Raw genomic sequence first — 72,089 nt, forward strand, 5'->3', positions numbered from 1 at the left:
TGTTTTGAAATAAGTCTCTCTTGGGTTCTATTTATTTTTTTGTTAAGTGTGGTCTTCAAGGTAGAACAACTTGTGTGAATCCTTAGGCCATTTTAATGGCCACTTTAATAGTGGTCCCAGATTTCTGTGGAAAATGTATATCTCAGAGGAGTTTATGTGTGTTTCTTTCATCTCCCAAACACTGGGGTAAAGGCTTCATTGGTAGTAGTCAAGGAAAGCAAATCTTCCATTGACCCCACTGTCTACCCAACTCACATGTTAGTCCTTGATAGAAATAAAGTCCCATTTGGCCCTGGGTCAAGTAGCATTTCTGGGGAAGGAATGAACTGTTCCTTCTCAGTCTATAGGCTGCACTATCACTGTTGCACTTTGGTGCTTTATGGTCTAAAACATAATCTCTAAAAAGTTCAGGAAGGTTCTATTTTCAGGTTAAGCAACTTCTACACTTATTATTCTGATTCAGTATTAATGTCTTTTCTGAAAATTCACTGTGATTTTGATAAGATATGCCACTGTTCACTGAATCCTTCTGATGGCCAGGGGTGGGTTTCCCTTGACTCTTCAGAAACACATGGTCTGGAGACGGAAACATGAACACGTTATTCAAATATCTCTATCGTATCTGCAACAGTAGGAAGTAGCAGATACGAGAGTACAGCTGCACATTTGCTGAAATCCAGCGAACTGAAAATGATTTACTAATGAATGGCAAACATTCAAGGAATGAGGTAGGACTATGGAACGATTTTTGTGTAAGAAAAATATAACAAAATCTTTGAAAAATGTTCAGAATAAGAATTTTAAAATGTAAATCCGTTACATATAACACAAGCACAATGCATTCTAGTAATTAAAATAATGGAAGCTTCAAAGTACCACAAAATGTAAAAGAAACAGGCAACTTTATTTTTAATAACATTCTTAAATCTGCCCACCAGATCATAATAGATAACCATTTAAGAATTTTTATTTTATCGAAATTAGAATTTTACATACAAAATCAGCTAGATAACTTTATTTTCAAAAACAATAAAAACTGTTCTCATTTACTGTGGAAAAATATGAACTATTTTGATAAATGAAAAAAATTAATGTGAACAAAACAGAATCGTTTTCTTTTTATTTGCTTTTGTCTCTCCTATTTTTATTCCTACAAATTAAGAAAGTCAGAATGATTTTATTTGCTTCATTGTCTATGATCTAGTTTGACACAAATGTGGATTACTTTGGTATCTGCTGAAACATAAATGAGAAGGTTAACACTGATAAAACATTAGGCTGGGTGTTCAATATTTTGAAAATTGAATAAACAAAACTAACTGGAGTTTGTGGTCACAGAGGATTTGTCATTTTTCTTCCTTTGCCCATATGAAAATACATTAATAGAAAATTACCAAAGGAAAAACATTTTTAAATTTATGTTACATTCCTATCAACTTGAATAATAATGCTCAGTTAGCATTTGTATCAAATTCTTTCACTCAGTCTTAATACGTTGTTAGAGGTAGACTGAAATTTTATTCAAACATTTTGAAACAGTTTTAAATGCCATATAAGGAATTATATAAAATAGTACTTTTTTGATACTTGAGATTTAATTATCATATTCAAAATAAATTTCTTTTTGACATATAATAAACTGTTGCTTAAAACTCATTTGCTTGAAACTATTACTCCCAAGGAACTATTTGTTAGTTTTAACTACTAACAGTCTTTAGAAGACAAGAATACCTATTTTCTTTCTTTTTTTTTTTTTTAAAGATTTTATTTATTTATTTGACAGAGACAGCCAGCGAGAGAGGGAACACAGCAGGGGAAGTGGGAGAGGAAGAAGCAGGCTCCCAGCGGAGGAGCCTGATGTGGGGCTCGATCCCAGAACGCCGGGATCACGCCCTGAGCCGAAGGCAGACGCTTAACGACTGCGCCACCCAGGCGCCCCAAGAATACCTATTTTCTTATAAGGATTTTCATTTGGAAAAAAAAATAAAGTTCCAATGACTTCGATGCACTTATGGATCCTCCTGTAACAAAGAATTAGGTGCCAGAGTGACCACTGATATAAAAAAAATAATATTTAGAAATGAAAACTAGGTTAAAGAAAAATACTTGTATTACATTTTTAGTTATTCTAATGTTAAAATGTGACTTATACCTCTTTAGAAGTAACTTTTACTTTTTCTCTCACTCGTTAGCATCTTGCATTAGAACAGACCACAGCAGTGTATGGGCCCCTCTGGTATTCTGCACATGTAAAGGCATCCCCTGAAACCCCCAACCACATAAAAGTTCACTCTTGGGGGATATGGGAGGCCCTCTATCTGCCAGAAATAAGAGCAAGGGCTTAGTAATAAAAATTTTTTTTTGCAAATTTCTGTATTTTAGGTTTGAATCACTATTAATTTTAAAATCCACGATTTTTATTTTCGACACCGAAGGGTTTTCTTTCCCTCTTTAAAAAAACCATGACCATATTTTAAGTTTCTGCCTAATATGTATATAAATGTAATAATGTCACCTGAAATCTAACAACACAATGAATGAGTCCTTTTCTAGAGAAGAAAGATTTCATAAAATTTATTCTTCATTCAGCATCTGAAAATAACCTGAAATGGTAATTTTTAGAATTATAATGTGAAAACAAGTCTTCCATGGTTGAACCCAATTTACAAAAGTTTCACATTTTTCTAAGATTTACACTGAATGCAACACTACTGTTTAAACTGAATTGTGTGTGTGTGTGGGGGGGGTGTTATTGGGGAGAACCGAGGCTTGTGAAGTGAATAGTTTTTGGTAACCACTCACCTTAAACTTTGGGAAAAATGTTTACTATATGACAAAAGTAAATTAAGATCATTACTCTTCTGTCACAGATGATTTCCTGGACTTGAGAACAAGGTCTTTAATGGCTGAAGAAAGTTCTTGAAGCTCTTTACGAGTAGTATTGGTGATATCTTCTTGTTCTTTGTCTAATTCATCACTCAAGGGATCATCTCCCTGTCCAGTCTTCTTATTTTGACTAACTAAATGCTTTACAACTAAACCCTGATACTTTACCAGAAGAGTATGCTGATCCTGTGAAAAGAGAAGAAAAATTAACAAACGTGATTTAATTTTCTGTGGAATAAGCCGGATCCGTTCCACCAATACACAGTGAAGGTCTTCATCTTTACAAATCACTGGCCATGTTAGTAGAAAGCTGAATCCAGCAAGGTCCTTGCTGGCAAGGAGTTTACAGGTTAGGGGTAATAAAACATGAATACAGATCATTTTAATGTAAACTGACTAAGCTACCAGAGATTAAGTCAAAGTGATATGGAAGTTCAAAGAAGCCAGATTCCTTTTCGCTGACAATTTCTCAGAAGGATTTGTGCAGGGTAAGACTTTTGGAACTGGTCATTGAAGGACAGGTTAAATTTGCATAAGCTGAAATGGAAGACTTCTTTTTACCATAGATCTTACATAGAATCCCAAAAGATTCTTGAGCTATGCTGAGTTTTTAAAAATCAATCTTCTGATTCACTGTTCACATTCTTGGAACAGGAAGTCATATTTAATATGTGTTGTGCCTTATTGTTCATGATGATTCAAACCTATCCATTCAACATATGCAGAATCTAAAAGCTTTAAAAGTTTCAAGTGCATGGAAAATGTAATACCTCTGGAATTTTACTATTAAGAAAAGCAATGATCTGTGGGACACATCTTCCGGGTGCATGGAGCATGCTGTGGGTTGAGAACTGAAACAGAAGGACTGCTGTGAGGTGCAGAATAAGAGCAGGGTCTTCTGTGACTTTTAGCTGTTCAGCCAGTGCTTGTCGGTGCTGGAACAGTATCTGCCTAAACAAAAATAAAATCACAAAAACACATTCTCATATTTTAACAAGCTCTCACCAATTTTAGTTCTTCCCTTCTGTATTCATTTTTAGCTTCTCTAGTTTAATTATCTAGCTCCATAAGCATCTTAAGGGACATTTTAAAAATGAAATATAGACATACTAAACCCTAAAAGGTGTGGATAAACTAATATGTGAGAAAATGACAGAGAAAACTACATAGCAGGGATCCTCAAACTACTTTTTATTTTGAACTGTTGGGGATCAAACAGAAGTGCACTGATGTAAGATTTCCTGTAAAGAAGGTCTCAAAGCTAAAGTTCCCAGGCTTGATCAACTCTGGGATTAGGGAACCTTGCTACCTTATCAATACTGGTCAGAGAGGGCCACTTATGTATTGAATATGCTCGAAGGTATGCAGCCATTTGGATACAAACATTCTCTGTGCAAGATTCAGATGGTCAAATTCCAACTTCAGATATGAAATATCACACATCTAGGAATTTAATAATAATATAGATTAATTCAATGTTACCTTTCCCTTTTTTTGTCTCCCCTTTTCACCATAATATCACAAGCTTCTGCTGCAGAATCCAGACAAGAAAGAAAGTCTTCTATGCTCTGAAACGGTATTTAATGCCATGATTTACTTTTATTAACAGGTTGCCTAAAGAAATGCAGTCACTTAATAGTTTTATAATTTTACCCCAAATACAATTTTTAAAAAGGTCATTTTGTTGTTAAATTTGAAATTGTGATTTAGGATAAAGAGGATAAAATGTTCCCAGCCTGTTTTCCCCCTTTACCTCCCAAAGAGATTGTTTACATTTATTCTGATAAAAATCTACTCAAAGATCACAAATTCTAGCCCCATTACCTAAACAGAATCAAACGTTACTTACCTTTTCATTCAGAGAGCTGTGGAGTTTTGTGAGAGCTACTTTGGTTTCTTCTGATAATTTACTTAAAATTTTTTTTCTTACCTATAAGGGGAAAAAATTCTTTTGGGATTGTGACTTTGACATGTGGTAGATATAAGATCAAACAAAAGAAAACAAAGTATATTTATTACTGTAAGAGAATACTGAATGGAATTTATCTTTGTTTCTGAATTTTAGCTTTCAAACTAGGGACAAAAATATGCTAAAAACAATCTAAAATCAGAGAGCTAGCCAATAGCCAATCAGCCAATCAGGCTAGATATAGCCCTGCTTCTCCCTTCCGGCCCAGCAGCGGAAGAGGAAGACTGGGGGGGAGGGGCAGTGCAGAGAAAACCATTCATCTAGTGGGGAAAAGAGAATTGGGGTAAGAAGCTACTCCCTCCTTTCCACTGGGGTAGGAAGAATGTTTTTCCCTAATGCCAGATGAGGGGGTTCCCACTCATAAGTTCCAGAATGCCTATAAACTAGGGAACTTGCTCCATGGATGGCGGCTTGTTATACTACACGGTGTGTAGAATCTTTGCAGCCCCCCTTTCCACATAGATGTGTCCTGTGAAATGTGGTGGCATTCCTGACCAGAGTCTGATGGCCCTACTGAGTGTGAAATTTCTGGTGGAGGCCTAGTGGAATGGTTTGGCTGGTAGGTCCTGAAAGTTACAGTGAGTCTTGGAAGAGAGGGAAACATACTGACTCGCTGTCACGTGCCACACCAGTTCTTCTGTAGCCCCTGAAGGGCACAGGACTGAACCCCATGTGTTTCCCGCAGCAGAGGTTGGCACACAGGCAGGATACATGGAACTGTCCAGGTAGCTGGAGATTCACTGCTCAAGCTGAGGAAGGGAAGGGGGACAGTACTTTGCCAGGGTAGGAGGGAGAATTAAATGTATCTCTGGAGGTTTAGGGGGAGGTCCTTGCTATGAGAGGGAGTCACATGCTAAAAGACAGCCCCCAAATGGGGCAAGAGACACATCATGAGGCCACAGCACTGGGCCTAGATCATAACCAGTGATATGCAGTCACTCCTATGAAACACTTCTGCCTCCTTCATTTTTCCTAAATCTCCAACTTGAAGTGGATCTATAGGGATAGAGAAGAAGAGGAGGAGGAGTGTTAGGGACAGATCATACCTTTCCTTCTCTAAGCAACTGGGAGCCATAGCTCTATCTTACATTTTGAGAGAGGAAGAAATGAACTTTGACTTTAGTTTGAGATTAACATTTTAACAAATAAACTGCAATTCATCTAAATGTTGAAATGAGAATGGTGTCACTACATGAAAATGACTGTGAAGTTATGGAATCTTGCCAGAACACTGTCAAGGGATTGGCAACTCGGCAGGAAAAGGGGATGTGACATAACAATAATTAGGAAAAGTAATTAAGCATTATTCCAAATTAATTAAGTAATTAAGCATTCCAAAGTAATTAAGCATTATTATTTTCAACAGACTGGTTTATCACCAATTTAAACTAAAAATCTGATGGATTTTTTCACCCTAAAAACCCTTTCCTATATTTTACTTTCCTTTTGACTACTTCTAATGTGAGAAAATAAAATATGCTTTTATTTCAAAACATAATACAACAAGAATGCAAGAAAATCACTATCATACTTCACTTGTGATGGCTGCAGGATCGTCTACTGCCATCATTAAATCCGAAGCTAAGAAGTTGAAAATGAGGTTAGTGATATCAGTGCATACTGTCTTCAGCAAGTGCTTTGTAAGAGCGGCCTGTGTATCATCTGGAAAACAAAGGCGCTTTATTAAAATGAATGTCCAGGAACAATGACGAAAATCAATGAAAAAACACTATTAAACATACCTGTAAAGAACTTCACCCCCTTTTCAAATAGCCGAATATTATTGTATAGGTTTGAAACCTCTTCTTGCAAGTCCTTGATTGTGCGCTTTCTACCAGTTCCAGAGGCGGAGGAAGTTGAAGACATGAACACTGAACGTACCACCTCGAGGTAAGTTTTATTAAGAGGTCTGTGCACAAGATGAATATATTCAGTTTATTAAAACGTACTGGGTTTATACATGTAAGAACTTTTGCTTCTATGGAAATAAGCCTCAAGAAAATACCTCTACAGTTTTTAAACAAATAAGATTAATCTGGAGAATAGTTCACAAGAATTTGCACTCTAATCCTAGGACTTATAACTTAAATGCATTATTTTTCCCCACTTTAAAGTACTCAAAATTATTGCACTAACGACAGTAAGAATAGCAGTAACAAAAGCTTTAATTCAAATACAGTCCGAAGTCGTTTTTAAAAGTTAATATGGAGAATGGGACATAAATCTGTTCTCCATTCTTAGGAATAATAAATTCTAAATTTCTAAAGTTCTATAGAACATAACAGATCAAAAACTTTTTTAAAAAACGTTTTATGCTCAACAACTTCAGAATAGGTTATTTTAAGTCATGGCAAATGGTTAGTAGTAACTTATCTTTTTACATATGAAAAATAGGATTATGTACTGTATTGACGCACAAAACATATTCAGTGAAATGAAAAAAAAATCTCACTACAAAAGCTATATTTCTAAATTCAAAGTTAAATGGCTGGGCTCCTGGATTGCATTTATAGGAGCTTACACACTGGAACTAACTTGAGGGAAAATCATGTTAGTTAGTAATGGTCAAGTTATACACAATTTCTTTTACTTCTGTATAAAAATAAATTTAGCTTGGCTCAATTACAAGCTAGTGCTGTCCAAATTTGTTCTCTGAACACAGTTTGTACTTATTTCTCCCTAAAAGTGCACTGTTTACGCTCTGTCAAATCTAGATAGAAAATGGTCTTTTCTTTCTTTTAGATGTTACTTTTCACGCTATGTCAGAGAGCAGCCAGTGACTGGTGCTGGTGTTTTTCTCCCAACTAGGACTGAAACATCAGTGACCAGCGATGCTTCCACACTCTCGCCTGATTTCCCACACCGCCTCGCCCAAAGCACTTACACGTTTCTTGAACTGAATAGCCTCTAGAGGTAAACAAAATCCGGAATTTGGTGGCTAGATTAAATTCTAAGCTTTGAAAAGAAAGACCTAAAATCTATGTTTTCCATGATGTTGGGGAACCTTTTATTTAATAACTCATTGAATTTCTATCATAAAACAGAAAAAAATATGTTTTTATACTTACTTTATTAAGTACTCAGCCAGTTCAGAAATAAATTCCTCAGGGGCATCTTGTATGTGTTTTCTTAAAACATCTTCAATCTCATCTTGGAACATAAAAGTGATCTCTGGCTTCTTCTTTCCTAGAGTAGAAATGCACAATAGAAAAATATCAGAAACATAAAGCAACCTAAAAGCAGACAAGGTTCATTAACATATTTACTAAGACGGTAATTCATTCTCCACCTACCATAAAGACTCTGACATTGCCAGTGTCAGATAGCAATAACCAATGAAAACAATTTTAAAAATAGGATATATAGTAGCATTTCTTTTTGAGTAATAATTTTCTGACTTTATTTAATGACTGTTCTAATGTCAATCAGAAAATAGTAAAGATGATTTTCCCCCAATCTAACTTGGATGATGCAAATAGTGGCAAATCAAAACCATTGACTGGATGGAAAAAAATCTTTTAAGAAAAAGATAACTTCTCTTTGTTGAACAAGGTATACTGAGCGGAATTTCCTTCTTTACAAACATGAATAGTTACTAAAAATCAAATCATCCTTATAATTTACAGAAGATCTTCAGGAAGAGTCTTTATACTCATGTGAACTACAACTTCAGGAAAATTAAGCTAAAAATTGTCTTTTGGGAAAGGCAAAGATGAAAAAAGCCTCATAATTTTACATTCATCATTTATTTTTCTTCTTACAAAAATAATTCTATGCCAGGAAAAATCTGTATGCAGCTACTGTAATGGAAATACTTGTTAAGTGTGGAAATGTCATGCCCTCTCACTGACTTGGATAAGCACCGGTTGCAGACAAGGAAAGCTAACAATATTTCCATTATTCATATTATAAAAATATAGAAGTGATTATTTCCAGCTAAATTTGGTTATTGTAAAACCTTAGACATAAAAATAAAAAAATAGTAAAATAAATAAAATAAAAACTAGTTCAAAAATCAGTCTTCACTATGTGTCATGATCTAAGTAAGTTGACATCACGGCTTTAGAACAGACGGACATGTTAGAACAGACCCACTATCCTCTCTTCTTGAGATCCGCTATCCGTTCCTGAACTTTCACATTACATAGTTTCTGCTTTCTCTGTTTGCTTCCTGCATGCATTTTACAAGTTATTAAATTATATTTCCATCTAGTCATCTTTCACACTGAGTTGATGCTATATTTTTGCTGAGAACCTAATTATATCCCCCATTTCAGAGATTATAACACAACCCCCTTTCAAAGGCATTGAAATTATGTCTTTTTAGGTAGAATGGTTTTACTACCTTTATAGCCCCTCTCCATAATCTGTGCGCAAAAGGAGTATCACATGCCTCATTTAACAATTAAGGCTACAGATATTAGAGAAGTATTTTTTGAAATGCCCCTTCCCTCCCACCCCTGGTATATCTGGAGAATAGAGAAATTCATTTATCAGTGAAAAATTAAAACCCACATAGGATAGTCTTAATACTATTTAAAATAATAACAGGGCTAGTAGTTTCTATGGAGATAGTTTTAATTAATACTGTTTTATGCATGTTGAGAACAGTAGCTATTTTTACCTATGGTAGAATACTTTAAAGTTAGATCTTAAGCAATGATGCTATCACTAGTAGTAGCACATTAACAGCTGAAGCCGTGTCACCTGATACCCACACCTCCCAGCTCTGGCCCATACATAACGAGCTCGGGGGAAGAGGTAAAATGAAAATTTCAAATTATTATCATTTCAAGTTTTCTTCTCTTTTTACCGGGGAAAAGGAAGAGGGAGGTATCACAGTTTCATTAAGTAAATTTATTTAAAACACAAATGTAAAAGAATCATAATTTTACTTAGAAAAACTAACATGTCTCTTGTTGACTTAACAGTACCAAATGCTAACAAGTCTCCAAAAAGAAAGATGCATATACTTAATTCTCCCCCTTAGATAGAAGCAACCAACCAATTAGATGTTACCATAAAACTTAAACATGCATAAAATCAATGTTTCCTACTTGAATATGCAGAAATCCACTTTTTATAAAACTTCGTCATTTGTTTTGTATGGCAGTGGGAAACCATAAAAATGACCACGCAAGCTGAAACTGCAAGGTGTTCTTAACAAACAATGGGAAAACTTATGATTGTTCTGTGGTTTAAAAAAAAAAAAAGTCTGTGAAAACATTAGGAGCTCTTACTGTTGGTTATAATGTAAAGGAAAATGAAAAAGAAAACTAATACTTCTAATTTAGTATACTGTAATTTAGCTCCTCAGACACACTGGGCAACAAAGTATTTTATTTCTTTGTAAAAAAAAAATATCAAAAATAGTCTGAACAGTGCTTGCTTTCTTCTCATGCTGTAACTTACAATCCAGAGCAAGCATCTTTTCTATGCCTTGGCAAGTTGTCATACTCCTTTTTTAACTCTGGACCAGCTCACAGCATTTTAGCCTTTGCCCTTTCAATGTTGTGAAACATCTCTGAGAATTCCTTTAATATGAAGTTTTCTGCCAACTACACACCCTCTAAGACATTTTCATCCTTCCTGTCACAAGCACTTTCCCCGTTTACTTAAATGTGCTTTACCAGGCTCCTGTGGCTGCATACCCAGTCTCCTGAACAGTGGCAATGCCAACATTCCCACAGTCAGCTAGTTTTTCTCGAATACCCTTTACTCTTGATTCATATTTTATTTCCAGTGTTATCACCTTTCATTTCTCTGCTGCATTTTCATCTTTGTTGGCCAATTCCCTTTTGATTATCCATTTTGCAAAATGTCATATGGATTCATCACTGGGAGACAAGGAGGCAACATAACTACATGGGTTGTTGTCTGTGCATAAAGTGAAGAAGAGACGCACAGTGATCAATCCCTGACAGACTTTGAAATAAGTGATGTGACTGTCACAGCTCGTGATGCACGTGTATTATTTATGTGCTGATCCATGCACTGAGGAGCCAGCAGCAATGTCTGTACTTGATGCAATTACTCACTGTTAATACACCCTGGTAACCAGAAGAGGAACCGTGTTGTTGGGGGCCTGGTGTCATCAACTAAGCTGTGGTAACTGAAATTCGCGTCCACTCAAACTGTGCGAGGCAAGGACTCCTTGCATAAGCATATAGATCTAACGGAATGCATCTTAGAAAGTGTTTACAAAATCACACACATACAAAGGAAGAGTAAAATAAAGCTACACACCAGTGTGAGATGACTCATCATCACTCTCCTCTTCTTTTCTTCCTTTCTTCTTGATTTTTTTAATTTTGTACTCTCTGGCATTGCCGCCACCGCCTCCTCTCACACTTCCACTGCCCTCTGGTGGAAAATGATATTAGTTAGTATTACCTAATCCTAAATAACCATTTTTAGAAAACGATGACACTATATTGTCATATTTAACTTTACAGAAGAACAATAAAAGCCAAATAAACTTTCAGCTGCTATTTAAGGTGGGAGGTTTTTTTTTTTTTTATTACAGCAGAAGTTTTGTGATTCAGTCAATAAAAAATATGTGAAATCTCTTGAATTTGAGCAACTCATTCAGACAGCTTACCTAATCTATAGGCAGTCTCTTCCCCAGTCTCTTCTTCCTTCTCTAGATACCTCTTTTCTATAGTTTTGTCTGACTTTTTCTTGGCCAAACCCATTCCTTTACTGCTTCTTCTACCTTCCCCAAAAGAAATGTGCCCTCATTTGCTCATCTCTGTTACTACAGCCTCGTCAATATCCCGTTACGGTACTTCACAAGTTTAATTACCCTTGTTTTTGTCTTTTTGGTTGAAAGATTATATTATTCATGTTTACAGGAGACATCCTGAGTCTCCCACCACCCAATAAGACAATGAACTTCTTGAGAACAGGGAGCATGTCTCACTAATGTTTGTACCCATTAACAGGAGCTCGATAAATGCTGACCATGAATATTAAGTTGGAAGAGTAGAAAAATATAGTTATCAATTACCTATTGGCTACAGAAAGACTAAAAAAATACAAATTATGAGACAAACCAAAACACTGTAAATAAAAGTAGTATCACTGAGGTATTTCTCTGCTATTACATATTTACATTTAAAGTATCTATTCAACAAAATAGAATACTTATCTAGTAATGGGATTGAAACACTGAAAAATATTGAAAATATATTTCTTCATAAAAGATTCATTTTTCAATAAAGTAAAATGACATACAAACTACAGATCTTTTTCTAAATTCTAAGTACAACTCCTTCAAATTTCATCAGGCCCTATAAGTTCTATTAATTTATTTTCCCTTGCTTTTATGATAGAAAAATACAATTTCCAAAAGCATACATTTGGCAATAAATTTCTTATAGGGTTTGACATCATTCCATGCACTATACCTCAACTATTATGATAGTACCTATCATTGAGATGATGACCAGATGACTCTGAATTTTTAGAAGGAAATAAAACAGACTAGCTATTCTGACATAAGTGCAACCAACTGATTAAGGTGAATTTATAAGCATATCTTCAAATAATATGCTAAAATAGGCATGGTTGTGAATTCTATGATTTACTGGAGTATAGTTTTCCCAGAAAAATACAGAGAAATTTCAAGTATCAAAATTGAAGATCATGTAGAAAAAGGTTTTTGAAGAGGAAAGAAACAATCTCAAAGTAGAAGTAAATTCCCACAACAAAGAAAAATGAAGTTTTTATAACACATCTTCAATATAGCTGTATTAATGAAACATGCTGAATCTCTAATTTCTTTAACTCTGATATAGCACTAATAAAATTGTTCCTACTATAAAAAGTATGGAGAACACATGTTAATTTCCAAATGCTATACCTGTGCTACCTAGAATAATTTCCAGCAACTCTTAATTACAAAAAGAAAAAGAAAAAGAAAAAGAAAAAAAGAAAGAAAGAAAGAAAGAAAGAAAGAAAGAAAGAAAGAAAGAAAGAGAAAGAAAGAAAGAAAGAAAGAAAGAAAGAAAGAAAGAAAGAAAGAAAGAAAAATGAGATCTTCTTGGGAAATTCATTCATTCAATAAATATTTATACAACACCTAAAATACACCCACAAGTGCTCTAAGGACTAAGGAAACAATAAACAAGATGGACAAAGTTTCCAAACAATAAAATGCAAGACAGTGATAAAAGTGATACAAAAAGACTGGAAGATATGATGGACAGTGACCATGTCTACCATTCCAGGTAGTGAGGGAGGCCTCTCTGAGGAACTGACATTTCAAGCTGAGTTCTGAATGACGAGAAGAAATCTGTTACCTGAAGTTCAAGAGACATTCAGGTAGATGGAATAGCTAGTGCAAATGCTTTCAGGAAAACACAAACTTGCCAAATTTGAGAATTAAAAAAAAAAAAAAAGGCTACTGGGCTGGAACACAGACGATAAGGGGACAAACAATGCGACATGGGCCAGGTCATGAAATTAACTTAGCTCTCACGAAATAAAAAAAAAGAATAAGTAATCCCTAATATTTCCATTTTCATAATCAAAATTTAATTCATTAGCAAAAGATTTGACTAATATTAGCAGTTAAAGATGAATCAACCACATAAAAGGCCCTTCAAAGAGCCTAATAAATGTAGAGTTCACTGCAACAAATAAACAAAACTCATCTTTGAATCTTCTTGATTAATAGTGATTTATTACCTGTTGCTTTTCTCCTTCGTTCATCTTTTTTATCCTTTTTACTTGTATTAATACTTTCTAAAATGGAGACTTGTTTCAGATCTTCTTCAGTGATTAAATGAACGGGATTATTTTTCATTTCCTGAAATAAAACATGCTTTTCTTGGTAAGCAAAAATATATGGCATTACAGAAAGTATAAAATAAAAGTTATTTACATACTCAATTATTTATTACTCATCCTAATTATTCTTGTTTGATCTCATTGCTAAGAAGAACTATAGAGCTTGGTCCAACAGTTGCCACTCTGAGACTATTTATCCTTGCCAAAGATCAGTCTCTTCCCTTGCTGTTCTTGACTTTTTGAATCTGTGATCAAATAATGAAAAATCCTATCTGGTCCCTGAGAAACTGATCACACATCAGATGCAATCCTCTTCAGCTGATAAGGCTTCTTTTACCACTGCTTACTAGGTGACCTTGCTCTTCTTCCTTCTCAGGCTCCCAAGTCCAGTGGCACTTGGATACCTGAGATTACGAGAAAGATTAACCAAATCTCCATCCTCCACCCTAACAGAACGACCATGTATGATGAGTTGCATACTTAATCATATAAACTGTTTTTTTCTCTGGACTCATTCCTGATCTCTGCTTTTTAAAAATTTATGTTAATAATAATGAACTATATCCAAATTCAGAAACTGTTTTTTCATCATGGGACAGGGTTCTAAATCTATACTGACAAAAGTACATTTTCATGTTAAAAATTGCATTTCCCTTCTGGTTTCCTGAAGAAAAATGTTTAGAATATTGACAGTTCGAAAAACAGAATCACCTTTTATTTCCTCAAGTTATTTTTGTAGTTGGAGGGAGGAGCACAAAGAAAAAAAAATGATGACCACGTTTTTATTTTAGTGTAAATAAATAAAAAACAATGTAGCCATTTAGTGACTTGGAGCTAATATGTGCTGGATGTTTTGTATACATCTTTCCTTATTTAAATTTATCTTTAGAAAGAAGGCATCATCATCCTTTCTTTGAAGATGTGGAAACTGTAGGTCTATTTGTCCAAAGTCAAAGAGAGTAAACTTAACGTTGAGATTGGAACTCAGGTGTACTGGTATCAATTCTATGTACTTTAACCCTTCTCTGCTGCTTAGCAGTCAAGACACAGAAAATTATCTCTTTTTTTTAAAACTATTAAAGAGCTTAAAAGGAATAGAGATGAATACAAATTATTTATATACTTAATAAGCTCTCGTTGATTTATTAACAGTCTAAAATAAATGGGCTTGTTCTGCCTATCCGCGAATAGGCTTTATAAGTAGATGGGGCTGCTAACTAGAAACATGAATTGAAAAGTCACTAGAGCAGACCTGGCAGGACCTCTGCTTCTAAACACTTTGACAGCACTTGCTCTGAGGGGCTAATCAATTTTTGATAGTAACAATTTCTTTCCTCAGTAAGTTATCCCATTCGTGCATCCCAAATAGATAAAATTAAAAAGGCTCTACCTGATTTAGTAAACATACAGTGTAGTGTTGGATATACTGTATATTATGCATATAATCCACAGATACCATTTTTTGTGGATTTTGATGTTGGACAAATACCTTTAGGTGACTTAATTGTGAAGTGTATACCTTCATTTATATGATTTCAATTTTTAAAATCAGCTCCCTAAGTTCTAACACTCATGTTCTGATGGGAGTGAAGAGCAGGAAAAATTGAGGAGAAGAAATAAAAAGGAACGATGCATTAAAGGGAAATGATACATGAAACACGGTGTTCATTTCTGGGTATATGCTGCTTACTCTATTTTTCAAAAGATGTCAGATGATTCTAATGTGAAAATCCTGTTAAGATTAGGAGGGGAAAGGAAATCTGGCATACCTTTTCAGCTTTCTGGTGCATTAGTTCACCGAAGAGTTCTGTGCAATTATTTATGAATTTTTCGCTGACTACAACAGTGTCACTGAAGACTATAGCTGAAGCTTGCTTGCTGAATGCTCTCATCACCTGTTGAAGCAACATCGCAGCATCTTCAACTGATAAAGAACTGGGTAACAGAGGCTAGAATCAGAAACAAAATGCAAACAATTATAAATACAACATCATACAGATAAACCATTTGTTACATATATGCCCCCCTAAGTGATCTCATTAAGTCCAGTGGCCGTCAGAACCATCTCTATGCTGATAACCTCCCAATTATATTTCTGCTTTCATCATCAATCTGAGCTCTAGAGTCATATGCCCTACTGCCTCTCTAACATCTCCGCTCTTATGCCTAATAGGCATCTCAAGTTCCACAACAAATTCCAGAACAAAACTGATTGCAGCCGCCTACCTCCCAACACCTAGCTCCCACCCACCCTTCTCCATTATTCCCCCATCTCAATTAATGGTACTCTTCTCCACTCAGTTGATGAGGCCCCAAACCTACATGTCACACTCAGTTCCTCTCATAAAACCACAAACAATCCACCATCAAGTCCTGACATCTTTACCTCCAAAACAGATTTCTTCTTAGCTCTTTGGACTATCTGAAATTATCCTTTCATTAACAATCTCCCCTTAGGAAACTGGTGTGGGTACCATATTCCCAGCAAGTAAAATGGTTCCTGGCACACAGATGGTACTTAAAATTTGCTGAATGAATAAATGAACACCTAAATCTGGAATCTGTGGAAACTTGTATATCCAAAACAAGTAATTGTCTGCTTTATAAAAAGAGTCTGGGCCCTGACTAGTAAATAATGGAATGGCCTCTTGTTTCTCTCTCTTCACCTACACTTACTTTTTGGCATAATAAAGGCAGGTCAATACTGAACACTGAAGTAAAACACTATCAGGGCTTAAGCAGCTCATGTTACTACATGAACAAAGGTTAATGAATGGATACACAAATGCTACATAGTACCTGATGCCAGTAAATCTGTAAATGCTTTGGTAAGATTGTGAGAAACCTCATCAATTTCTGTATGGCAAGACTGATATGAGTGTTACATTGTTTGCTTATTTGTTTTGAAGTTTATAGGATTCTGGATGTTGACTATCCATATATAAAACATCATTCTACCTCAAAAGCTATAAAGTCTTGAAGCATAATTAAGATTGTTTTGCTATAACAATGACTACTAGAATTTGGCTACAGCGCCAAACTACCTTTATGTATCCTAATACTTAAAATGACCATATACTAGTGAATATCAGTTGTCACTGGTTTAAAAGAAAAATTAACAAGAAGAAGCTAAAACATACTGCAATATCAACCCATGTTCCAGAGCTGATGGCTTCCTCTACTGATGCTTCCACCTGATCCACAAGTCCTTGACCAACACAAGCTGCTTTCAAAAACAAGAGTTGTGTAGTCTTGTATCTTTTCTTTATGTAGCTCACGGCATCTGGGATTCCAAGTCTGGACAAAGCATCAAATTCTAGAAATATATCACAAATAGAAATGGAACAGAATACATTGGGACAGAATTGTCAATCATCCACATCTTTTAGAAATCTTAGAAAAATTAAGTTCTACCAACACCTATTCTTTGTGATTGCACTTTTTTTTTTTTTTTTTTTTTTTTTTTTTTTTTTTTTTAGAATAAAGCATAGAGAGGTACCACAGCCTATTCCCTGGTTAGGTGGCTGGCTACTTCACAAATTTTTATTACTGAACATAGCTGTAGAAAAATTCATTCAAATACTTCCTCAAACCCAGCTATGTCACACCCTCTTCAACTGAGGGGTCAAAGGGAAACATGAGAACTACAGATCAAAAAAGTAGAAATGGGGGTTAAGGAGAATGTAATCATTTAAGTAAAGAAACAAAAACTGGAATTTATTTTGCTTACTACAGTTAACTAAAGGTATCAGACAATTTAGGACAAAGTAATTCCCTAGTCTAGTTTAAACTAGACTTAGCATATAAACTAGGCTTAGCATATAAACAAAAGTAAAAAAAAAAAAAAACTTAAATTTATAGCCATTAAAGTTATTGAAGATATCTATTGTCCTCTCTGCCCCCAAATAAGCATATTTAAGAACATTAATTATAACGAAGTTCTAATCTAAGTCCATGGTTGAAGAAACTGAAAAGTATATTACAGAAAGCCAAGAAAACATAAGTGAAGCCCAGTATTCTTGCACAGATTTAAATTGTTTGAACATTAATGTCTTATAGGTTTATTACTGAGAAAGCAACTGATCTCTTACATGATTTGACTTGGGTTATGAAACTGATCAAATTAAGTGAGCTACATGTACATACATAATATATATGAATGTTATATATATGTATATATATAACTGCTAATTGTCTTAATGATTAAATTCAGTCAATCTACTTTATCCTAATGACAGAACCTCAAAAACAGAAGTTAGAATAGCTTCAGGGTTTCTGAAGAAGTGGATAACTAATAAAGATGCACACTGTAAAGCTGATAGCCAATAAAGTATTTCTAAGATTATGTCACTGAGTAACTGGGCAACTTCATAAAATATAAGATATAATAAATATAATTACCTTTCATGACTTAAAATATATTTGAAGTTGTAATAGTATCATATCACTGGAAAATTGGTAACAATCAATACCAGCTTTTGGCCTTTCTACATTACAACTGTTCAATAACTATGAAATTAAACTCAGTTCCAAAACCAACAAAAATCTTCAATTTGACTACTTTCACACTCTAAGAGAAGCACTATAACCTGCTGGCAGCAGCGGAGCGTGTGTGTACTCCCTGGACTGACACAATACTTTCTAAGAACGTGTGCAGTATTAGAAAGAAGTTTCAGTTGCAAAGACAAAAAGAAATAGTTACCTAGATAGCCATTCTGCCTGAAAAAGGAATCCACCCAAGTACTCTGTGTTCTGGAGTAAATGTCAGGGACAAACACCGCCTTATCCTGTCTCCCACCAACCACAGTGCCTCGTAAACGTCCACTATTAATGAGTTCCTCAAGCACAGCTTAAAACAAAACCAAACAAATACAGATAAATCAGAGCAGTTATAAATGTCAAAAACTAAAATACTATTTCACAATTTAGTTATTCTTACCCTTTAAAAAAAGCAATTTAAAGTTTAAATTGTATAAATGAAGACATTATATTTTAGACAAAACTTTCCTGCCATTTATGAGAACACTCAGGTCACAAATTCAGGAAATTTTGGCAACTAGCTAACGGTGCTGAACTTGTAACTCAAACTGGTTAATATTAACATTGAATTTTTTAGTTAGGGTAACTTGGGGGGGGAAAAAACCATGCCACGGGGCGCCTGGGTGGCTCAGTCGTTAAGCATCTGCCTTCGGCTCAGGGCGTGATCCCGGTGTTCTGGGTTCAAGCCCCGCATCAGGCTCCTCTGCTGGGAGCCTGCTTCTTCCTCTCCCACTCCCCCTGCTTGTGTGCCCTCTCTCACTGGCTGTCTCTCTCTCTGTCAAATAAATAAAGAAAATCTTAAAAAAAAACCAAACAAAAACCCATGCCATTATTTATCTTATGATATGTTTGAAAGTGGATGACTAAACACTTTGAGAATAGATAATATGCAATCACTAGTGTTTCCAAGTTCAATTTTCTCATACTTAGAAAGCTTAAGACACCTGGATCACATTAGAATCAACTGTGTGAAATAAAGCCATGAAAATTTTTATAAGTTATTACATTTCTACTGTTTTGTTATAAGTTATTACATTTCTATTGTTTAAATTGCAACACATGTAAGAGAAGTATAACGTAGTTAAAACAATGGATCTGGATCTAGACACCCTTTAAGTCCAAATCGCAACTCTGTCACCTACTCACTAACAAAAACTGGGCAAGTCATTTTACTTATGCTTCCATTTTCTCAGCCATGAAATAAGGATAATAGCAACTGTCTCCGAGAATTGTTGTATTCAAGTAAAGTGCTCAGAACAGTAGCTGGCATACAGTAAGCACTCAGTAAATGTTAACTAAATATGACCCCCCCCACCATCATCATTATCACCATCATCATCATCAAAAGAGATGCCAGTCTGAGAACTGGACAGTACTGCCATTAACATAAAATATATGCTTTTTATTTAAACGGTAACATTTAACTAAACATTTTATTGTTTAAATATCAAAATCCCCTGAAAAAGACAAAGCAGATAGGAAGGAGTTATTTCTAAGCAAATCAGAAAGCACAGTCAAAAGATGACTGGCTAAGAAATAATCAGCCTTTACCAGAAATAAAAATTAGCTTACATGAGTTTCAAGACTTCGCTGCTGAGTAAATTAGGATACATTAGAAAAGTCTAGATTTTTCAACAGACTGCAACACATAATTTTAAATTTTGCAACTGTACAATACAAATCCATGCTAAATTAAGACAAAAGTTATCAAGCTATCAATTATTACTTGAAGAACTTTACATGATAATGAAATCCCACCAATCTCCAATCAGTAGATTCCAATCTATGTTATATTTTTAATTTTAAATGTATTGAACAAAAAATTTAAATTTAACTGCATATTCTGAAAAATATAGTGAATTAAAACTAACTTTTGGTTTTATACATGAATTTCTTTTCCATCCTTCATTTTAATTCTTCTATGTGCACAGATATCTGAGCCAAAAGATTAAGTCATTGTTTTTAAAAATTATTCCAGCAAGACTTTAAAAAGCCCCTCAAAACCTGATAAGAGCTTCACAAACACACACATAATACAGGTAATAAACCAAGACTATTTTGGAGATATTACAATGTTGTTTGAATACTAAAAACATATTTTTACTGGTATTATCCTCCTTATAAAATTTTTTTATTTTTTTATTTCTTAAAGTATTTTATTTATTTACTTATTTATTTATTAAGTAAGCAAGCTCTACGCCCAATGTGGGGCTTGAAATCACAACCATGAGATCAAGAGTTGCATGCTCTACTGACTGAGCCAGACTGGAACCTCTGTAAAAATTTTTTAGACAAACATTATTTACTTTCATGTTAGAAAATGTAGCAAGAATCTGTAAGAAACAAAGTGAAAATTATTCTTAATCCTACAATTCTAAATCTGTCTCTATAAATATATATGTATAGTAGTATTTTACACACACACACACACACACACACACACACACACACACACACGAGTTTGTTTTTCATTCTACTCCTTTGGGGGTAGCCAACACTAAACGTTTGGTGGATATGACAAATACGTATATACATGAAAATTGGTATAAACTTTTCAACTAGAAATATTTTAGTTATGTAAGTTTTAAGGTTAAAAGAAGTCAAAACATGAAAAATTATAAGTTTCACATTAATGTCTATTCAGCAGCTAATTAAGTGACATATAATATAAAGCAAACTCACAGTAAAGCAGCTGTTCCTGAAATCCATATTTTGAAATGAGAGAATTCACTGCTGTAGGCCTTTATGGAAAGAAAAAGATCTTATTCATTCTAGAGTTACACATATTTATGAATTATAAAACTAACTAGGATAACTAGTTTATGAAAAACACCAATTAATTTAAAAGAAAAAAATGAAGGCAAAAATAATACCAGATTTCACATCCTTAATCAGAATTACACTACTGAAATTCCAGGGGAATTGATTTGTATCCATAATCCAGGAACAATTCACTTTCTCACCAATTTCTACCTCAGATTTAATGATACCTGATCTGCTTTTATTTATGTTTGTTTTTCTTCATTCTATTCTTTCTCTCTGGGAGGCACCTTCTCCACCTAGGAATAGCCAAGTGAATGTTATCTGATTCTGTTTTTGAAGAAAGTGAAATCATACATGTAGTGAAAGGAATCTGGAGTGATATACTCCCAGATTAGGAAGATGACTGGGAGGGATCCACTTAAAATGCTCCTTTTTGTTTATCACTATTCTCTGTACTGGCTGTGTTTCTTAAAAAAAAAAAAAAAAGTGCTAATGAGGTATAATTTACATATGATTCAAGCATCTTAATAAATTTATAAAGTTTAGGAACCATCACTATAGCTCTCAAGTCTAGAATGTTTCCATCACCCAAAAAATTCCTTCCCAGATGTTTGTAGTTAATTCCTGCTTCCACCCCTAGTCCTAGAGAACCACTGATCTGCTTTCTGCCTCTATAAATTTGCCCTTCTAGAAATTTCATATAAATGGAATCAATATATGGTCTCTTATGTCTGGCTTTTTTCACTTAGCATCATTTTGAGGCTCACGCATGATGAAGCATGAATCGGTATTCACTCATTTTTATTGCTGAACAGCATCTCACTGTATGGAGACACCACATTTTGTTTATTCATCCGTCAGTTGATGAACATTCAGACTGTTTCCAGTTTGGGGCTATTATGAATAATGCTGCTACAAACATTTGTATTCATGTCTTTGTATGGACATATCTCTTTCTTTTGGGTAGATCCCTGTGAGTGCTTCTCTTTTATCTTTTTTTTTAAGTAAGGGAAATTATAAAGAAAACAACACGGACTTTCTTTTTATGACTATATATTTTTCCCTATTTATTTTAAGCCAATTATACCTGTTTTCTGGTTTGGGTTTAATCTATGTTTTTATTTTTAGGCATATAACTAAGAGACTAGTTATTCCAAGTACTCAATTCGCTGTTGTTGATTATTTAAGATGTTATGAATTTTCTCTATGACAAACTTGGGAGAGCAGAAACATTTGTCTGAATATGAATTGATATTTAAAACCCTATGTTTGGGAATTTTGGCTAAATTATTATTATCAAATTCTTATGTAGATTATTTGTTATTTGTTTTTTATTAAATTAATTTATCCTACTATTTCAGCTACATTATCTAGAGCCCCCAGACCAATCAGGTCCATTTAGGTGCTTGGTGAAGTTTGCTCTCTGTTTATCTTATAATTATTACAACCTTCTCATGTTTTGTTTTTTCTTTTCTTTTCCTGTCTACCTGAACACATCCCTACAAAAATGTAGAGGGCTCCTTCAAGGACTTTTTTTTTTTTTCTGCGTGCATAACTTATTGTGGGTTTTCAGTAAATGTTTAATTGAACTGCACAAAATTTCTAGCTTTTTTTGTATAGTAAAACTTAGCTGTTGAATTTTTTTATTTCAATTTGGAATACAATGTAGTTTGGTATACCTGTATTATCTCATTGTTCTAACTATTCCCTGGTCTTCTTTCTGGCTCCCTATAAACCCTTTAAAATCAGAGATGCAGGTGTTTTCTCTGAAGTTAGACCAGAAAAGTAGGGGGCAGAAGATTCCTTATATTTAAGAGACAAATATGATGATATGGCACATTAAATGGAACTATCTGATAGCCACACAGCCTAGCAATATCGTTTGAGGCTCAGAATTTGTTTTGCCCTCATGCTTTGATACTACCTCTACACAGAGAAATTCAGGGCTACCGTGAGCCAGAAAAAAAATTATTTGCTGAACCTGACAATTACACTCACCACAATAATTAGTCAAAGAAAAAAAAATTGTCAATAGGACGAATACATATATATATATATATACATTTTGTCCGAGTAATAAACACACACAGTACAAAAAAGGTACAAAACTGAATCCCCCTTCATTCTTATCACTCAGCTAACCAGTTCTTCCAGAAACAACTACTGCTACCAATTTCTTGTGTTAGGAGGGCGCAGGCTGTCAGAGCCTATGTGGAGAAAGGAGGGCATCCACATGGGGACGAGAGCTGCAGCAGCAATGGGAAATCAGTTACGTGAAGGAGAATTACTCAAATAAGTAAATTTAGCTGACCCTTGAACAACGTGGATTTGAACTGCATGGGTCCACTTTATATGTAGATTTTTAAAAAAGATTTATTCATTCATTCGAGAGAAAGAGAATGAGAGAGCACATGAGCACAGGGTAGAGGGGCAGAGGGAGAGGGAGAGAAAGTCCAAGCTGACTCGTGCTGAGCGTAGAGCCTGACACGGGGCTCAATCTCACGACCCTGAGATCATGACCTGAGCTAAAACCAAGAGCTGGACGCTGAACCAACTGTATCATTCAGGTGCCCCTATACGTAGATTTTTAAAAAATATTTATAGTATAGCACTGTAAATGTATTTTCTCTTTCTTATGATATTCTTGGTTTTTTTAAAAGATTTTATTTATTTATTTGAGAGACAGAGAGAGAGAGTGAGCACAAGTGGGGGGGATCGGCAGAGGGAGAGGGAGAAGCAGACTCCTGGTAAGCAGGGAACCCAACGTAGGGCTGGATCTCAGGACCCCAGGATCACAACCCGAGCAGACGCTTAACTGACTGAGCCACCCAGGCACCCCGTCCTTCTTCTGATATTCTTAATATTTTCTTTTCTTTAGCTTACTTTATTGTAAGAATATGGTATATAATTCATATAACATACAAAATATGCGTTACTTAACTATTTGTCACTGGTAAGGCTTCTGGTAAACAGTAGGCTGTTAGTAGTTAAGTTTTGGGGGAATCAAAAGTTATTCACAGATTTTCAAGTGCGGTGTGGGGGTTGGGGACCGTAACCTCTGTGTTATTCAAGGGTCAACTCTATATTAAGGATAATGGGAACTAGGTTTGTCAGGGTGAGAGGAGGGAGCTGCAAATATGGAAAAGGAGAAAACTAGGACGAAACTAACTGGGCACTTGGAAGGGAACTAGAAGTATCAGTGTGAATTCATGGTTTTTGATAAACATAAAAATATAGATAAATAGAGGGGTGGATACACATGTCTATGTTTATCCCCTAACTTGTCTGCTGAGAGGGCTTGGAAGCAGTGACAACCAAATAGCAATAAGCAATTTAGTGTCCAGATCTTGGTTTCTAAGCAGTATACTCTCCTGAAAAGAACCAGATAGGGTTGTTTGGGGAAATGGCTGATTCCAGGTCTGGGACAAGAAAAGTATGAACTATGCTTACAACTTCTTGTTGTACCAGAAGGAAGAGAAGTGCTCCAAGAAGGATGGCATCATATTAAAAGGACACAGAAGCCAGCATGAAGGGTGGGCCAATAGCTAAATCAGAGCCAATTTAAAAATATCTAAATAATGGTAATGATAGATTTTAACCCAATGGATAAAACAGGGAGCCATGAGTCCATACTGATTTAAATAAATGAATAAACTGAAAGTTTGATAAAAAACAGGGTAACTTACAAGATCTCAAACTGCCCTCCCCACAAATACTTAATTGTAAAGGAAAAACAAGTAGCTTTATGACAAGCCTAAACAGATACCTCCTTATTAAGAAGTTTTAATGCACACCATCAGTAACCAGAAAAATCTAAGCTGTATACCCCTGCTAGGATTCAAGGACAAGAACACAGAATCACTTTGGTTACATTCCTGTCAAAGATGCATAACCTGAACATCAGCATGAAAAAACAGCAGACAAGCAAAATTGAACATTTTACAAAATAACTGGCCTATGGTATTCAAAAGTGTCAAGGTCATGAAAGTAAAAAAAAAGACCACGTAAGTGTTCCAGATTGAAGGTGACTAAGGAGACATGACAATTAAGTGCAATAAGTGATTCTGAACTGGGTCCTTTTACAGTGAAGGGCATTATTGGAAAACTGGTAAAACGTGAATGAGGTCTGAGGACTAGATGGCAGGAATGTATCAATGTCAATATTCTGACATTTGTATTATAGTTATGTGATTATACAGGAGAATGCCTTTGTTTGTAGGACACAGACTAATGCATTTGTGGTGATGGAATACTATCTTAGGAACTTCCTCTCAAATGGACAGAAAAAAAAAAGGTCCTCTTGCAATTTTTCTGTAAGAGATAGTGAGATAATTTTATTAAATTTATTTAAATTTATTAAATTTTATTAAAAAAAGGAAAAAAGAAAATGTTTGCACTAACTTGTAAGCTTTCTCCTCTAACCTAGTCTTTTGTACCAGTGCCTTGCATGTATTAGGTGCTCAATAAATGCTTCTGATTTGCTGAATGACAAAAAGAAATCGCTGTGATTACTGTGTAAAACAATGTCCCAGAAGGTAATAAGAATAAAAGAAGGGAGACTGGTTAGAAAGCTACTAAAATAGTCCAGTTAAAAAATGGACTGAAGTGGGGGGAATGGTCATGCCACACAAGTAAAGATTACATAAATATTTAGAATAGAGAATTCAAAAGTCTTTGTATTATGAAAAAGGGGGCAGGGAAAGAAAGGATAGGTGTAAATGATGACTCCCAGGACTGTGGCAAAACCAACTGGATTAATAACATTTACTCATAAAACGGAAACCCTAGTGTAAGAATAAATTCAGGTGGGGTAGCTCAGGGATAGTGATAAATATGTTGAATTAGAGGGACTTATAAAACATTTCAGTAGAGATGCTGTGTGGGTAATGAGTCTGAAATTTAAAAGAAAGGTAAAGTCACCCAGGAAGACAGTGCCAGACTGAGAAGAAAATATGGCCTGAAACAAAACTTTAAAGGCTAGGGAAAGGAGGAAAAGCCAGAAAAGGTGACATATAAGGTACAAATGAGGTAAGAAGAAAGCAGTAAAATGTGATGTCAAAATAAAAAAAGAAGAAAAAAAAAGGAACGAGACCATTTCAAGAAGGAAGACCTAACTGGAGTTAAATGTTGCTGCCAAGTCAAATAAAGGTCAGAAAATATCTGTTAGATTTCATGATACTGACATCATTTCTTTGTAAGCTGGTAGAAGCCAGATGGGTGAGCTGAGAAGTGACAAAAGGTAGGAAAACTAAGACAGTAAATGCAGACATCAACTCTTGAGATGGTTTACTTTAAGGAAAGGGACAGACAAGGCGGTAGAGTGGAAAATGGAGTTGAGAGAGGTTTGACTGTTTTAAAATGGGAGAAATCTGAACCCAAAAATCACTGAGATAAAGTTAATGACACAGGAGAGAGGAGATAATTGAGAATGTAGGTTTTCTTTCTTTCTTTCTTTCTTTCTTTCTTTCTTTCTTTCTTTCTTTCTTTCAAGATTTTATTTATTTATTTGAGAGAGAAATAGCCAACGAGAGAGGGAACACAGGCAGGGGGAGTGGAAGAGGAAGAAGCAGGCTCCCAGCAGAGGAGCCTGATGTGGGGCTTGATCTCAGGACTCTGGGATCACGCCCTGAGCGGAAGGCAGACGCTTAATAAGGACTGAGCCACCCAGGCACCCCAAGAATGTAGGTTTTCTTAATTCCATATTGTAGTGTCACTCAGGCTCCAAACATTTCAGAAATTCTTACTTTAGAAAACTTCAAGTGATTTTGAAATGAACATTGTTATTCATTAGAATTACAGAATGTCACTTAGTAAAAAGGGTTCTAAAATCATCTAGTCCCATCTGAGGCTCAAAGGAGTTAGGTGACTGATTCATCTGCTGCAGCTCACACAGTTACTGTGTGATAGACAGAGCTAGGCCCTGAGGACTTCTGACTTTAAACTGCATGCTCCTTCCATGATCCCAGGATGACTTTATATACTGATCTAGGTGTTCTGCAGACCTGCATCGGGGGTCATGAGGGTGATTAACATGGGGAGTGGAAGGAGATGTGGGTTGGAGAGAGTGTGGCTACATTCTAGGGCTCTGGAATCCTCACTCCCATTTCATAGAAGCCACCAACCTTTCTATATGTCTAAAAAATTAGGGTCCTGAATGAGATTTCAATTAAAAAAAAAAAAGAAAAAACCCTGATATTAAAAAAAAAAGGAAACCATGATCAATGATACGTAAAAATATACATATTTTAAAACAGGCTTAAAAAAAAAAAAAGAAACAGGCTTACCGGGTAATAGCACTGAACAGTCCACGGATGCGTGCTTTATGTCGAGCTACAAAAGCTTCAGTAAATATTACCCCTCTGTTATCAAGATCAATGTGTCCATTAATAATTCTACCTAGTCGCTGAGTTAGTGCCTGGGGGTAAAGATGCAAATTTTTATTAATTTGAAAGAACAAAATTCTACATATCTAACTGTATAGTCTTCAAGTCATGCTGCTCGTTGATGTTGTATTATCTACATGATTGAGAAATTTTGACAAGCACAAATTCATAGGATATATAAGCTAAAATGAAGATTTAGAATCTAGGAAACTTCATAATCTCAGAGCAGAACCAAGAATTGAATGAGTCATTTAGCTGATACGTTAAAAGACTTTGCTACTTGCTAAGAAGGGCTATTTCTAATGTGAAATAAAAGTGACTGATTAACCAATTTTCTAGATATAGGCAGCCTTTAAAACATACGGGCAGCCCAGACATATACATGGGTCTTGAAGAAGATCCTATCTGGAGTCTTGAACACTGAGTAAAATAAATGTTATTCCAAGATTCTGAAACCTAGGGAAACATAAGACCTAAAAAGTTATCTTCTCTGATGCAAATATTAACAAGTTTATCTGTGTCCAGAGATCTACACTGGCAAACAACAAGATTTCCTGGTAATCCCAAGAGAGTATTTCTCCACAGCTACACTATGACTGGGGTCAGGTACATCTGACATAAGTTTGGACATATTTGACATCCCACGATGAGTTAAAACTACTCAAGGCAGCCTGACTGATACTTTTCTGATATAGAAAAATGCATTTCAAACAACGTCTTAATGAGCTTTTAGAATACTGCCTATGATATTCAGAAAAACTAGAACTGAAAAATGTTAAGAAAACATACACATTTCCAAAATGTATCAACAGCACAGTTTTATAAGAAATCATTTGGGTCTGTTCTGATACTTTTAAAAAGTGTTTTAAAAATATGTTTTTGACCTTCTGTGATTAAAATATATTTGCTCACTTAAAATAGAACTAAGGCTCCTGAAATGCTAGGTAAAAAAGGTCAAATAGTATTTTAGATGCAATAACAGGAAATCACTCTCTCAAAATGGGTGACTAAATCTGTCTGTATTATAAACTAATCTCACGCAGTTATGGTTTGGTGAATTTTTGTAAGTGTTGGATTTTCTTAAAATGATATATACTTTAAAAGAGATTTGGCTTTTCTCTTATTTATTCCAGCAAATACAAAACAAAATCATCATTTACTGAGTACCTCCATTGTGCCAGACGTCTCACTAGATACACCATGTATATAACTTTATTAAAATCTATGAAAAAGGTAATTATTCCCATTTCAAAGATATGTAAACTGAATCACAAAAGAGTTGAAACAATTTTCCTAACACTGAATAACTAAACAGTGACATAATGTACTTTCCATTGTACAAAATAAATGTCTATAATTCTAAAATGTCAAACTATTTTAAGAACAAATAGGGGCGCCTGGGTGGCTCAGTTGTTAAGCGTCTGCCTTCGGCCCAGGGCGTGATCCCAGGGTCCTGGGATTGAGCCCCACATTGGGCTCCCTGCTCTGCTGTCTCTCTGTCAAATAAATAATTAAAAAATCCTTAATTAAAAAAAAAAGGAACAAAGAAATAATCATTTCTAAATGATCTAATCAGAGCCATCGAGGTATAGGAAGTATTCCCAAAATACATTGCTACATCAACAGTCAAATATTTGCAAAAAATTAATTAATGGTAAGAAAATCTAGTTTTTTCTTCCAATTAAAATTCTTTATTTATCTGAAAAGACATTATACTATTAAGAAAAAATACCTGTGTCAGAAAGTTTCCAGGAAGATCATAGGTTTTACACAGCTCCGATATGGTGACCTGACCACTTTCTTGCAATTTATCATTTACCTCTTCTGCTAACCGATCCAAATAGTTCCTAAGAGTTAAAAAAAAAAAAAAATTAGGAGTAATGATTTTTCTCTTTTATGTTTAATTTCTGTGCAATAATATATGCCGACAAAATAATGAATAGGGTATGCTTAGGTAAACATGATGCATGACTCATATTCTGAAAATTATTTTTTTCTTATCAATGTAACTAAATATAAGGTCAACCAAATGATAAATGCTCAGATTTTTTTTTAACAATGTAAATTCCTGTAGTCGTTTTTCATTAATACTTTGGAAGAAATTTGTTTTCAGAGTTAAGATCACACAGGAAAGATTGTAAAAATTATGTTTTGCGCTGCTTTAAAATAATTGGGAAAAAATTCAAAGTTTTTATTATTTCCAAGTATTCCATACAATTAAGTACTTACTTTTTATGTACAATGATCTCTACAATGAAAATCAGCACTATGAGAGTTCTAAACAAAATGCCAAACTGGTCACAATTGTTCTAAATTAAAACACTATGAAAAAAAAAAAGAAACACAAAAAAGTGCTCTTAAACACTGTACTTACTCATCTATCAGTTGTCCCAATACTAGCTGAACATGTTTTTCTGATTTTATAATGTCACCAATTCTACTTTCAATATGAGTCAGATCCACATTAATTACCTGGAAAATGAATAAAATTCAATTAGTGATAAGTTCATATTGTTTCTTGAGTTTGAAGTTACATATTAGAACTATCTTTTTAAAAACTTACTTTCTCTTAGATGAATTTCAGGTTAATCTGAAATACTGTGAAAAGTCTCAGTCCAATAAAAAATTAGAAGCTTATTGCTTATTAACTTTCATTTCTGAACAACTACATTTTCATTTGCTAGGAAAGTTTGCATTAAGAAGCTACATTTTCATACAATAGGCACCATTTACACAAGATTTTCCAGCTTCTTGCATATAATGTACCTTGATAATGACATGCACACTTATATTTTCTAAAAATATCTTCTACTTTTAAAAATATTTCTCTATTCCTTCCATATACTAAAAGCACATAAAAATGAAAGTTATTTTTCTTTCCAAATTACATGAAATGACAACTATGAGTTTATTTCATAAAGAATAAGCAAATAACTGAGAAAGAAGAACTTATTAACTTATTAAATCAATTCAATATATCAGAACTTATTAAATTGATTAAATGTATTAGTGAGGACTATAAAACTATTTCTTCACAAACATTATACAAAATAAGATACCAGAGTATTAGTGAATACTTAAGGCATAGTACCAAAAAATTGAGAAAGGAAAAAATTTTATAAATTTAAAATTTACCTGTTGCAGATCAACAATGTTTACTCGACCTTTAAAGAAAAGACATTTATTGATTTTATATTTATATTTACATGTAAGTACACACAAGCCAAAAACCGTAAATATCAACGGATTTACATTTGGGGCAGTCGAAGTCCTCCTTCTACAAAGGACATAAAGCCACAATAATTAATGTTTTCATATATAAACCATTAGCTGAATAATTCTTTATGGCTGAAGGCACAGGCAATAATTTATTTTTGAAGTTTCATTTGTCACATCAGGCCAATACCGAACATCAACTGATTCACAAGTTGGCCAGACCTATGGATTTAACATTTATCTCCCCTTCACAATTTATCTACTGTGACCAAAGAGATACAACTAAATTCAGATGAACTTTTAAATTTTTGGAATGAGTAGATTTCCACCTATTGGCAAAAGAAAATTTGTCAAGTATTCCAAATTATACCTAATAGTTTATTAGCATTATGCAGGAAGATGAACCAATACCAAGGGTACATCTGATAACATCAAATGAAGAGTTGTTTTCATAGTTGCTTCTATTTTAATCAAATAGTGTTCAAATTTGCTCAGTAGTTTGTTCAAATTTTAAATTTTAAAGTGACAAAGAAAAACAAAAACTTCATGTGCTTGTAATAGCGTTTCCTACAATATAATAGGTGTAGTACCATATTGTTTCCTAATTTGCAAATACTTAAAGGTAAGTTTTTGAAAAGAGTGTGGTAGTATAGCCCTATGTTTCAACAATCTATAATCCTTTAAAATCTCTGTTCTCCTTTCATAATTACCACCTGATAATAGATCTCTAAATACCCTCACACGTCACGCAATAAATTCATAAACTGTGAATAGAAACAGTTGATTAATTCACATACAGAACACACAACTCATAATAATAAAAGATGCTATTTTGGGGCGCCTGAGTGGCTCAGACGTTAAGTGTCTGCCTTTGGCTCAGAGCGTGATCCTAGTGTTCTGGGATCGTGCCCCAGATCAGGCTCCCCTGCACAAGCAGGGAGCCTGCTTCTTCCTCTCCCACTCCCCCTGCTTGTGTTCCCTCTCTCGCTGGCTGTCTCTCTCTGTCAAATAAATAAATAAAATCTTTAAAAAAAAATAAAAAATAAAAAAATAAAAGATGCTATTTTGTAAGGTGACAATATTTGACTTCTTTTAAATTATCTGATCACCTTTACCTGATCATAAGTATATGATCAATCAAGCTATTAAAAATATTAAGGCTGGTTTTTATTTTATTTTATTTTTTTTAAGGCTGGTTTTTATATTAACAATCGAGAAGGGTTTCCTATACCCTCCAAATAATTTATTATTTATGTCTTAAGTTGTTTTTTCCCTTCCAAATAACCAGAGGAGAAAAATAAGGAATTACTTACCACCTCGGACATGTAGCTCATCTCTCATTTCTTTACTAATTTGAGCTGGTGTAATATATTCCTTCCCGTCAAGTGTGTGAACTACTTCTAGCTGTTTTTGAGCAATCAATTTATTCACAATCTCAATGCAGTTCCGCTCTGACAACCTGAGAGACACAAAAAGTTTTAAAATGCACTTGATACATTTGTGCTTAACAAAATTAACAATGTATGAAAATGGGCTTTTAAAAAAAGTTTGGGTGAAAAGTCACTAGGTTCTATATTACAAAATCTGTATCTCTTATTAGTATAACCATATTGATTCAATAAGTTAAAAAAAAAACTCTTGGGAGCAAGCAGATTTGCATAAACTTAAATCATATACCTAATTGGTACAAACCATTTTTTTATTACAGAATTTCAAGTTTGCTCTCTCCTCAGGGCCTGCTTCTACTCTTCAAATCTGAATAGAAAAATGAGGACAAATAATTTAGGTAGGAAAAAAAACCTGCCCTTTTATTTCAACTTCCAGTTTAAGTTCAATAAAAAACCAAACAAACCAGAATTTTCTTTTAAATTGTGTGATTGCTTCACTACTATTGGTCTGTAGACAGGAGATATGGCCTAGGAAAAACATGACTGCAACTGTTATCCAAGCACTTAAGTATCTGTCCTAGTTTGCTTTCAGTGCTACAAAATACAGCATTAAGGGATTAAGGTCTTCAAGCCCCAGAAGGCACAAAATATCAAAGAGATAGTCATGGTATAAAAAAGGATTCTATTAACATTGTATATGTGTTCTGTAACATTAAAAAGCAGAGCCAGGGTGTCCAGGACACATCCCCCAAAGGTTTGTGGGTTTGCAAGAAATGCCAGTGTCCAGGAGTCCTTAAAAATGACAGATGGGACTGTGGGTCTGGCCTAGCACAACTCTTGGTGCACAAAAAGGCAAAATGCTTAAAGAGTCAACACAGCATTTGCTAAGTACTGTATTTTGGTGTTAGCCTCTCCTTTTCAGCTTATTCTAGGTCAGGAAAGGTATAATAGGCAATGATGCCATAAGGACTTAACGGGTAAATAAGGATCAGAGGGACACTCTTAAGACAGCTAGAATTCACCAGCCTCGGCCATCAAGAGGGCGGGGCGCGCCAGCTCTTGGCTGGGGCATGGCAGGGGGGGTCCGGGGCGTAGTAGCTTTCGGGCTTCATCGCCGAGAACTATACTTGGAACTGCAATCCAGGCTATGGATTGGAAGCAGGAGGCAGAAATAGTAACACAGGGTGGGAAAGTGCGGGGTCCAAAGCCAGGGATTCCCAGCCTCAGATCTCGGCGTGGCTGCCCAGGGGCTATTTTGGACTCCGCAACCGAGAGGGAGGGTCGGCACCTCTGTGTGGCCTCTGCGAACTGCGCCCGCTGGAAGTCAGCCGCCAACCGCCTGATCTCCTCCCAGGCGTCCGCCATCACGGCCCTACTCGCCAAGCCGCCGAAGAACTGCCGACACGTCAGCCTAAAGGCAGCGGGAGCCGAGGCGGAACGGGCCGCGCGGAGGGACAAGAGACTCCTCCCCCGACGCAGATACCGAACGCGTGCGCCCCGGGAGGGGCGTGCCGGAAGAGCCGCAGCCCCGCCCACCTCGCATGGGCGGGGCGTCTTCCCTGTTGTGGAGCCTCAGGGTTTTGCTGGAAGCCAGGTGACGAGGTTCCTGCTATAGGGTGGGATGCGGGAGGGGTCAAGTTAGTAAAGTGCTACTCTTGTTTGTATTGTAACTAATGTTTCAGGTCACTGATAATCAAATTAACCAATGTTCTTTTTCTTCTGCCCTTCATTTGTTTTTTGGGGAGAGAGCGGGGAGGAGATGTGCCTGTGCCTGCAATTAGTAGTATCTCTTCTTCTCTGGCTGTTAACAAGGAGCAGTCCACCGGGTATCATGCTAATTTTTACCTGGGCACAGAGCAGTTGTACCTTTTGGGAGACAAGTTGGGAGACAGTACTGAAGGTAGATACTCAATTTTTTTTTTGCACAAAGATGACTATTTGGGGCTGGGAATGGCTTTCATGTCATTCTAGATTAAGAATGTTATTCTTTCCTATTTCTCCTCTGGGGAAGATTGGCTCCATCAAGCAATAAAGAAATAGGAACATACGATAATACGTATATATGGTTACGGATGAAATGCAGGAGGCAAAGGTTACGTTTATTTTGCTTTTCTCTGTATTGATATCAGTAAAAGTTAGGTATTTACTCTGGAGTAAATTTCTTGTCCCCTTTTACTTTTATACCTAAGTTTCCACTTTAAAAGAAGAATTTTCATTCCTTTTACCTGCATGCTCTACAGAGTTGGTGAAGGGGAATTGTTCCAGTTCTTTTCCAATCTCAGGTCTTATTTGGGGTGACTCAAATCCAATGCCACAAAGGTACTTGTCCAGTAAAATTCCCAGCTTTATTTAAAATGCAGAGAACACAAGCCCAAAACCTGTTACTAAGTACTGCCACCAAACAACCATACTGTTTGTCAATGTGATTGCCAACCAAGAGGTGAAACAGCAGAAGTCAAGAAGGGAACTTGGAAGAGGGTAGGTGGTGTGGTTCCAAAGGGTATCAGACTTCAGAACAACCGGAAATATTCATTCATATAACAGAGACTTATTGATTCTCTATCAGATACCATGGAGTACATTGGTTGGTAAGGCAGACATGATATTGCCATAAGAACTTATAAATGTAATAAAGCAGATTTTTGAAAAAAGTACTTAGTATAAACTATAAATGCAATAGAGAAAGTATAGTGTACCATGTGACCACTTGGCATTCAAACTTCTTCCTTACCATACAAGCCTCTATGAGCCTGGATTCTACTTTTTCTCAGCATCAGCTACTTCACACCACATGTGAAGTAGTGGCCTAGACACACCAAGCCCTTTCAGGACTCCATATCTTTCTGGAATGCCTGTCCTATTCCTTACTGCTCCATGCTCCCATTTGTTTTGTAACTTATTCTTCCATGATGTCCCAGATTAAATAAAACTCTCCAACGAAACCTTCTTAAATTCCTACAGTTATTCTGTATGCAGTGTCCCTGCAATTCTTTATTCAGGGGTCTATAATAGCAAGCAAAGCTATACTGCAGTTTTTACTTACTACATCTCTAAATAGTCTGAGCTCCTCAATGCTCCATAGCGTTAGTAGGACAACTGGTACATAGTGCCTGATATATTTCATATACAGTGTAAATGTTTTGGTGCGGCATTTTATATGGTATAATAATATTTACATTTATTCCTTTTTTTAAAAGATTTTATTTATCTGAGAGAGAGAGAGAGAGAGAGAGAGCAAGAGAGAACAGGAGTGAGGAGAGGGGCAGAGGAAGAGGGAGAAGCAGACTCTCTGTTGAGGAGGGAGCTCGATGTGGGGCTTGATCCCAGGACTCCAGGATCATGACCTAAGCTGAAAGCAGATGCTTAACCCAGGCGCCCCCATTTACATTTGTTCTTAAAAGACAATAATTCCTTAAAAAAGAATAATTTATGTTTGTATTTTCTAGAGACTAGACTAAAATGGTAGCCACTAGCAAGATGAAGCTATTTAAATTTTAATTAAAATTAAATAAAATGATACCAACAATGAACAAGTGGAATTTGAAATTGAAAACACAGTGTAGTTTACGTTAGCATCCCCCAAAATGAAATACTTAGGCATAAATTTAGCAAAATATCTACAAGATCTATAAGAGGAAAACTACAAACTTAGATGAATGAAATCAAAGGAGAACTAAATAAATGGGAAGGCATTCCATGTTCATGGATAGGAAAACCAAGGGGAAAAAATCTCATACTGTCAAGATGTCAGTTCTCCTCAACTTCATCTATGATTCAATGCAATCCCAATCAAAATCCAAAAAAATTATTTGGTAGATATCAATAGACTTATTGTAAAGTTTATATAAAGAGGCAAAATAACCAGAATAGCCAATACAGTATTGAAGGAGAGCAAAGTTGGAGGACTGACACTACCTGACTTTAAGACTTACTATGAAGCTATCCTAATCAAGACAGTGTGGTATTAATGAAAAAATAGACAAATAAACCAATGGAACAGAATAGAGGGATGAAAAATAAACCCACACAAATATAGTCAACTAATATTTGACAAAGGAACAAAGGTGACACAATGGAGAAAAGATAATGTTTTCAACAAATGTTGCTAGAATAATTGTACATTCACACACACACACACAAATGAATCAAGATGCACAACTTACAGCCTTTATAAAAATTACATTTGGATCACAGATCTAAATGTAAAATGGAACTGTAAAGCCCCTAGAAGATAACTAGAGAAAATTTAGATGACTTTGTGTCTGTCAATGACTTTTGAGATACAATACCAAAGGTACAACACATGAAAGCAAGAATTGATAAACTGGACTTGATTAAAATTAAAAACTGCTCTTCAAAAGTCAAAGTCAAGACAACAGAAGCCAAGACACAAACTGGGAGAAAATATTTACAAAAGATACATCTGATAAAGGACTGTTAATCAAAATATATGAAAGTTTTGGGGCGCCTGGGTGGCACAGCGGTTAAGTGTCTGCCCTCGGCTCAGGGCGTGATCCCGGCGTTATGGGATCGAGCCCCACATCAGGCTCCTCTGCTATGAGCCTGCTTCTTCCTCTCCCACTCCCCCTGCTTGTGTTCCCTCTCTTGCTGGCTGTCTCTGTCTCTGTCAAATAAATAATTAAAATCTTTAAAATATATATATATATGAAAGTTTTAAAACTCAACAGTAAGAAAGCAAGGAACCCAATTAAAAAACGGGCCAAAGACCTTAACAGACGCCTCACCAAAAAAGGTGTACAGATGGCAAAACAACATATAAAAAGATGCTCTGCATCATGTCATCAAAGAAATGCAAACTGAAATGAGATCCATTACACAACTATCGGAATGACCAAATTCCAGAATACTGACAATGCCAGATACTGATGAGTATGTGAAGCAATAGGAACTCTCATTTGTTGCTGGTGGGAATGCAAAGAGGGACAGCCACTTTGAAAGACAGTTTGGTGCTTTCTTACAAAGCTAAAAATACTTTTACTCTATAATCCAGCAATTGCACTCCTTGGTATTTACCCAAAGCAGTTGAAAACTTATGTCCACACCAAAACCTACACCAGATATTTAAGGCATCTTTCTTCGTAATTGCCAAAACTTGGAAGCAGCTAAGGTTTCCTTCAGCAGGTGAATGAATAAATGAGCTGTGATACATCCAGACAATGGAGTATTATTTGGCACTAAAATGAAATGAGTTATCAAGTCCTGAAAAGACATGGAGGAACCTTAAATGCATATTACTAAGTGAAAGAAGCTAATATGAAAAAGCTACATACTGTATGATTCCAACTATATGACATTATGGAAAAGGCAAAATTATGGAGTCAGTAAAAAGACCAGGGTTTGCCAGGGGTTGGGGAAGGTGGAGGGATGGACAGGCAGAGCACTGAAGATTTTTAAGGCAGGGAAAATAGTCTGTATGATATTATAATGATGGACATGTGTTACCATGTATATGTCAACACCAATAGAATGTAGGACACTAAGAGGGAGCCATAATGTAAACAATGAACTTTGAGTGATTATGATGTGTTAATGTAAGTTCATAAATTGTAAGAAATGCTCCTCTCTGGTGGGAGATTTTGATAATGGAGATGTTATACATGTGTGGGTGCAGAGATCATATGGGAAATCGCTATACCTTACTTTCAATTTTTCTATGAACCTAAAACTGCCCTTAAAAAATAGTGTTTAAAATATTAAATAAAATTTAAAAGTTGGTCATTCAGTCACAATAGCCGCCTTTCAAATGTGCAATAGCCATATGTGGCTCATGACTATCTTATGGGACAGTATAGAAAGCCATTTTCACCTTCACCGAAAGTTCTATGGACAACTCTGATTTAGACCTTTAATAAAGGCACATGTTTGTTCATTCTGAGATCCTAAGACTCAAAACAACTGTCTGCATCTAGCAACAATATACCTTAACTGCAGTATCAGTTAATTTGAAGGAGGAATAAGAATTTGAATGGGGACCATTTCAAAGTTAGCTAACACTGGGATACAGAGTAGAGGAGTTTTAAGTAATCTAACGTATGGATAGGATAATGGTGAACAGTACAAGTGGTCACTGAATAAGAGATGAAAGATTCCTTTTAAGAACAAGCTTTATGTAGACTTGGAGAACAGCTTCAGTTCTCTAAAAAAACACTTTCTAACTGCTTGTGTCTACAAACATAAGTCAAATTTTGACGTGTATGTTATGTGGGAAGGACCCATGGTCTTTTCAGCTACACTAGGTACATGATTGTGACACCGTCCTCAGATTCATCTTAAATTCAAAGGCTAATAAAGCATTCTAACATTTGTAGTGTGGATTGATGGTTTCTCTGATGATGTAAGATGTGATACTATAAAGTTCCTCCAAGATAAGCTTTTCTTTTAATAAAATGTGAAGCATTTCCCTCTGTTTACTAGAAAATAACAAAATCTGAAGTACTTTCTCCAACTCAACTAGGAAAAGAAACCTAAACCACCACAGGATGTGTGTTGTCGAACAAGTCATTGCAGAGAAATGACAAAGACATTGTGTTAATTACATCTCTGGTATCTTATTGTAATTAGGGACTTAGCAATTACCTTAATACCACCAATAAAAATGGCAGTAAAATCTTATACATAAAAAGCACCCATGCCTCAGGAAGCCACTAGGATTTATGGGTGGAAGAAAAGCAAAAAGTTCAGAAAAAAGATGAAATTGAAGAACTAGGAATAAAGGAAGCAAGAAGGTGTGGGGGCTGTAATAGTTAATACCTCTACAGAGTCAAAAATAATGAAAATAAGTGCAAGCCCATTAGCTAGTAGAGCAAAGAGGTTATGACTTATAAGAGAGGATTTTTTTCCCTGCTATGATAGCAATGGAAGTTAGATTGTAGGTTACTTCATGAGCAAATGTGAATAATTGGAGCAAGAACAAAGAGAGACCTGATCAGATGTTGAATGAATAGAAGATAAGTCAGTGAAAAGAGAGATTATGATGATGTTGAAGAGGTAGGCAGCAATCACTCAGGAATCACAGAATCACAGCGTTTTAGGGCAGGAAAGGCTCTTTAGATCATTCATGCTAATGCCCACCCACAGTAATAACTTCTCTGCAAGGCCCTGGCAGATTATGTACTTTTTGCTTGACCACTTAAAGTGATGAAGTATTCTCTTTTTTGCCAAGTAGGCTTATCCATTTTGGGACAGATCTAACAGTTAGAAATTCCCTCCTTATTCTAAAGCAAGATCTGTTTCTTTGTAGCTTCCATATTCTTTCCTTGGCTCCACAGAATGACTCTAGTATATCTTCCCCATGAAAGCCTCCAGAGAGTCAACATGTCCCTCCTGTTTTCGTTTTCCAAGTGAAGCATCTCAGATCCTTTGATTATATCTCCTGACAGAATTTCCAGACCTCTAGAGATCCTGGTCACCTTCTCTTATTGAACTCTAGTTTGCCAATATCAGCTTTAGAAAGTGATGCCCAGAGGAAGTTAGTATTTTGCACATAGTCTGACTAGAGCAGATAACAGTGAGATTAATTTCCCTAGATGTTAGATTTCTGTTAATTGGACTCTTGGCTTAAGTAGAGCTGGTAATGCACTGTATCTGACTGGCATTTATCTAAATTGCTATCAAACTAGGTTTAGTCAACTCTGTATCTGAAAAAATTAATTTCACCTTGTTAGCTTTGATTGATTGATTGTTTGATTGATTGATTGATTCATTCATTATTCAAACAAATAGTATTTGAAGTCTACTATCTGCCAGGCGTTGTGGTATGCCTTGAGGATACCAAGAAGAAAAAACTATTCTAACCAATTGAGATTATTTCAAAAATTAAATGTCATTCAACATTGTTCTTTCTGCCATCACTTGTCATCTATAAATTTTAAAAATATAATTTTTATTTAAGTTAATAACAATTGGTTAAGAGAGAAACAAGAATATATACTGTGATAAGCTGATGACACTGGTATGTTACGATCCTAGATTCAAAAAGTTTAAAAGTTTTAGAGCTAGAGGGGACTTAGGGACATCTAAAAGTCTGATTCATTTATTTTATAGAATTAACATGTACCTTTGAGTGTGATTGTCTTAAATACCGTATTTCTCTTTTTGTTTAAGGGGAAAGTCATGGAATGACAGCTTTTATGGAATAAAAAATAAAAATTTTATGGAATTCCAAAATTCAGATTTTATCAGTCTTAGAGGGAGCAAATTTTTCAAGACTTACTCTTAAAGAACTCATGCTGTTTCATAATAATCACTGTTTCTTTATCAAAATCCTACCAAAAGCCATCTATTTGCTAGCTTACTTTAGAATATTTTTTGCTTTCCTATATTTTTCCTTTTCTTCTCATTCCAAAATGAGGCTTAAAATTCTTTTTTGATATTTGTAGGTTTCGTTGGGCGATGAGAGAACAAATTTCTGCTCATTGTGACCTTTCATCTTTATCACTAAAGCAATAACAGGTGTCCCTTCTGGTTCACATCACTTTATCATTGGTACATCATCTTTGTAGCTTGTCCTCTGGAATCAAATGCATGTAAATACTTAATAAAATATAACATTATCTATATATTTATGCCCCCCGTTACTCCTCACCACTGTTGTGACTATATTGTCAGGATTTTTAGAGCCATACTTTTGTGAAAATTGTTCTGCAAATATGTATATTTATTCCCCAAACATGAAGTATTCTTTTGTTTCCAAGGGAACAAGTTCTATATTAGTCTTTTCTGGTTTTGTCCCCCCACCCCGAAAATTCTTCGCAATGCTGTATTTAGAGCCAGACTTATTAGCTCCAGGCATCACTTGTTTTCCTGTGTACGCTTTTCCACAGCATAACTGCCAAGCAAAATGACAAAAAAGCAAACTCTCGAAGGAACAAGTTAGTGTTCTTGTCAGTGCTTGGGTGTTGTTCTCAAAGGAGCTGAAATTCTTCTCTTTTATCAACAAAATGTGATGTAACGGACTATATTGGCAGTTTGTGTCACTGCTAAGGCAGTGGTGTACAGAATGGTATGTAGAGTTAATAATCACAGGGACACATTCTAAAGAAATATATAGTATCTGTGTTTCCTGCCAAACAAGGAAAAAGTCACACTGGCTCCAATCTCCCGGAATGACTTATGTCTTTCTTCTTCTTTTTCTTGGTACTTTTGACCACGTTCACCCACTTTGCCCACCTCTAACACCTCACCCCTGGCAACCAACCAATCTGTTCTCTATATCTATGAGTTTGTTTTAGTTTAGATTCCACATTTAAGTGAAATCACAGAGGCTTTGTCCTTCTCTATCAGGTATCTTTCTTCTTTATCTCTTGCTGCTTCTCCTATCTTGATTTTCTCCTCCTCCTCTGCTTCCTCCATGTATGAATCATTAATTACACCAACAAGACGATATGCTATAAAGAAACTGAGGACTTGTAACAGATGCCATGTAATAGCAGGAGCAGTGACAACATCTGGAAATTGTGCAGAGCCACAGCTGGCATCCCTAATATTCACCTTTTAAAATTCCACTTTGAGGAGATTGTTTCGGAAGTAAGTTCTGGTCAAGCTCCTAAAAGTGCCAAAATCAAGGGTAGTTGGCATCTATCCTAGTTTGTGTGCAAGGTAAAAATGTCTTCAGATATATACATGCACAGTCCACGTGACTACAGATCTTTAAGGCTATTCCTATGTTCTCTTAAATTAATTTGTTTCTTTGAATCTTAAAACCTGTGCTCATATTTTAAGCAGGTTGAGTTTGTTTATGAGAGAGATATTATTGCTGATACCTGTTATTCATCATAATAACTACATTCCCGTGACATTTTTACATGGATTAAACACTTACTGTCTTGCTTACACCTGTTTGACCATAGCAGTTCCAATTGATTTCATTTGGTCAGCAAATACACAGCCCATAAGCTCGTACTCTTCCTTTTAGTACCCATGGTAGACCACTAATCAATTATGACATTTGTCTTGCTAAGCCTGGAAATGCCTGAGAATCCTTCTCAAACAATGTTCCAGCCAACTGCTAACAATATATCAAAGTTGGCACTTGCTATGAAATATATTCCCCATTCTAGAACAAGGCCACACCTTTGAGAAATATCCTAATGTAAAAAGACCTCTGGGCAGTGACATCAGAAATATAAGGATCACCCATGGAGTATGTTGATACGTATCTGAATGGGGAATTGCACCAGGAGAATTGGATACAGATCCCAATTTCTCAGGAGCCAGCAGGAAAGATAAGTCTGGTTTGGACTTAGACTAAATGTAGGATGGAAACAAAGGAGAAAACATACTTTGGGGCTGTATCTATAAATCTATAAATTGTCTGTGTGGCCATCGTTCAGATTCCTCTTATTCTACTGAACAGTTTTGTTTTGTTTTGTTTTTTAATTTCACAGGGGTGCTTAATTGTGATATCATAGGTGTTTCCTGGGACTAATGATCCAAAGTAGTGAAAGGGGACACACTGTTTTTTTTTTTCTTTTTTTTTAAGATTTTATTTATTTATTCGACAGAGAGAGAAAGACAGCCAGCGAGAGAGGGAACACAAGCAGGGGGAGTGGGAGAGGAAGAAGCAGGCCCCAGCGGAGCAGGGAGCCCGAGGCAGGGCTCGATCCCAGGACCCTGGGATCACGCCCTGAGCCGAGGGCAGATGCTTAATGACTGAGCCACCCAAGCACAAGGGGCACATTTGTTTTTAGTTTTGTTTTACCACAGCATAGAGAAAGGAGCTTCTTAAAAGTGGGAGTTCATTCTTTTCCTAGTGGTTCTCACTGTTTGGTCGCAGGAAACTTTTGTGGTCTTTAACATTCTGAGGATCTCTCAAAGAGCTTCTGTGTATGGGTTATACCTATTAATATTTACTGTGTTAAAATTAAAACGGAAAGAAACTAAAATAGTTATTGAGAATGACTACAGTAAAATGCCTGTTAACATAAATAATGTATTTTTATTTTGTAAAATTGATCTGTAGAACAAAAAATTTAGTGAGAGGAGTGGCATTGTTTTATGTTTTTCCAAATCTTTTTAATGTTTGGCTTGTTACAAGAAAATTCAGAGAACTTTATCTGATATGAATATTTTATTGAGCAAGAAACAAACTATTCATAAGCAGAGAGACTTCAAAATGAAAAGTGGTGAAAGAGGGGTTTTCAGTGGTTACAGCTCAGTTTATAAAGCATGAATGAGGAAGTGCATTGTTTTCTGTTGTGGTTTGTGACTAGAAACTCACATTCCTTTTAGGGTAGTAGCCTCTATATGCTGATTTGTTTGCCTCTCTGCTTACGTGATTGGCTAGCAAGCTATCAAGTCATGCTGATATGAAGAAAGCATAAGGTGTTTTGTTTTTTGTTTTTAGATTTTATTTATTTATTTGAGAGAGAGAGAGAGAGAGAGCACAAGCGGGGGGGGGGGGGCTGCAGAGGGAGAGGGACAAGCATACTCCCCGCTGAGCAGGGAGCCTGAAGTGGCACTGAATCCCAGGACCCTGGGATCATGACCTGAGCCAAAGGCAGATGCTTAATTGACTGAGCCACCCAGGTGCCCCAAAAGTGTAAGTTTTATTTAAGGTCAGAGTCAGCATTTCTGGGAATCAGGACAATTTTAAACTTTGCTTACATGACTATAAATGTTGGGTGTTTGGGTATATTCAGACTGTGTCCTTCATTTTGAGGCTTAATAGGTGCTTCTTTTTTTTTTTTTTAATTTTTTTTATTAATAATGATTTTTTATTATATTATGTTAGTCACCATACAGTACATCCCCGGTTTTCGATGTAAGGCTCGATGATTCATTAGTTGTGTATAACACCCAGTGCACCATGCAATATGTGCCCTCCTTACTACCCATCACCGGTCTATCCCATTCCCCCACCCCCCTCCCCTCTGTAGCCCTCAGTTAATAGGTGCTTCTTAATTCCATTTGTTATGATATCCCATATCATGTAGTCTCTGGAAAACTTCCCTGTGTATATGCATGAAAAAATAAGTGTGAAAAAGACAAATAATGACTTAATACGATTTTGAAAATAGTTTTGACCTCACAGACCCCCTGAAAGATTTTAGGGACACTAGAGGTTCCTGACTGACCCTCTCAGCACTGATGCTTCAACCCTTTCTGTGATGACTGCTGATCTGATGGAGAATGAATGTATAGAGTCTCTTGCTGAGGCTGCCCTTGGCATTTCATCCTTTAAAAGTATCAGGTCCGTGGAAACAACATAATCAACTGAGATAATCCATTAACTAAATGTTGATTAAAGATATTTTCATAACTTTTACAATATTTATGTCCATAATTTAGAGAAAGTATACCCCCCAATACAAGTAAACACAGAAAGTCAAGATCTAGGGAAAAATAGTGTGGGCATTCAGGCCATATAGCTCTATGAAGCTGGCTCATTTGTTTATTTAATACATATTTATTGAACACCTCTACTGGGCGTAGGGGATGTGTGAATGACCTTCATTTGTTCTTACCTTCATTTGAGCTTACATTGGAGTGTATGACTTTCACCCCAAATATGGCTTTTAAGCCAAACAAAAACAAAACCAAAACAAACAAATATGTCAATTACAGGATGATCATTGGCCAAAAAGTGAAGAGGGACCCTCAGGGGAAGCAAAGATTTTTGGAGATGTACTATAGTAAATAGTTTTCCTACAGTAAATGTCACAACAGACTGTGTGAAGCTATTTATTATAGCCTCCATTGATGAAGGCTGAGGACACGAGAACAAAATGCAGCTGAAAGTATCACAGAAACTGCCTTCTGTGAAACAAACATTTATCATCCATTTGTTATCCATCTTAGAAGACGGTGACTCTAAAATGAAATTACTTTTCTTTTTTATATCCGCATTTTCATAGTACAAACCTCTCCTGGTCCATTAGAGCTGTAGTTCTGCCTCCCAGAAATTAGTCCCAAGGTTCCACCTTGTAACAAGAGGGCCAAGAAATGTGGAGAAACACAGGCTATTTGATGGGGGTAAATGTTTGATACAGCTGGTACTTTGAGGGAGTATTTCTTTAGATGGAAGGTTTTTTTGTTTTTGTTTTTTCCAGAATGGGAAAAAACGGTCTGTGTTACAGAGTGAATGTATTTCCCCCAAATTTATATGTGGAAGTCCTAACCCCAGCACCTCAGCATGTGACTGTTTTTGGAGATAGTGTCCTTAAAGAGGTAATTAGGGTACAATGAGGGCATTAGGGTGGGCCTTAATCCAATATGACTGGAGTCCTCATAAGGAAGGAAATCAGAACACAGAAATATACGGAGGGAAAGTCATGTGAGAAGACAGAGAAGACAGCCATCCACAAGCCAAGGAGAGAGGCCTCAGAAACCAAGCCTGCTCCCACCTTGTCAGATTTCCAGCCTCTGGAATTGTGGGAAAATACATTTCTGTTTCTTAACCCCCGCACCCCCCCAATCTTTGTTATAGCAGCCCTAGCAAGCTGACACAGTATGAGTACATGATGAGGGAAAGGAACTGTTGAAGGGGAAGGAATCAAAGACAAGAGAAAGGGAGGAGGAGGCAGAAGGGTGGGAATCAGGGGGAGAAAATCCCAGACATGGCAGAAAAGTATGAGATAAAATCACAGATAAATGGTGTGTGGTCATTTGAAGAATAGCACCAAAAGATATGCATGTCAATTTCCTAGAATTGATGAACATTACTTTTTTTTAAAAGAAGATTTATTTATTTATTTGAGAGAGAGAGAGAGAGCCCACCTGTGTGGGGAGACACAGAGGGAGAGAATTGCAAGCAGACTCCCCACTGAGCTCAGAGATCAGACCTGAGCCAAAACCAAGAGTAAGAGTCTTAACCAACTGAGCCACCAAGGCGCCCCTATGAACATTACTTTATATGACAAAAGATGTGATAAAGTTAGATCTCTTGAGAGGAAAAGTTTATCTTGGATTCCCTGAGTGGGGCCTAACCATAATCATGTATGTCCTTATAAGAGAGAGGCATACAGAAAGGGAGAAGGTGACATGATGTAGCCTCAAGCTGAAGAACGCCTGTAGCCACCGGAAGCTGGATGAGGAAAGGAGAGAATATATTTCTGGTGTTTTAAGCCACCAAGTTTGTGGTAATTTCTTACAGTAGTCACAGAAAACCAATAAAGATGGACTAAGCTTGGATATCACAAGGGAAATTTCTTCCTTTTAGACATGAAGTACAAAAGTAGGGCTGTTTATACACTAATTAACTTGAAGGTGGTGAAGTAGTTGAAGTAATTAAGACCATCCACTTTGTCAGTACTAATGCCTCACAAACCTTTCTGATCTTCTTATTTGGTAGAGACCCCAGAGTTTAGACTGAACCCCAAATATAATAAATAGAAAGCGTTGAGATTAAAAAAAAATCTTTTGCCAACAAACTTTTACCAACAGACAGTAAAGCCTCTTATTTTACTTCATGAAATATTTAGCTATATATAAAAAAAAATTGGACAGTAAACAAAGGGTCAGTAATGAAGTACCCAATCCTCAAGATATGCATGTTTTATAAGTAAAGTTAGAAATTTCCAACTGCTTTTCCGGAGGTCAAAACAACGTTCATAACAAGATTGCTTCCTTGAAATTCTGGGACAGTACAACGTTCTAGATTGTGATATACTGCAACATAGCAAAGTCTAACGGATTTTCCTCATGAAAATCTATAAAATTGCTATGATTGAACACTGCCTCAGAACTTGGTAAATACATTTTGATCTAAAATCTTGTATGTGTTATCATACTTATTCTGGAAGGTGGGTGGGGGAAATTTGGGTGAATGTTTGTTGTTAGCAGAAGGATGAATTAGTTTTGCAGTATGAGTTGGCAACCCATAAAATCCATTCACAAAATAGTTGCTTACTGGAGTTTTTCATCATTATGGCCGAGAAAGAGAGGCACATCTGTGCTCTTTGCAATATGAGGCATTCATCTTTCAAGCAAATGAAACACACTAGAATTGATTGGGATATGAGAGAAAAGATATTCAGATTGAGACCTTAATTCCGACACTAGAGACAGAATTGAGATTCAACCCTATAGCTACACCATGAAACGCCACATAACCATATGAAGGCTTTACACATTTCACTTCTGTCTATGATGGCTTTCTTTTGAGTAATTTCATTGAGAAAACAACATGAAAAGAAACATGTTGGGGTGCCTGGGTGGCTCAGTCAGTTAAGCATCTACCTTTGGCTCAGGTCATGATCCCGGTTTCATGGGATCCAATCTGCTTCTCCCTCTCCATGTGCCCCTCCTCCTGCTTGTGCTCTCTCTCTCTCTCTCAAATAAATAAATAAATAAATAAATAAAATCTTAAAGAAAAGGAAACATGTTTAGAAGTCCTTAAAGTATTACTAATTATTTGTTTAGCCTGGTTTCCGAAATTTGATATGTTGCTATCTTAAACAAATACGAAATTCTCTAAGCATGCAGCGTAAAATCATGTTCTAAACCCAAAGTGTTTTTTCTTCCTAATGGCATTTGTTCAACACACACAAGCCAGACAATGGAAAGGGATGTTGCATATGTGTGTATGTGTGTGTTTGTGTGTGTGTGTGCATGCTAGGGAGTGGTTAGATGTTATGGAAAAACCAACCACCAGGGACATCTTCTAGCACTTTTTGAACCCCAAAGATTCTTTGCCTCTAATCTCCGACATCCTTCACCTGTTTCAATTCTCTTTTCGAACACCAGCAACGCGTCTTACAAGGTACCTGTGTTTAGGGACCATGTCTTTCATTTTTGTACTCACACATTCATACAGCACAGTGCCTTGAGGTGAAATATTAAATTGTTACATTACACGTTGATTATTACAGTAGTCACTTACTTGTTTTGCCAATTCTAGTTTACATTTCTACAACGTATTTATATTAAAAACATAATTATTTTAAAAGCATGGTTCATGCCACACATGCTTTTAAAAATACCTAATGGCTCTGCATTGGTCAAAGCAATGAAGCACAGACTCCCGAATACCTCCCGAAATAACCCTATACATTCTGTCCCCAATTTACTGCCCCAGCTTTGTCTTAACCTTCCTTAGCTCCCTTAACGAAAGCTGGGATACAGCCACATGCCACACTGTTGTCCTTTTCGAAATCTGCGGGATTCCTGCAGAGCTCTGATTATTTGCATCTAATAGTTGGTCTTTCTGAAAGGCCCTTTCCTCTCTTCTTTATCCCTGGCCATGTAATTTTCTCCCTGCTGTGCTCTAATAGCCTTTATTTGCTCTCCTCTTGAATAATAGAAGGACCTTAGAAAACTTTAATTTTTTCCAGTTATATAATTTTTAAACTTTATTCCATTATTTTCTTCTCCAAATTAGTCAAAGGCATAACTTTTCCCCCCTCTGAGTTTCATCTTCCATCTACTCCTTCATTTTAGTTCAAATTCCTTCATTATGAGATAGATCCATTAGTAATACTCTCTGCAAATAGCCATCAATAGTAAAACTATCATAGTCTTTATTTGTCCATCAGCAAACCCCATTTGATCTTCAAAATGGCTGCAGAATCTGACCACTTTTACAATGTCCCCCACCATCATCCTAGTCCTTTTCAGATGGGTGATGGGAACAGCTTGTTTCCTGATAATCCTGCTTCTACTCTTGTCCTCTCAGTGAATATTGCTAATTACCTCCCAAAGATCCATTCTCTCTTCTTTTGTTAAAAATCATATCCTATTAAATTGGAGTGACATAGTAGTGAGCTAAAAAATGACAATTCCTTACTTCTCTTGCAAATGGAGTGGTTAAGGAGGTTTTAGAGTTGTCTCTGGCTGAAGCTTTGGGGAAAGCTCTCCTTTGAAGGAGCTGATAAATCTGGAAAGAACACTCTTTTTATGTTGCTTCTTCCTGTATTTTAATGTCTATCATGTGAAAGTGGTAGCAAGAATTTCAGCAGAATCTAAAAAGTAAATCCAGGAGAATTACTGAGACTTTGGTAGTGATATCTTTGAGTAGTAAGTCTATATTAGCAATCTCCTAATTGATACAATTTAAGACTACTGCCCACCTAACAGCCACGGGAATATTTTGAAAATGGTGGTTTGTAAGAGAAAACATAAAGAAACCTTTTTTTCATCTTTGGAGTTGGTAAAAATTCTTTATACATTACCCCCCAAAATACTAACCAAAAAGGAAAAACATGACAAATTGAAGTACATTAAAATTAGAAACTTTCATCAAAGGCTAACAATAGATATTGAAGACATAGGGTAGTAGAAAATAGTTTTAACACACATATCTGACACAATTTATATGCAAGAAATAAAAAGGACTTCTACAAATCAGTAAGAAAAATACTACAACCCAACAGGAAAATGAGCAAAAGCTTAACAGGTACTTCACGAAAGAGAGTATCTAAATTACAACTAAACATTTGAAATGTGCTAATGTGCTCAACCTCATTAATTACTAGGAGATTGCTAATGACATGAAATGAAACTAAGGTAATGATAAGAACAATATACATTCACCAGAATAGCTAAAACTAAGCTAAAACCAAGTGTTGATGTGTATGCGAAACACAGCTCTTTGAAGCAGAACTAGATACAATTTGGAAACACTGATTGGCTTATCTACTAATGCTGAACACAATGAATATCTTATACACTAATAGTTTTACTCCAAGGTAAAATCTAATAGAAATGCATATGTATTGTAGTAGGCTGAATAATGCCCCCCTAAGAATGTCCACATCTTAATCCTCAGAGCCTGTGTTACCTTACACGACGAAGGGAATGTGATTAAGTTAAGGCTATATTGCGAAGGGGAGATTATCCTTGATTATACGGATGGGACTGATGTAATTGCAGGAGTCCTTATAAAAGGGTTGCAAGAGGAGTCAGAGAGAAGGCAAAGAGTGGAGTGATGCAGTTACAAGCCAATGAATGCCAGCAGCCTCTGAAAGCCCGAGGGGCAGGGCATAGAATTCCCCTGGAAATTCCAGAAGGAACCAGACCTGTCGACATCCTTATTCTTATCCCATGCACTTCATTTCAGACTTCTGAACTCAGAACTGCGAAAGCAGAAACTCTATTTTCATTAATACCATGTCGCTATGTCTAGATAATGTGAGCGCCCAATAACAATCCTTGGGAAAAAAGATGTGTGAATGAATGAATGCAAATGTCTTTATTTCACTCTTAACTGATGGGTAAGTTATCATGGTTCACTTTCTTTTAGCACGTTAAAGAGTTTTCTGGCTTCTCTCTTACCTTTCAATACTTTCCTTTGCAACTGGATGTTCTAGTCTCTGTGTCTCTGTATTACATGGGTGGAGGTTTCTGTGATGTGTCCTGCATAACCGACCACTCAGACCCACGTATGCAGGCAGGCAGGCTAAAGAATGTTGTTAATGAGACTTGTGCTGCATAAGCGACCTCGGGAGCCTGATTAGTTGACATAAACTGGCCTCCAGGTTAAAATTGGCCCTTTGGTCTGGGCTCCAAGAGCTTTAAATCTTGCCTTACATCCCCTCTAGCTCCAGGCTGGGCTGGCCCCCTGGAATGGAATCTGGGAGGGGAGGCAAGCACCAGAACAACCTAGCCCAGACCCTTGAATATGTAAAGACATAATAACATAGGAAAGCAGCTTGCTCCAAACTGTGCAGAGGCAAACAAATGTTTAACTTCAGACCCCGTCATTTGCCCTATAAATACGGCCCTTAAGGGGATGGTCAGCTGCAAGTCTCACCTGAGGGGAGGACGCTCCACCCAGCCTTCTCATTCCGGACCCCAGCCTGGCTGTCTCCACCGCGCTTCCCCAGCTAATGAGGTTGGATGTCGTAAGTAACCTGTTTTTTTTTTTTTTTTTTTTGTAACTTTGTCTTATTCTCCCTTACGGCTTACTATTGCCCTCATCTATGTGCAGATCTCCCTTTTCTTCTTTCTGTTTCTATTAGTTTTTTCTCCTTCAAAACTGAGAGTACAGCTGTGTGAATCCTTTCTTTAGAACAGTCTCTAAACTTCTTCATTGTATCCATCTCTATGTTTCCTTATGCTGTTTTCTGGATAGTTTGCTTAAATCTCTATCAAGTTGATTAAAGTCCTTTCTGTTTAACTCATCTATGTAAAGCGCACACATTGTAAGGAAAAATCTCAATGAATCATTACAAAATAAACATACCAAACGTACTCAGTAACCACCACCTAGGTCAATAAGTAGAATTTTGTCGGCACCCAGAAGCCCCCTATCCCAATCATTATGACCTTCTTCCTACCTAGAGGTAACTGTTAGTCCTTTAATATTTCTGTTAGTGGAATTTACTGAGAACATCAGGAGATCCATTGACAACAGATTCTCTTGTCTTAGCCTGCGAATATCTTAATTCCGCAAAAACATTTTTATTGATTATAGAATTTAAGGTTGTCAGTTTTCTTTTGGCACTTTGAAAATACAATTTATAGTCTTCTGCCTTCTATTATTTTTATTAAAAGTCAATAATGAGTCTTATTATGGATCCCATCAAGCTAGTCGCTTTGCCTTTCTTACAACCAATTTTATGATTTTGTTATTTTTCTTCGATTTTCATTGATTTCAATATGATGTGCTTATGTGTAGTTTTCCTTGTATTTATCATTTTGGGGTTTTCTTTACTTTTTTCAGTTTTTAAAAAAAGATTTTATTTATTTATTTTAGAGAGAGAGCATGAGCGAGCAGGGGGAGGGGCAAAAGGAGAGGGAGAGAGAATCTCAAGCAGATTCTGCTCTGAGTGCGAGCCCAACATAGGGCTCAATCCCACAACCCTGAGATCATGACCTGAGCCAAAATCAAGAGTCAGCCACTCTACTGACTGAGCCATCCAAGCACACCTCGTTTTTGAGTTTTCTAATGCTACCTGAGTGTATGGCTTGATCTCTTTTGCAAGTTTTGAAAAATCCATAGTCATACTCTCTTCAACTATTTTCTGCCCCATTTTTCTCTCCTCTTCTTCTGAGACTTGAATTACACATCTGTTCAAACTTTCACTGCATCCCCTATGAATCTTCTAGGTAATTTTGTCTATTTTTCCTTCCTTTTATTTCTCTACCTAATTCTGTACATTTTCTTCCACACTATTTTCCAGGTGACTTATTCTTTTTTCATCTGTGACTTATTTGCTATAAGCCCATATATTCAGTTATTAATATTTAGTCATTATGTTTTCTTCATATCTAGAATTTTCATTTGATTCTTTTTTATAATTTATATTTGTCTGCCAATATTATCAATTTTATCTTTTAATCCTTAAAAATATTAAAATCTGTTTCCAATAATTCTATTATTTGGATTTCCTGTTTGTTTCTGTTACCTGTTTTTCTCATGGTTGTGATCATGTTGTCTTGACTCCCCATATCTTGTTAATTTTTTAATGTGAATGGTACATTTAATGCAAAGTAATATAGCTAATTTAGGGGTATGATGATATTTCCCATCAGAGAGGTTTCATATTTTCTGGTAGGTAGTTACAAATTTCAGATCATCTTAATTCAATCACAATTTAAGATGATTATAAACCCATATTCCTAGAGTATATGACTTTGTGATCCCAAACCCAAGTCCAAGATGTTTATCATGACTCCAATTCTTGTTCCATAGGCACCATGAATCTGTTCAAAATCCTGCTAGGTTTCTGATTCTCTCAGATGCCTCAGATAAAAGCACGTACATGTAATTCTCTCAGATGCTTCTGTTATAAGTATGTACATTAAGAAAAAGTGGCACCAGATACAGACCTCTTGTCTTCTTCCTTTCCTCCCCTAGATCTTTGTCTTTTAATTTATCCCTGCTTCTTTAACCCTCAAATGAAATCAAGCAGATTTAAAAAAATATCTTGCCAACTTTAATAGTTTTTCTTAGCATTAGGGTTGATCTGATTTACTTTGCTACAATTACTGAAAATGAAAATCAGGAGCAATTACTAGGTTTTTCATTTATATAAGTTCTATTTTATTCTTTTAAAATTTGCCTGTCCCATTCTATAGTCTTTTCTTGGTATGTCTTTTATTCTTTTCATATATCTTTTATTTTTATTCTAAATATAGTTATTTTATAGTGGCTATTCAGTAACTACATTGTCATAGGTTTTGGAGGATATATTCTGTTGCTTATTGTGGGTTTTTAAAAATGAGAGCTCTGTGTTTGCATACTAGATTTCTTTCTTTTTTTTAAGATTTATTTATTTATTTGAGACAGAAAGGGAGAGAGAGAGAGAGCACATATATGCGTGGCGGGAGGAGCACAGGGAGAGAATCTCAAGCAGACTCCCTGCTGAGTGTGGAGCCTGACGTGGAGGCTCAATCCCACAACCCATGAGATCATGACCTGAGACGAAACCAAGAGTTGGATGTCCAACTGACTGAGCCACCCAGGCACCCCTAGATTTCTTTCTTAATGTTTGTCGGACCTTAGGCAATTTGCCTAAATTTTTAAGGCTAAATTTCTTTCATCTCTTTGAAATGGAAATTGTATTAAATATAATTCCCATAGTTGGTTGTGAAAGGCCGATTTTTGTTTTTATCTGTTCGGTTAATATAAAGGTGAGGAAATTTGGACTAATTTTTTTTTCTCTAACAAAATAAGTTATAAATGTTTTGATTTGTAGGTCTAGAAAACTTTGTATTTTGGAGCTCCCTGTAATCACAATGACTGAGCCTGATGTTACCTTGATAGATAGGATTTCAATTGTACTGTTAGAGAAACCTGGGAATTTTTGCTTCTAGCACTATGGAAGGCTAGATCTCCTACTACAAAATGTGCTGGACATAATGCAAAAACTTTTTAAAATTTATAAGGGAATTCCTCATTGTTCAAAAAGAAAAAAGCAGGAATCTGGTGTGGTAAACCAACACTGGACTTGTGGCTGTATGAAGGTATTTTCTGATACAAAGAGGCTGTGTTTTCATGGCTTGATAATACCATTTACCTGTGCAAAGTGATTCCAATAGTCAGTTCCTTCAAAAGGATATTTTCTCAGTAAAAAGGTAAGCTAGAAAAGAAAATCTTTCCATCAGCAAAGACACATGACAAAGTCACTTGTTCATCCTTGGTTCTGGTTCCGGGTAGGGCAAAAAAAAAAAAAAAAAAAAAAAAAAAAAAAAAAAAAAAAAAGAATTTCTTAAGAATTCCTAAATACAACACTGACCTTTTGTGGAATTGTTATTCAGATTTACATAATCCCAGTCCTAGAAATTAGAATAATATCACCATGGGTATGTGGCAGAAGCAAATAAAATTGCTCTCCAGAAAAGTCTTCATTTAACTCTGATCCCATCATTATTTCCATAGATTTAGATTACCTGAGCTCAAAATTCAGAATTAGAAAACGGCTAAGAAACAAGCCATTGTGAGTAAGAATCAGTATGAACAACAGAATTTGAAATTTGATGTAGGATCAATGGGAGTTTTTGTTTTGCTTTGTTTCATTCTTCATTAAGATGGGATAGACTTAAGTGTGTTTCTAAGACAAAATTAAAAACAGGTTTAGATGGAAGAGTCAGGGGAAATAGTTGACAGAAATCCTGGAGCACACCAGAAGAATAGAGAACGGAGGTTGAAGGAAGAGGACCCATTCATCCCCTGAGGAAGGGAAGCTGAAGTTGAAATATGAATTAAGTAGGGACAAGACCTTGACTGATGTGTGGTTCAATTTTCTCAATGTAATAGGAAGACTAAAGGAGGTGAGAGTGAGTGGTGGAATTGAAAGCTTTAGGTCACCGGTAAAAGTTTAGATTTTGCATGGAGAACAGGAAGATGAACAAGAGAAGGGCTGATGATCAGTGTTGAATGCCTGAATGTGGACATGAAGATCTGAACTATATTCATTTTGTGAGGTTGTGGCATTTTCTGCCAGGTGTGGAAAGATGGAGAAACTGTAAAAGCCAGTTACAACCAAAGGCGTATTTAGAGCAAGGGCAAATGAGTAACTACAATTCTTGGATCAAGAAAAATATGAAATTCCATTTCATATTCAGATTTCAGGAAGGAAGGAATTGTGTGTAGGAATTTGAGAGCTTTTGGTGAAGTTGAAGTGATTATAAATTTTAAAGTTTTCATGCTTGAAAGAATAAACAGTAGCTATCTAGAAAACTTATTTACATGAGCAGATACTGGACAAACGAACGTGTACTGATTTTCTTCACTTTTTACCTGATTATATTGATTGCTACAAATTCTAAATTGTTTTTTCTCTTTGCAAAGCATGGAACAACAACAAAAATCAATCTTAAAACTCTTTTAAACAATATATTCAGACACTGGTTAGCTGCTATGCATGTTAAGTGTGAAATCTTGACAGCCAAAGAACGAGTACATGTATGAATTTTAAGTGATTTCCCCTATCATCATTTTAATGCTGCTGGAACCATTCACTCTGTTAGGTGCTCTAATCATATATTGATTTTCTGGTAACTAGCGTGGCAGCAGCAACAAAAGCCTTACCACATTTCTGTCTAGAATCACTGCTGTATCACAGCACCTGCTGTGAGGAAAATTAAGTATAGATGAGAGATCCTTGTTGATTTTACTCCCGGCAGGTTCCACATGAAAAAAAAACAACACACTTTGGCCCAGGACATCCTGAAACAAGAGAAAAATAAGGAGAAATGAAGGGAATCTGAAACAATAAAAGGTAAAAGAAGGTGAAAAAGTAAATGAGGTAAGACATAATTTTTAAGAATTGTGATATCCAGAGGCTGAGAAGAAAGGGCATCCCCAATATTGGTTTGGTGAGAGAGCGAGGCCTGGGAAGTGCCCATCTTAAGGGAAGTCAGGAGTTGGTCTGATTCCAGTGCTCTTGGCGTCTCACACAGCTCTTTGGCAAGGGAGTCTCTTCCGGAGGCTGCTAACCGCTGAGTACCCCTCAGGGGGAGTTTATGAAGAGAATTAGGGAATATAGAGCCTGTTTAACTTAGTTGCCACATTCCATTTTGCTACTAAGGATTTCATAAGTTGCCAATCTTTTCTTTTTGTTATTTTAACATCGTACTGTTTGTTTGGGAAGACACTGAGAATTAGAATGAGGTATATTTTAGGCCTGACGAACAGAAGATCAGGGCCAAGAAACTTCTCACCAAACGTCTTATAGACTCATTATTTTGACTCAGCCTAGGAAGCTCAAGGAAGCTACTGTTTCCAAACCACCCAGTTGTTACATGCTGCTCCCTTGACAGCACTCTGCTTCAGCCCGTCTACTCCCTGCTTCGGTTTCTGCCTTGGGAAAAGGAAGCACCCAATACGGAACAACTGAAAAGCAACAGAAACATGCTCCCTGAAAATACGGTTAAGGAAGTAAGCTTTTTAGTTATGAATGTGACAAAGGTAACAGATTTTTACAAAAAATAGTGCTATGAAATAAAAATAGAGAGTTCAAAGAGAGTGTAAAATAAGCACCTCGGTGTTTAAACTTCATACCATAAAGCCTTAATGCTTTATTTTACAGAAAGTCCCCTTAGGTCCTCATCCAGAGGCCACCCGATTATCTACTTTGTTTCCATTTACCAACGGTACATGTTACAGGTAGGTCTACACAATCCTGAGACATCCGCTCGGCTGCAGACTCCATGATGGCAGAGACCGTATTTATCTTATTCGATTTTGGATTTCTAGTGTTAGCATATGCCTATCACACAGTAACAGCACAATAAATATTTGTTGAATAAATGAATAAATGAAAATTAGTTACGGTGATCAGGAAATCTAGATCTTTCCCATTACCCACATGTGTGCTGTATCCTGAGAAACCTGAAAAGATCTCAGTTACGATGCTAACAGTCTTGCCTTTTAGAAATAATTGGAATGGAAAATATTTCACTTTTTTCCTGAGGTCTGTTAGCTTTGTGTTGAATGACCTAAAATGTGAAATTTTTAACTGAGAATATTGGCAACTAGTTAGATTGGAAACAAACTATATTCAAAATAGTGACCTCCAGGTAGAGAATTGATACACTTTTATTAGCTTTTTAAGCCAGGCTTATTTTTAATGTGCCTTGCATGTGTATCCAGAGTTCCTGGACTCTCAAACTTAACTCTAAATTATGATGCATATAACCTAAAGATTGTCTCAACTAAGAAATTTTTGATCAAAGTAACAAGCTACTTATTACCTTAATTTGGTGTAAGGGAGCTGGACCCCGGAGATGAATCCCACGATAGCAATAGTCTTTGAGTGATGTAGATTCCTTTTGCTTCTATTTCTGAAGAAAGATCATGGAGAGTAAGAGCTGTAAACGGTAAAAACCTATTCCCTTACAACGTGGTTTAAAATGAAAGAGAAACATGTCAGAATATTATCATTAGTATGTGTTATAATCAAAGATGTGTGCCAGGGAATAATCTTTTCATCTAGAATGAGAGAGCTATCCATAAAATATATAGATTAAGAGCACAGACTCTGGAGCCAGACTAAGGTGCTTCCACCCGGGCTGCACCACTTAGTGGCTATGTGATTTTAGTAATAATACTTAACCTTTCTGGGCTTCAGATTCATATGTAAAATGGTGGTAATATTATTACTTATGTAATAGGGTTTTTGGAAAAATCAAATGATTTAATATGAAGTTCCTGGAAAGTGCCTAGAATATTGTTAGTGCTAGGTAAGTGTTTGGTCTCCCATCCTTTCTGATAAAGTAACATGGAGAACTTCAATCATCCTTTGGAGAAACTTTTCCGAAAGGGAAGACTGACACATAACCATGTCAACATTAATTCCATCAACACCTTGGCTGTATTCTCTGTGTATTCAGGCAATCATTTTACTACTGTTTCTGTCCTATGATGACTTTATTTTGGTGGATGTGGAAGAGATTTAGAGAATTCTTTGGAGACCAAACTCCTTGGTGTGGCTCTTTCTTGGCTTAGACTGATACACTTGATTTGTGTAGTCACCCCATTGAATAGAGCAGTAAGCCTCCAGGAGTCTAGCTGTCCATCACCAGCTTTTTTGCTGAGGCCTGTTTTTCCATGTGGGTGACAATTTTGGGTAGGATCTAAGACACCTCCCAAGCTTGTTCTCTCTAATATGTGGCCACATCTGCCCACAGAAAGCAGATATGTGTCTTTTTTTTTAAAAGGTATTTTATTTTATTTTATTTTATTTTATTTTATTTTATTTTACTTTATTTTATTTATTTGACAGAGATAGAGACAGCCAGCGAGAGAGGGAACACAAGCAGGGGGAGTGGGAGAGGAAGAAGCAGGCTCATAGCAGAGGAGCCTGATGTGGGGCTCGATCCCATAACGCCGGGATCACGCCCTGACCCGAAGGCAGATGCTTAACGACTGAGCCACCCAGGCACCCCCAGATATGTGTCTTTATGCATACTAACCCCAAAGTGATAAGGAGCACTTCTTCTTTGCCACCACCAAAGCGACCTGTCAGCACGCTCTAGCCCTCCAGAGTTCCTGGGCAGGAGGCAGTCACCAGTCCACATGACCCTCCTAACTCTGGGGCACATATCAAGTTCTCTGAGTGGTCCTCCTGCAGACCCTCTGTACCCCACCTGGGCTCATAGCATCCCAGCAGCTCCCACAAAACCCTTCCCCTAAATCCTTTCTCCATTTCCACTGCTAACCCATTTATACTCTTTGCATGAGCTTTAGAGTTGTCTACTTTTCTACCACACCACTTGGAAATGTGTAAGTGCTACTGGATGTTGTCCCGTAACTCATTTTAATATCCAGTGTTCATCACACCTTGGTGCCTCAGTTAAAATGTCCTGTTTTGTCCTTTTATAGAAGAAAAGCTTGGTTCTGTGAGGGCATTAATGACAGATTTTTTAAAAAAGTTTTTTATCTAAAATTTCTGTCTCCTGAAAGTTCCTTTTTGCAGGATGTGTTTTTGTTCTCTGTCCTTCATCCCGGGCCCTCTCCTCAACAGTCTGGTGGTCCCTGACTGTCTGCTCACATTTCAGAGTGAGACACAAGCAGGTGACAGGAAGCCCTCTCTGCATAGATGTAGATGGGACTATTGACTGGTGGGTTTCTCTGTAGCATAATCCAGCTAGACAGTTTCACTGCAGAGCACTCATCATAAGGGATCTGTTAGGTCTTTCCTTTAGGGATGGAACCCCAAGAAAGAAATCCCCAATCTCCTGCTTTTAAGTTATGGATGATTGAAACTGGATTGCCAGTTTTCTCCAAGCCAAGAAGTAGAAGGATATTAGGGTTTCACTGTTTATAATGGAGTACTTGACTAACACCGTGTGGAATCAGCCCTACCATCTTTGTGAAAGTGACATTTAGATGAGAACCTGAAGGTTAAGTCAGGTGACTCATATAGGGAGTAGAAAAGACATTGGTTTAGTAGTGGGCACAGCATATCTGAAATCCTTAAGCAGGTATATTGTTGGGTAAGTTTAGAGGTTTGAGGTGTTACCAGAATCCAATTGGAAAATTGAACAGGTAAGTTGGAGTAGAAGTGGTAGATGGGGGACAGATTGTGCAAGTTGTTAAAGGCCATATTTAGAATTCTGGATCGATTCTAGGTGTAATGAGAAGCCATACAAAGATGTTAAGGAGAGTGGCATGATTAATACTGGATTTCTAATAAAATAACTCTGGCTGCTGCAGGGCGAATATATTTTAACAGAGCAAAATTGTGAGTCAAAGAAGAGTTAAAGGCCCTTGGGAACTAGAGGCTCTTGCTGTAGTTCAGAGTGATGACCTGAAAATGAATGCCAAGGATGGAATTCTAATCCAGTAATTGCAGAAAACTGGACTGACCCTTCCGCAGATAACAATTATAATACACGCACATGTGTGTGTATACGTGTTTTTGTGTATCTACAATTTGGAGGCGTTGAAAAATGGCCAGAGGCAGGCAGAATTTAGAGAGAATTTAACCCTTAAAAGAAGACACCCATACACACTTTGTGAAATTCACATTTATATAATTTTTTAAAACACAAGTCACATGCCATGAGCATGATATGGAATATCTACACTTAAACTGAAAGCCAGAATTCTACCTGTTTGTGAAATGAGAGGATGGAGTTTGAGAATGCCAGAATGACTGAGAATTTAGGAGAACCTCCTGCAAAGGAGGAATTTATAGGGAGGGAGACTAAAAAATAGGAAGATGAACTCTGTTCAAGTCCTTGGCTGGCTTCTGAACCATGCAAGCATGGGGGAGATGCCATGAAGTCCGTTAGAAAGTAAGAGCTGAAAGGATGGCAAACTGAATAGAAATTTTAGATGCTTCTGAAAGCAGAGAAGACAGAGTTCAGAGTTTGAGTCCTTTCAAATTAGGGAACTTGGTAAAGCCCATGGATTTTCCACCCACCCACCCCCACAAAGCACAACACTAAGCCTCCACAGATTCTAAATAATCATCCAGTAATTTATCTTCCTTCCAGAACAAAAACCGACACTTTTTGGGGAAAATGATGGATTCCAGCATCTCTATAATGAAACACAGTATCTAATATACAGCACAAATTTTTAGACATGCAAAAAAGCAAAAGAATGTGGCCTGTAAACAAGACAAAAAAGCAAATGAATCAGACGTGAAAATTAGCATACAAAGACTTTAAACTTGATTTTGTAAATATGTTAAATTACCTAAAGGGAAGAATAGATCTAAAGAGCGAACAGATGAGAAATCTCAGTAAATGTTGGTTCACAACCTAGGGAGTTCCCAGAGTGAAATTCAAAACTGGCCCCCATACATGTAAAGCAAGCAGAGACCAAATAAAGAGGCAGACCACCCGGGTTGGTAGATGGTAGTTTTAATAAGCAAAGGGACTTACATATTGAGGCTTGTCTTGGGCGTCTGCAAGACGAGTAGATCTCCATACCCAACCACCAGAATCTCAAGTTTATATAGAAGCTTCAGTGGGGTTCAATCACATTCAGTCCTGATAGTTTCAACAACACATTTCTCTCTCAAGTCTGTGTCCTTGCAATAGCTTCTTGAATGACAACAGTGGGTGGAATGTATATTTCAAGGACAGGGAAGGGAATGAGGAGCCTCTGATTGCCTGGGTCCAGCTCACCAGTCAATTAGCAGTTATGTCCTTTTGATGACCTCCTATAAAACTAAAGAATGATAATCTATAAAAAACTAGATGCAGGAAATGAACTATTAAAAACTAGAAATTTGAGAATTGAAAAGTACAGTTTCTGAAATGATAAAAATTCACAGAATGGGCTTAACAGCAGAATAGAGGAAGCAGAAGACAGTCAGTAACTAGAAGACAGGACAATAAAAATGATCTCATCTAAAGAAGAGAAGGAAAACCGAGATTGGAGAAAGAATTAACCTAGTTCCAGTGGCCTATGGGATGATATTGTGTGATGTAACATATGACTAGTTTGAATTTCAGAAAAAAAGGAAACATAGAATGGGGAAGAAAAATACTTGAAGAAACAATGGCTTCAAATTAAGTGAAAAACATCATCTGACAGATCCAGGAAGCTAAGCATTTTCCAAAAAGGGAAAATCTATAGAGGTTGTACATGGCAGGCACATCATAGTCAAAGTGTTGGAAAGCAAACACGGATTTCTGTCACGTTGCGTACACAGGAACGGTGATATGAATGTTAGTTGCTTCTTTCTCATTAGAAACATGGGGAGACTGAAGACAATAAAATGGATCCCCAAAATCCTGAAAGAAAAAATAAAATAATTATTGAGCTAGGGTTCTATATCCAATGAAAATACTCTTACAACATGAGGGCAAAATAGAAACATTTTCAGATAAATGAAAGCTCAGAGAATTAGTTCTCAGTGGGCCTATACTTTTAAGAAATATTCAAGGCTGGTCTTCATGCCAAAGAGAAATAATACCTGATTGGATCTACTGGGAAGAAAGAAAGAGCAAGAAATGGGAAATATATGGGTAAATATAAAATATTGCTCTTTTTTTCCCTACTCCTATTTTCTGCATAAGATAACTGACTGAGGGTCATGACATTTATAACACAAGTAAAATACATTAAAAAAATAGCAAAAGAATAGGAAGTAGTCAAGTGGAATTTTACTCTCAGGAGATTATTAATTTTACATGAATTAATACACCATTAAGTCTAAGACTGTGGTATTAATTCTAGGATAACCACCCAAAATAATACAAACAGATATAGCTAAAAATGAATTAAAATGAAATACTGAAAACTTTTTGGTAACTCCTCTTATTCCCCAAGAAAGTCAGGAAGGGAGGAACTGAGAATCAAAAAACAGGACAAATAGAAACCAAGTAGCAATATATCCATACTTGCATTAAACGTAGGTGGTCTAGCAGACCAATCCCAAGGCAGAGTTGATGACAGGAGAGATGAAATTGAAGGATGAAATGGAGAGATGGGTTGGTAGTAGATTCTGGCTAATGTAGAAAGTATATATTGTGAACTATCTGATATAAAGTGATATTGCTGTATTTTATGTTAGAACTTTCACAGATTTATCAGGCCTAACTTTAGAGCCACGAGCAAAGCTCGCTGTCACTAATGGTTTACTTCATTCCCTGCATCCAGTGGAGACGAAAGCACCCACCCAGGTACTAAATTATCTCTTTCTTTTGGATGTTTACAGTCTGGAAGGCATTGAAATACCTAAAGAATAATAAAACAGGAAAACCGGGGCCAATATACCCTTGGTTATTTCTTTCCAGAGTTATTACTTTCCTTTATACCATCCAGGACAATGTAGTATGCATCTATTTTTAATGACACCCAGGAGATAAGATTCCTCTTGGCAACTTAGAGCAATGCTTAGCAGGTTTCTCTGGAAAGGAATGTTTTATATGTAGCATGAATCCCTTGTATTGTTCTTTGAGTTTATTTGAATAAATTAAGAATTTGTTCAACACCTGCTATGTGCAGTACACTGAGGGATGACAAAGGCAAAAGCAATAATAAAAAAGCATCTCTATTTCTTACTAAATTTAAATATATGTGTGGGGAGAGCTATATAAATATTCAAGTAATTAATTAAAAATATAAGAAATATGACAAATATTAATTGACTGGCAAAGACAATAAATGCCATATAAGTCCCTGAGAAGTATGGACGACTGTGAGATGGGCTGGTTAGGGGCAGCTTAAGAGAGAACATGAGACTGTTCCTGACCCTGAAGTCAAGGGTAGAGTTCAGACTGATGGAGAAGAGCATGAGAGCTCATTCCAAGTGAAGGAAACTGAGGAACAATGTTGGTGCTAGTGGATCTACACATTGTGCTGGAAACAAAGGGCCAACTAGCCCAACCACGGCAGAGGATTTGAGCGGCCATGCACCAGGGCCTAAGACAGGAAAGGCAGGCTAGGCAGAGCTTATGGGAGGCAGTGGATACGTTAGGTTATTTTGACTATCTCCAGGAAGCCATTGGCTATGGTTGAGGAGAAATGTAATATGGTGGAGACAGTATGAAAATTAACCTCGCTCTGGAGTTACCTGGGTTAGAGGCAGGAAAATTCCTCTTATTTTGACTTGAGGATGACAGGAAGATGGGAGTAAAGCAGGGTTACGTGTGAGAAAAGAATAAGTGCATTTACTATAGTCCATCTTTATAAAGCAGATAAGAAAATGCTGATATTGTTAATTGTGCAACCATTCCAATGACAACATTACACGTTGTTGAGTATCTGCTAATTTTAGCTCAAGGAAATTTATGTGACCTTAGTTATGATCTTTTAGTAATCATATGGTTATGTCTTCTAATAGCCTAGAACTCAATTTAGATGAACTGCCCTGGGTCCACAGGAGGAAGGCTCAGAATTTAAAAGTCTGTCGCTGCTGTGACTTTATTCTCTCTCCTTTGTTCACGGGGCATAGAAGCTTTCTATAGAAATGCAATGTTTTTATTAATAAAAATGAATTAATAATGCCTCCATAGAGATTTTCATTCTGTATTTCATTTTGGTTTCAGGCTTATTTCAACCTTCTTTGTGATGAAGTGGAGGCACATTTTTATCTTTACTTATTTGCTGTGGAAGATTTATGTAACTCAGGTACCAAAATATCTAGAGCACCTGAACGAAACTTTAGAGTGCTAATTGGCAGTATGGTACATCACCAGATAAGCACATCAGATGGAACTCCTAAGAAATCTCAAAAGCACTTTTCTTCTTTTCTTGATAACAGCTTTATTTATTATGAAATGCTGGGGATCGGGTCATAGGCTGAATTGGAAAGGAATTGGAGAAGATATTTTAATGTAAAAAAAAAACTTCAGAGAAAAATTTATTCCTTTGAGCTTTTCTTGTGATATTGTATCATCTGCACCCACGATGCTAGTAGGTGTCAGTCGGTGAAATTCCCTATGAATTATTCTCTGCCTCGCTTATGTCATCCTGGTACATCAAGAAAGCTCTCTATGTCCCAGGGGGCCCTGGCTGCAGTATGGAAGAGGACTCTGCAATTTGATGATGCAATGACACTACCTGTTAGATCATTTCAGGGAAAAATTTGGTAATAATTAGGCTGGATATGATTTATATGATACTATTATGGATAAAGAAGTTAGGAAACCATTTAATTCTGATTTCTTTTCATTTTTGGCTTTTATATATTGGTTTAAATCATATGTGTTATTAAGATTTGGTAAATGCAGAGATCATTTAATGTTATCCAGAATTCTGCAAGGCTGATGCGGTTTGAGTACATTATAGACGGTCAGAATTACTGACTTTTAAAGGATCGAATCATTGTATGCTTCAAAGTAATTCCATATGTAGAACAAAGTTTAGTGATCATTAAGATGTAGCTTTGGAATTATTTTCCTGGTCTCACATAAAAACCTAGCTTTAGGGATGCCTGGGTGGCTCAGCTGGGTAAGCATCAGCCTTCGACTCAGGTCATCATCCCAGGGACTTGTGATCGAGTCCCACATCAGGCTCCTTGCTCAGCGGGGAGTCTGCTTCTCCCTCTGCCTGCCGCTCCCCTTGCTTGTGCTCTCTCTCTCTCTCTCTCTGACAAATAAACAACGACAACAACAACAACAACACCCTAGCTTTAGATGAACCATTAAAAGAAATCAGGGAAAATTTTCTCGCAAAAAGTATCCTGCTCTTTAGAATCTGGACAAAACCTTGGCCAGGCCATTTCCACCATGGGAAAATTCCAGGATGATTCTTCTCCAGTAACCTTTAAGGAGTGTGGAGAGGTTGGCCATTCAGAGATGGAAAAGGGTTATTTTGTCATCCATCCTCCTGTTCTGAGATTTCACATGAATACATTTTTAGTTTGCATGAAATGGAAGAACCCCACATATAAATACGATGGATGGACAAGCAATTATTCACATGTTGGCTTTTATCTGCATCTCACAGTGGTTTAGAGATGTCTTAGTTTGGCATGGCTCTATTTCTGGCTATTTTCACTTGCATTTGTGAGTGGGTATGTCTGGTTTTCTGATCTCAGGAATGCTTTTCAGTGGTTCCTTATTTTTTCTCTTTTTGCAGTTTCACGTGTCTTGTGAATCCTTTTCTCATATATTTTGTCTATTTATTTGAAGTAGCATATTAACAAAAGGCATTCAAAAGCATTATTTATAACAGAAACCATAAAATAGCTTTAAATACTCCATTTAGTATGGAGTTGTCAGAGGAATCAGAACCTGCTCTGTATTCTCTCCGAAAGAGTGGAAGAGTCCGAGTTTGACTGTACACAGCAAAATCATGATAAAATAGGGAGAAAAAAATTAGAGGAACTTCTCATTACTTACATGTTTCTTGTCCTTGGTCTAGCCTTCCAGAACAAATGTGATACAGTATTATTACGATGCCTGTGCCTAGTTGAAATCTATAATTTTGTTGTGGTTGTATTTAGATACGTGCGATCAAACCCTATCCTGTAAACTGATGGTTATCAGATGGGAGGTGGGTGGGGGGTGGGTTAAACAGGTGATGGGGATTAAAGAGTGCACGTGCCATGATGAGCACTGGCTAATGTATGGAATTACTATTTTTTTTTTTAAGATTTTATTTATTCATTTGACAGAGACAGAGACAGCCAGCGAGAGAGGGAACACAAGCAGGGGGAGTGGGAGAGGAAGAAGCAGGCTCATAGCGGAGGAGCCTGATGTGGGGCTCAATCCCGTAACGCTGGAATCACGCCCTGAGCCGAAGGCAGACGCTTAACTGCTGTGCCACCCAGGCACCCCTAATGTATGGAATTATTGAATCACTATATTGCATGCCTGAAACGAATATAACACTGTATGTTAGCTAACTGGAATTAAAATAAAAACTTAAAAAAATCCTATCCTGTTGTGAACATGGAGACTCGAGTTTATATCTCATCTCTGAATGCATTATATACTATGTGAGAGTTCAGCCACTAAATAGGGGCTTGTAGTGATCACGCCTCTTCTTGAGGATAATTGGGAAATTGGATTGCCACTTGGCCCAGTGTCTAAGGAAGGGAATGTCAGCTTTTATTCATTTTAGATTTCCAAATATCTGTTGCACTGTAGCTATCAAATGACTTATAAATGTATCTGATGGGGCGCCTGGGTGGCACAGCGGTTAAGCGTCTGCCTTCGGCTCAGGGCGCGATCCCAGCGTTATGGGATCGAGCCCCACATCAGGCTCCTCTGCTATGAGCCTGCTTCTTCCTCTCCCACTCCCCCTGCTTGTGTTCCCTCTCTCTCTGGCTGTCTCTATCTCTGTCAAATAAATAAATAAAATCTTTAAAAAAAATGTGATATCACCATGACTTTGCTTCATTCCTTTCTCATTGTAGGCTGGACAGTTGCAGGTGATTGTGGAAGAATTCTACTCCTGAATTTGTAGAGGAATGCAAAGTAGACCAGAGTGTAGGGAGGGGTTAATGATGAAAACAGTAAAAAAATGTAGTTTGCCTAACAAGAATCAAAGACAGTAACAGTTCACAAAAATGTCATGTCAGCAAGAGATTTGAAGGCTGGAAAGGAGGCATTGGTCATTGGCCATGGAAAGCTTCAGTATATTTATGGTTGGATTTTTTCCCCCTGTGCATAATGGATAGTATTAAGAAAACATTCTTTCTTGTGGGATGGAAATACTTTTCTTTGATTTTCTTCGGATCCTCATGCAATTTCTAATTATAACCAAAAAACTTAACTGGCTGCTTATGTTCTGTGCTCTACTGTGTAATTTCAATCCGTGAACACTAAAAATGGTTTACCCAAAGGTGTGTGCACAGAGACACCTGTAGAGAGATATAGAAAGCCAGTAGATGAGGTTCCAGGAAATGCCCGAGGTATACACCATCTGGCCTCTGTTCTCCTGAGTGTGTGGTTTATCAGGGCATAGCAGGTGGGACTTCATCACCCACGCATGGGTGGTAGACCAGAAGGCAAGAGGTTCGAACTCCTAGATATTCCCATTCTGTTCTAAATGATTATTCCAGTCATAAAAACAAAAGTAGTACATTGCCTGTGAGGGACAACTGGTTTAAAAATATTAGTTATAGTAGATGCTACTTATTTCTACTTTGAATTATTTTCTCCTTTTTCTTGATCCTATTTATCTTACATAAATCAGGTAAGTAACCAATTTACATTATAGAATTTTAAAATGGCATTGTGAATACATGGCCAAGTTTCTATTTTAGTGGCCTTTCAAGATCACTGCCTTGGTTAACTTTAGGAAATAACCGTCTCTAGGTGGCAGCATTTCAAGCCTTTATAGTACATATGTCAAAATGTACAGAACAAGGTGGCTAGTGATGATTTGGGGAAACTGCCTGGTTTGCTGAGAAAAATCAAGGACTTGTTCAAGTTTTAGGACATATTTGACATTAATTGAAACCAAACTGGCAGGAAAATAACTGCCCCTGAAATAAAATAAGACTGGGGACGCCTGGGTGGCACAGTTGATTAAACGGGTTAACAGTCTGCCTTCCGCTCAGGTCATGATCTCAGGGTCCTGGGATTGAGCCCCACGTCAGGCTCCCTGCTCAGTGGGGAGTCGGCTTCTCCCTCCGCCCCACACCCTGCTCGTGCTCTCTGGCTCTATCCCCCTGTCAAATGAAGAAAGAAAATCTTTAAGAAAGAAAAGAAAGAAAGAAAGAAAGAAACTAAGACTGTGTTTTTGTTCACAGCTGGGCTTTCTAAGGATCATTGGGGTGATTCTCCATCCACCACACCCTTAGAGCTTTGGTGGAAAGAAGAGCCTCTCCAGCCATCCTTCTCAGAGCTGTGAGTGCCAGATCATTCTTTGCTGCAGCGTCTGTGGGCTCCCTCACCAGTTTAGCAAAGGTGAGGACCCGACCCTAGTTGCATGCCCCGGACAATACCAGGTTGGATGCCTGTCATTACCACGAACATTTAGTGCCTGCTTATTGTGTGCTAGCTTCCCTCTATTTACTTGACATACGCTTGTAGATTTATTGCTCATAGTAACCCTGACAGGTAGGCGCTGCTCTACTCCACTTTGCAAATGAAGTACTAAGGCAGAGAGAGGGTATGTGATCTTGTCCAAGGTAATGTTGCTAAAAAAGTGGCAGAACTGAGGTTTGATGTCAGCCATCGTGCTCTAGAGATTTTGCACCAATCTAGCATGTTCTACTGTATAGTCCTAGCCAGGGAAAAGGCCTGGAGAGAGTGAGAAAAGTACAGCAACCAGTGTAGCTTTTATCGGGCTTAAGGGAGAAACATCACTTCTTTATGCTCAAGGCTCTGCTGGGGATTCTTCTGAAGGTTTGGCGTCTTTCTGACCTGGTAGTTCAATTCAATTCAATTCAACATACATTTATCGAGTGCCTCTTATGATCTAGGAATCATGCAAGCCGCTAGGGACAGAAAGGCAGATAAGGTACAGATAAAACTACACACTAAATCTCAGAAAGGTGTTCTTTATCTTATAAGTGTCCTCTGATGGCAATTCTTTGCCAATGTCCTTGAAGGAGTGGAACGACACAGAGAGAATGCAAAGCTCCAAATGCATGCTTGTTTTTTAGTAGAGGTCAACCTCCCTTTTTGTGCACATCTCAAGTCATTCAATGAAGCACGACTGAAAACGTACATAGCAGGTGAATCTGATTCACAGCGTCCTCTCCGGCCGTGGTTGCTTGGAGCTGCTTATTAACCTGCTGTTCAGATGAGCTTCTCAGACCACGAACGTGCAATAACTTTAATGGAAGAAAAAGAGTCAACTCTTTTTTTTCCATTTCTGTATTTTAGATCATTTTTGCTTTGAACCCTGCTTCACTTTTTTTTTTAAAGCAAATAGCGTGTAGAAAAATCTATCATCTGTTAAACAGTCATGCAAAGAGTGACATCATCTGTCACTGTGACAAATCTATCATCTGTTAAACAGTCATGCAAAGAGTGACATGGCCATCCTGCCTCTCTAGCAATGAAGACATCCTCTGAATTACGACCATCAAATCCCATGAATTACTTGAAATAAATAAAAGGAAACCCCATCCATTAGCTGTTTAGCAGCCACTGAAATTCTTGATTCTGTGATTATTTTCTACAAGTCACCTTGAGAGTTAATTAGGAATTAGAAAATGTGAAAAGAAGATCCTTGAACCTCACGGATAATGTTCACAAGACAGACTTCAAAAGACTTACTATCTTCATCTCTAATATGTATGGATTAAGTGACACATTTTGAGATAGAGATAATTTGGGGCCACATTATTGGTATCACCCCAAGGATTTCATGATAGTAACAACAATAACCAATAGTTATTGAGCCAGGCCTTATGCTAAGTACTTAACAACGTGTCATTGCATTCAATTCTCCCAAACATCCACTTTTCATATAAGAAAACAGGCTCAGAGAGGTTACTTTTCCCAGGTCACACAGCCAATGTGGCAGAGTGGGGCTCCTACCTGGGAGATTTGTCTAAGCCCATACTCATTGCTACCTTTCCGTAATCTCTAACAAAGTCATTTTATTTATTAACTCTAGTTAGGGCCCACTCACTCAGCGTATCACAGCCATAAGCCATTCCTGAATCCCTGGATTTTCGTGGATTTGCTGTGAGAAATAAATTCATCCCCTAATTATATGCCATCACTTCTCCAGATACCTTCATTTTACAACTTGTCATGGTCATTTGTGTTGTGGATTTCATTAGTGTCAGTATTAGTTATCTATTGATGAAACAAATTACTCCAAAACTCTGTGGCTCAGTGCAGCAATCATCACTTATTACGTCTCCTGGTTTCTGAGGGTCAGGAATTCAGATAGAGTACAACAGGGATGAATTATTTCTGCTCCATCGTGTCTGAAGCCTAAGCTGGGGCTGGAATCATCTGAAGGCTTGCTCGCTCTGGTGTCTGGCCGTTGATGCTGGCTGTCAGCCAAGGGCCTAGTGGAGGCTTTTGTTGGAATAGCTATACATAGCCTCTCCATCAGTCCTGGGCTTTCTCACAACATGATGGCTGGCTTCAAGAGAAATTATCTCAAGACAGAGAGCACCAGTGCAAAAGCTGAATTACCTTTTTTTTTTTTTTTTAGTGTGTGCTTGTGTGTGCGTGCATGCAACTTTATGAAGGTGTAATTCACATATTATACAGTTCACCCATGGCGAGTGTCTTAAATATCTTCAAAGTCTGTACCATTGACATTTATAGCAATGTATGCATAGTTAAATAAAATACATGCTAATGCTGGGGTTATAGAAAGTAAAGATAATTAGGCGTTCTTGAAGCATTCCATAAACCATCTCAGCATCTCAGACTATAGTAGCCTTATTTAAGAAAACCGTTCTTGATTGGACAAAAAGCATGTTGAGTGCCTGGGCATTATACATGCATACTCTGTATCTTTGTCAGGAACTTTCTGTACACATGTGACTACCCCAGGAATAGTCACACAAAATAGCTGATAAATGTGACTTCTATTGTGGTAGAGTAAGGAGTTCCGGCTGTAGATGCTACTGACGGGCTGTCCTGTATTTGTTCCTCCCACTTCATTGCAAACAAATCTCTGATTTTGTTCAGATATATGATTGCAGTGTGAGCAGGGAAGGTGGAATTCCACTCAGGCCCTCCAGCTCCAGGGAATCAACAGTGAAGTAAGCCCACATTCTTCTTTTATGCCTTGGGAGATGTGGTGTGAGGGCAAGACACTTGCAGGTGTGACAGCCATTTTGTGACCATAAGGAGAGAGCCAATAAAGTAGCAGAGAAGACAACCCAGAGCCCTGACAGTTTTGAGCAGCTATAGTAACCAACTCTGAAACTTCTACTTCGGAGCCTTGATAAGATACTGAAATGTCCTTGATGTTCAGACCACTTTAGAATAAATTTTTTTAAGATGTATTTATTTGAGAGAGAGAGAGGGTCAGAGAGAGAGGGAGAGAGAAACCCAAGCAGATGCCACTTCTGAGCACAGAGCCTGATGCGGGGCTCAATCCCATTATCCTGAGATCATGACCTGAGCCCAAACCAAGAGCTGGACTTAAAGGACTGCGCCACCCAGGTGCTCCTATTCAAGCCACTTTAATTCACATATTTCATTACTTGAAGCAGAACACCCCCTATGTGACAAACTCCTGTGAAAAAAACAAGTCATGCTTATCAGGAACAGAACAAAAGTACATGACTACTTGCTCTCATTAACAGCATTGCTATAAACTGTGAATTAATCTTAAGGCTATTATAATTTATAATTTTTCTTTTGGAAAGTCAGTGTCAGTAACAGTGTTTGTGTCTTCTAGGCACCTGAGGCCATAATGACTGTGTTAAAGAAATATTGAATTAAGATTGAACTAAAAAATAGTTTACCCAAGTTTTGAACTTTATGCTTTAAAATATTACAGCAGACAAGGAGAAAACTCTAAAGATCTGAGCAAATGATTTATATAAAAGGCTGGGATTGGAAACTATAAAATATCTTTATGGAAGGGGCATAGACCGGTAGGCTAGGGATCGTTTTGTACTACCAAATTGTGTGCAGGACTCCCACTGGAGTCATCAGAGTCATATGCAAAAATCAACGTCAGGATCTTTCCCTGAAACCATAAATGAGGAAATCTGAAAAATCTGAACTATTTTTTGATAGATGTCTGGGAGAGCACCAAATGTCAGAGAGGCCAGGTGTTTGTTGGAAATGGACATGCTTGATACTCTAATATTGCTGGATAAATTAACAAGAAAGAGAGAATTCCATTCACTGTCTTTCCTTAAACTTGAAATGATTTTTTTAAAGCCCTCAGAACTTCTTCAATAATTATTTTTTCCAGATGGTTGAGAATTTTAATGAATAATATTCACTCTTTGT

General features: G+C 36.8%; 1 protein-coding gene across 2 annotated transcripts; it reads right to left on the reverse strand.

The window, feature by feature from the left end:
• Window positions 1-885: 885 nt before the first annotated feature.
• Window positions 886-33,420, reverse strand: UFL1 (UFM1 specific ligase 1). Of its 2 annotated transcripts, XM_057311181.1 has the most exons (20): window positions 33,226-33,297; window positions 32,242-32,304; window positions 31,863-32,008; window positions 30,469-30,497; window positions 29,708-29,805; window positions 29,066-29,180; window positions 27,235-27,365; window positions 20,870-20,928; window positions 18,351-18,497; window positions 16,789-16,964; window positions 15,418-15,597; window positions 13,547-13,667; window positions 11,102-11,218; window positions 7,924-8,041; window positions 6,598-6,764; window positions 6,387-6,517; window positions 4,736-4,816; window positions 4,369-4,454; window positions 3,657-3,837; window positions 886-3,072 (listed from the first exon to the last, which is right to left on the reverse strand). In XM_057311181.1, the coding sequence occupies exons 3-20, from the start codon at window positions 31,888-31,890 to the stop codon at window positions 2,854-2,856; spliced, it is 2,184 nt and encodes a 727-aa protein (XP_057167164.1). In that variant the 5' UTR covers window positions 31,891-32,008; window positions 32,242-32,304; window positions 33,226-33,297; the 3' UTR covers window positions 886-2,853. The 2 variants fall into 2 exon arrangements, with proteins under 2 accessions (XP_057167164.1, XP_026367571.1); XM_026511786.4 differs by lacking the exon at window positions 32,242-32,304 and having other exon boundaries at window positions 33,226-33,420.
• Between the last annotated feature and the right edge of the window lie 38,669 nt (window positions 33,421-72,089).

Source organism: Ursus arctos, unplaced genomic scaffold, assembly GCF_023065955.2.
Source record: "Ursus arctos isolate Adak ecotype North America unplaced genomic scaffold, UrsArc2.0 scaffold_13, whole genome shotgun sequence".
In the NCBI taxonomy this organism is placed as follows: domain Eukaryota; kingdom Metazoa; phylum Chordata; class Mammalia; order Carnivora; family Ursidae; genus Ursus; species Ursus arctos.

Excerpts from the sequence above, each read along its gene's own strand:
- UFL1 (XM_026511786.4), bottom strand. The coding sequence starts at position 33,302 with ATGGCGGACGCCTGGGAGGAGATCAGGCGGTTGGCGGCTGACTTCCAG. Across the intron at positions 29,181-29,707 it reads TTGGGACAACTGATAGATGA|GAACTATTTGGATCGGTTAG; the intron begins GTAAGTACAGTG and ends TTTAACTCTTAG. Across the intron at positions 6,765-7,923 it reads CTGGCTGAGTACTTAATAAA|ACCTCTTAATAAAACTTACC; the intron begins GTAAGTATAAAA and ends TCTTGTGCACAG.